The 72,089-nt window shown below is 39.4% G+C and overlaps 1 protein-coding gene and 1 non-coding gene across 2 annotated transcripts; one reads left to right on the top strand and one right to left on the bottom strand.

The window, feature by feature from the left end:
- Positions 1-29,651: 29,651 nt before the first annotated feature.
- Positions 29,652-52,626, bottom strand: LOC127807584 (uncharacterized). The gene is made up of 7 exons (XM_052345572.1): positions 51,598-52,626; positions 51,301-51,490; positions 47,235-47,338; positions 47,009-47,114; positions 46,619-46,920; positions 30,898-31,203; positions 29,652-30,316 (listed from the first exon to the last, which is right to left on the bottom strand). The coding sequence occupies exons 1-7, from the start codon at positions 52,366-52,368 to the stop codon at positions 29,939-29,941; spliced, it is 2,157 nt and encodes a 718-aa protein (XP_052201532.1). The 5' UTR covers positions 52,369-52,626; the 3' UTR covers positions 29,652-29,938.
- On the top strand, positions 35,717-35,797 carry LOC127793650 (small nucleolar RNA snoR35). The gene has a single exon (XR_008021484.1). It is a non-coding gene; the product is annotated as a small nucleolar RNA snoR35 (small nucleolar RNA).
- Positions 52,627-72,089: the final 19,463 nt, after the last annotated feature.

Genomic DNA, 72,089 nt, shown 5'->3' with positions numbered 1-72,089 from the left:
ACTTTTTCATATATTAGAACATTATAATAATTAAGTAAATTATGAAAAGCGATGGCGATGGCGATTGCTGAAACAGGATCGGAATTAGAAAGTGAAAAGAAAAATTGACCAGAAAGCGGTAGCCAGGCTGGCAAAATTCTAAGGGTTTGCCACATATGTAAAAAATACCTTTAGGGGGCATTTGATTGGAGTTTTTGTGAAAAAAAAAAAATAGAAAATTAAATTATAGAGAAAATAAAAATTTGAAAATTAAAAGTTTAAATTGTTTGATTACTATAATTTTTTATCCAAAAAATGATATTATTTTTTATTTTTTAGTGTTTGATTGATAATATTTTTTATAGAATTTGATCATTTTTCTGTCATTTCGTGTTTGATAGGCATTATTTTTCATAAAAAATGACATATTTTTTATGAATTTTAATAGTGAAAATGTATTAAAAAATACTGAATCCTGTACAGAAAAATAAAAATTAAAAATATATTTTAACTTAATTAAATCATTTTTCCAAAGAAATGAAGCCATAAAATTAAAAAAAATTATTTTACAAACTTATTAATTTGTATGTGATTTTTTGTTTTTTATTTCTATACGTTTGTATTTATCAATTATTCTCCAACACAAAAATCAAGTACAGGCCCTCTTTTGCTCAAGCGCCTGCTGCCCACCCCCTGCCCTTCTCCTTCTCTTGCTTTGCTTGTTGGGGGCTACCTGTCTGCTTGTCTCTCGCTCCAGCCTCATTGCCTTCATTGGACAACTTGGATCGTCATTGACTCGCTTGTCTCACTCGCCCTCCTCAGTCGCTACTTGCTAGCCTCACTCAGTCGCTCTTGCTTCTGTCTGGCTCCATCGCTCATAGACGCCACCTCAGCCTTAACCTCGCTCTCACAGCCTCGCCATCGCCCCCTGGCCCCCTCGCCCTCAGTCTCTCACTTGTTGTCTCTTTGGTCTCTCGGTGGGTTGGTTGCTTCAATTGTCAAGAAAATCGCAGGTCTTCTCCTAAGGAATTTCGTTTCTGTGATTTGAAGGAAAAATCAATCATATGACCATAAATGGTAAAATGAGTTGCTTGGAACAAATAGTTGTCAAACACTACAACAACATATCCAGTCTTTATCCCACTATGTGGGGTCGGCTACATGAATTCTAGACTTCCATGTATTTCTATCTTTTTTCATATTTTCATTGAGATCCATACACTTCATATCAAACTTTAATGTCTCCCTCAAAGTCTTCTTAGGTCTGCCTCTACCTCTTTTTTTGATTAATTGTTCCATTTCATCAACTCTCCTCACATGAGCGTCTCTTGGTCTCATTCTCACATGACCAAACCATCTTAGTCTAGTCTCTCTCATCTTCTCCTATATTGGCACTACTCTTATCTTATTACGAATAACTTCATTTCTAATTTTATCTTTTCTTGTATGGCTGCACATTCATCTTAACATCCTCATCTCCGCTACACTCGTCTTTTGCTCATGTTGGTATTTGACTGCCCAACATTCTGAGCCATACAACAAAACTGATCTTATAGCTGTCCTATAGAATTTTTCTTTCAATTTTAATGGGATTGTATCATCACATAACACCCCCTATGCATTTCTCCATTTTAGCCAACCTGCCTTAATTCTATGTGTGACATCCTCGTGAATTTCTCCATCTTTTTGAATCACTGATCCCAAATATCGAAAATGGTCTTTTCTTTGTAAGATTTAGTCTTCCAATTTTATTATAACATCCTTCACTCTTGCATTCTTACTAAATTTACATTCCATATATTCTGTTTTCTTTCTGCTTAATTTAAATCCCTTAGATTCTAAATTGTTTCTCCATAACTCAAGCTTAGTGTTCACTCCTTCTTTTGTTTCATCCACCAACACTATGTCGTCTGCAAATAGCATACACCATGGCACATCTGTCTGAATATCTTTAGTGAGTTCATCCATTACTAAAGCAAATAAGTATGGACTTAGTGCAGAACCTTGATGCAATCCTATTGTAATTTTAAACGGTTCAGTATCCCCTCCGCATGTTCTGACCTTTGTCTCTGCACCATGATACATGTCCTTAAGGGCTTGTATATAGGCTATTCAGACTCCTTTCTTCTCTAAAACCCTCCATAATACTTCTCTAAGGACCCTATCATAGGCCTTTTCTAGATCTATAAACACCATATGTAGATCCTTCTGATGATCCCGATACCTTTCCATTAGGCGCCTCAGTAGGTATATAGCTTCCATTGTTGACCTATCGGGCATGAAACCAAATTGATTTTCTGAGACCTCTGTTTCTTTTCTGAGCCTCTGCTCTATTACTCTCTCCCAGAATTTCATGGTATGGCTCATTAACTTAATTCCTCTGTAATTTTCACAGTTTTGAACATCTCCTTTGTTCTTATATATAGGGACCAAAGTACTCTTCCTCCACTCATCTGACATCTTTTTTGATTTAAGAATCGCGTTAAATAATTTCGTTAGCCAGGAGATACCCTCTTCTCCCATGCATTTCCATGCTTCTATTGGTATATTATCCGGTCCCACCGCCTTATGATTTTTCATCTTTTTTAATACTTGCCTTATTTTATTTGGACTTATGCGTCGATAAAGTGTATAGCTCACGTTCCCTTAGGAGTTACTAAGATATCCCAACCTAACTCTTGTGTCGCCATCATCATTGAATAATTTTGTGAAATACTCCTTCCATCTCTCCTTAATCGCTCCCTCATTCACTAATACATTTTGATTTTCATCTTTTATGCATTTCACTTGATTTAAATCCCTTGTTTTTCTTTCTCTTGCTTTAGCTAATTTATATATATCCCTTTCTCCATCTTTTGTATCAAGTCGTTTATATAGATTCTCGTATGCTTTTGACCTTGCTTCACTAACAGCTTTTTTTTTCTGCCTTTTTTGATTCTTTATAATGTTTTTGATTTTCTTCATCGTTGCACTAATACACAACCTTATAGCAATTTTTCTTATTTTTAATTTTCAATTGCACTTTTTCATTCCACCACCAAGACTCCTTAAGGTTAGGGGCTTTACCATTTGTCTCTCCAAGCACTACCTTTGCTGTGTTTCTCAGGACATTAGCCATTTCTCTCCACATTTGGTTTGTCTGTCCTTCTCCATTCTATTCTCTTCTACCCCTTAATTTTTCTTTGAAGATTAGTTATTTCTCCCCTTTTAAATCTTACCACCTGATTCTTGGATTTTGTTTTATGTGATTTTTTCTCTTCCAATTTCTTATTTGGACGTCAAGTACTAGAAGTCTATGTTGAGTAGTCAAACACTCTCCTGGTATCACCTCACAATCCCTACAACATACCTGGTCCTCTTGTCTCATGAGGAAGTAATCTATTTGGGTGGTTGATGTGACATTTTTATATATGATTAAGTGTTCGTCCCGTTTTTTGAACCTAGTATTGGTTATGATGAGCCCATATGCCATTGCAAAATCTAGAATAGACTTACCCTCATTATTAATTTCCCCGAATCCATACCCTCCATGTACCTCTCTATAGCTGTTTCTGTCTCTACCCACGTGACCATTTAAGTCACCTCCTATAATCACTTTCTCTCATCTTGATATCATTTGTATGAGTCCCTCTAGTTCCTCCCAGAATTTTGTTTTTATCTCCTCAAACACTGAACGAGTAAAAAAATTGGGTAGAAAAAAAGGCCTTTTCCTTAAAAAAAAAAATAGTTATCAAACAGGCCATATTGTATAAGCTTAGGGCATGGCCTTTAACAAAAGAAGAGGTGACAGATGGAACCCATTGCTCTCGACCATTGTTGGATGCTAAAGAGTTCACATTGGACAAGGCCTTCAACCACTTGCCTTTCTTTCTTTCTTTCTCAGTAGGTAAAACCCTCACTCCTTTTATTTCTTTCTCGCTTTTGGCTGTTGGTAAAACCCATTGCAAAGGGGTTCTGAAACCCAAATCCCACTACGATAGGGCTTTCTGAAACCCCACTGAAATAAGATTGTATAGAGCTCGAGCATGGCCAAAAGTATATCTTGGATAGTGACCCATCTTGCAAACATATAACATGTATAAAATTTTGAGCAATAATCTCTTATCATCAAGTAGGTTCCTTTTTAATTGAGAAAAGGGACACTAGGTGTTGATTATTTTTACTGTCAGGAGAAACTTGAAGGTCAAGAGAATACTGCATGCCTAGGTAATTACAAAAATTACAAAACAATATATATGTATTATTATTTTTCTGGCATGAATATTTGAATAATAACTCTTAGGAGGATCATTCTTATGTGGTCTTTGGTGCTCGTGCTCTCAATTATATCAGGAAAGGTAAATCGCAAGTTGGATTTTTTACCTTTATGCAGGACGAGAATTGAACTCACAACCCACCAAATTAATAGTTTGAATAATAACTCTTGCTACTTATTAGTTTTTTCTTTTTTGAATAAAAAATGGATATTGGGGGTCAATTACTTTAGTTCAAGGAAAAAAAAATTAAAGATTGGGGGAGGAGGTTTGATGGGCCATGGAATTGGCATGTGGAGCCATCTGTAATACCTGGTTATTTTGTATAATTTTTCTTCAATTCAATTTTGGAGAAAAAAAATGAAAAATGGAGTATTTAAATATAAAAATTTGCCAATAATAGAATTTTGAGAAGCAACCCATGAATTCGAAATCCCCATGTAAAAATGAGTCCATTGGTATATAAACTCGACAGGTTTTGTTAATGTGCTTTGTAGACATGAATTTTGAGATTAACATTGTGACATACGAAATGAGAAATTATGTATTGTGATTATTTCAATTAGTGAACATTAATTGTGAAAAGGGTAAAATATAACTATATATGTATATATGTGAGATTATATATATATATATTATTAATAAATCACTTGAAATGACTAGAAGAATAGAGGATTTGTTGGAGACAACCACCCTAAATCGTAGAGGGGTAGGTTATTGCCTACTTGGTATGGATTTGAGGGGGATGGGGAGTGTTTGGCGGTTGCCTAAATCAAGGAGAAGATTAGGGGATGAGAAGAAAAATTCATATTAACTTTTACTTTATGTCCCATGTAATTGCTTAAGTAGAAAGAGAAAAGAATAAGAATAAGAATGAGATTAGAGAATAGAGAAAAGAAAGGGAAAAAGGAGAGAAGGACAAAAGAGAAGATTGTGAGGAAGCAGTTCCAACAAAGGAGAAGAAGATCTTGATTAAGGACGAAAGAGAAAAACGTTACTTGTTTCGAAGTGGCATAAATGCATGATTACTTGTTGTCTATGCTCATATTGAAACATGAAATCATGTACTACATGAATCTTAAAGCTTGCATTAAAGAAATGGTTTTCATTACATATCTAAAATTTGTAATACCCTAGAATGTTGTGAATAAATAAACGTAATTTTTGGTATACAGGCCATAGTAAATTATTAGAATTGTAGTGTCTATCAGTGAATTTATTAAAGTTAGGATGCGTATAAATAATAAAGTATGTATAAATTATAAATACATACATGTCTTGAATGAATAACTAAGTATAAAGTATAAAAACATATTTATATTGTATAAATATATAGGAAATAATGAGTTTAAACATAATTATATGTAAAGTTTATGTGTTAAAAATTGGAATTTTAATATATTGTTATATTCGTGTATATATATATGTGTGTGTATATAAAAAAAATCAGAAAAAATCAAAATTAGAGCAGGCGCAATGGCCATGCTCTGGTCGCGTCTACAACAAGAAAAATTAGAAGGTAAGAGGGAGGTTAAGGTCGTAATGGCCCTCGGCATGGCGATTAGGGCATGGAAATGACCTTGACGGGACAAGTCGTGGCCGATTTGGGCTATAAATAGCCAAGTTCGAGCAGCGAATTTCATCCAAACTTTTACTTCGAAAATTGGGTGTTAGGGCAGCGTTTTGAGAGATTGGTGAGTGGGGTTTTGATCCTTGAGTCGTGGGCAAGAAATATGGAGAATTTGGTGGCCAACGGAGCAGAGAAAGTGGGTAATTGAAGCTCGCCGGAAAGTCGCTCCTCTGCTGGAGTTGAGAATTCAAACGCCAAAACGAGGTATTGTTTGTTGTTTTTTCCAAAATCTAAGGCTATATTCGAGATCGGGAGTCGGATTTAAGGGGGTGGAAGGTCGTTTCGAAGCTTGGGGGCTTGGAAGGATCGTCGGCGGCGAAATGGCCGCCGGAGAAGATGACCCTACTGGGTCAGGCGAATAGCAGCATGCGCCAGGGCGTCGAGGAGCAGCGCGTGGGCTGCACGCGCACGCCATGTAGAAAATAAAGAAAAAAGTAGAGAAAAGAAAAAAATAAATAGGAAGAATTTTGCAAAAAATCTAGAAAAATTCCAGAAAATCTAGAATTTAATTCATGCCTTATTTTGTGGAAAATTTAGTGGAAAATGCTAAATTATTTATTTATTTTATGAATTTTTTATTATGAAAAATAGAGAAAAAATAGGAGTTAAATCTGAAAAATAGCAAGGAAATTCCAGAAGTCTAGAAATGTTATTTGAAGAATATTAGTGAAGAAAAATTGGGTTAAATGAGGGTTTAGATATTTATTGTGAATTTTGAGGAAATAAGGCTTAGAAAATAAGGAAAAGTTATGAGAAAATTAGGAAATTGATATTTTGGAATAACTTTGATGTTTAGGATCTCGTGAGGCCAGGGATTGAGAAATAGCAAGTCTGACATGTCTCTCAAGGTCGACACGCTTATCGATGCAGCTTAATTTGTGAAAAGTAAGTGTACTTCTACAAGTTTTGTACGATTATAAATGATATGCCCTTAAGTAGGTACTTGGTACTACGTAAGTGATTATGTTTAAAACCCGATCCTCCGGAATGTTTTCATCATATTAACATACCCTGATATGTATTCATCACATAGACTGCATACATGACATGATTATGAAATGCATATGTACACGTTGAAATCATTTATCATATGCGTGATATCCGTTGGGAGTACGAACTGGCACCGCTACTTTACCAAAGGTGCCCCCATACACCCCGGCTTCGAAAGAGATGGTTGTAAAAATAGGAGTAGCAGGAAAGGCGCAGTTGACCCCTACGATGAAGTAAGACATTACATACACACATGATAAAATATTTTGTACCCTTACTTAGATGGTTCATCATCTAATTTGGATTTTTACCCCTGGAATATTCAAACATTCCAATTGGGACTTGCAGTGATGGTACGGATATCGAAGATGTGTAACAACATGAGTTGTTGAGGAATGAGCAAGTTGTACCATGTTTTGTTGTAGCATGAATATTTCAAGTATTATGTACTATGTCATAGCAAGAATGTATATTTTAAAAGCTTATGTATTGTACCGAGAATTTGGTATTATGAACTATGTTCAGTTATCAATGTATGAGATGCTATGATCAGGTTCGATTTCAACTTCCGCTTTATATGATTCTGCTTAACCTAGAGTATGAATTGCTAGGTCTTGCTCTAGATAAATCTAAGGGAATTTCAGGAATAATTAAATTTAGCACGTGAAAAGGATTTAAAAAAAATTAATAAGTCCCAAATTTCCTAAGATATAACATGCCCTCAGTAGATGGGGTGTTACAGTTGGTATCAGAGCTTAAGTTTAATTATGAGCCTTAAGTGGCTCTGATATAGTTGGTATCAGAGCTTAAGTTTAATTAAGAGCCTTAAGTGGCTCTGATACAGTTGGTATCAGAGCCCAACTAAGTAGAGAACCTAGTGAGGAGAACTTAGACTAAACACTAACACTTATATTGGAAATCTAGGAGCTTTAAAAGTATCAACTCGAGGTCAATTAGGGGTACTAATAGGGATTATGATAGCAGAATGGCAGGAAATTTCTCGAAACAAGTGTTAGTTGACCATTGGGCGCATCGTCTTAGCACCCGGAACCCGGAACCTAACGAGGGCATTATGGAGCATTTAGTCCAAATGGAAGAAATTATTGACGACGTACCCCCTAGCTATCATCTCTGGCCTAACTTAGTTCAGTTTCAAATAAATATGCTTGTTGGTGTTTTAGAAAGCGATATGCAAGACTTTTCCGATTGTGTCCGGTAGGGCGAAGAATTTCCCGAATTCCATCTCTATTGTGAGTGGATTCGCGACCAACTAGCGGAGTTATATGTGTTAGTGTTGGTAGAGGAATCTGAAGAAGAAGAGGAAGACCCGATCGAAGCTGAGGAGGAAGAAGATGTACTCATGCTCTGGGTCAAAAATAACCCTCTTGAGTTCGATGACATTGACTCTGAGGACGAGGAGGAGATCGAAGAGGTTAAAGATAACCTTAAGGGACCACCGTATGAGTCCGAGGACGAAAAGAACACTTGGATATGGAAGTCATCCGACCTAAAGTAGACATATCTAGAAAATGCTCTAACTATCTCCATGACTTATGTAGTGTGTTACCTAGAATGTTTTGTAGTCGGATGTATAATATCCTTAAAAATCAATGAAGGTTAAACTTTAACAAATGGTAAAACTTCGTGATCTAATCAAGAATGTTATTTTCTTTCCAGATGGTAAACACCCAAAGGGAGATAGCTGTAGTACCTAGGACACTCAATCAACGAGCTAACAATGCGGAGGGAAATACAAGTGGCAACCCGAGAGGTAGTACTAGCCAGGAGAATGGGAGCAACCGACTTGACCAAATGGAGCTAATAATGGGAAGCATCATAGGATTTATGCAAGGAACTCAATCCTGGGACGGCTATGCAGTCAACATGCTCGACCTATACTGTCAACAGAATCCTCCTGTCTTCCAAGGGAGACTTGGCGTGGACCCCAGTGAAGGGGAATTTTGGATTGAACAAACGGAGAAGCTACTAGACCACTTACACTGCGGAGAAGAGGAGAAAGTCAACTATGCCACTTTCATGCTTCAAGATGAGATGGACAGATGGTGAAAGGGAGTTCAGCAAGCAATGACCGTGCAAGCTAGGGCATCATACGTCACCTGAGAACGATTCAAGGAACTTTTCAATGAGAAGTACTTTCCTCTAAGTCTGAAGGGAAAGAAGGAGAGAGAATTTATGGAGTTAAGGCAAAGTGGGGACATGACTGTAGCCCAGTACGAAGATGCCTTCAACCAGTTGATCAAGTACATGCCCATTTATGAAGGAGATGAAAGGATCAAAGCCTAAAAGTTCTTGGGGGGGACTAAATATGAGGCTTCAGTGAGCCTTGAGTAGCGTAAGTACTTAGTCCTATGCAGAGGTGGTACTACAAGTCGTCACCACTAAGGCTAATATGAGCCGGATTGAAGCCATTCAGGGAGAAAGTCAGCAAGCAAGCAGTCATAAAGTGGGTAAGAAGTTGGATCTCAGAAGGCCTAAATTCAAGCCTAGTAATTTGTGCCAAAAATGCCAGAAGCAGCACCCCGGGAAGCCGTGCCGGCTAGGAACGAAAGGTTGCTACAACTGCAGAAAAGAATGACATATCAATCTAAACTACCCCAAGAAATGAATCACCTGTTTTAACTGCCAGCAGACAGGACATTTTGCAAGGGACTACCCCAAGCTGAGGCAGATAAGTCAACCTCAGGGTTCGTCAGGAAATGTTAAGGTGCAGCAGGGAAGGGTATTTCATCTGACTCGGCAAGATACGACATAAGACCTAACCGTAATCGAATGTACCATGTTTATATCGGGTATTCCTATGCATGTTTTGATAGATTCAGGAGCAAGTCATTCATTCATTTTGCATGCATTTGCTGAAGTACTAGGAGACAAATCGAAAAACTTGAACTGTCGTATGAACATGGCAACCCCGTTGGGGAAGTCTTTAGAAACCTCCTCAAGATATAAAAATAGGAAAATTCAGATAGGAGAAGTTGAGTTCCTGGTGGATTTAATTCTTCTGGAATTTCAAGATTTTGACGTGATTCTAGGAATGGATTTCCTAACCAAATACAACACTTCATTGGATTGTAAAGCTAAGACAGCCAGTCTCAGGATCGAAGACTCGAATGTCAAGTTTCGAGGGAAAAAGAGGGAAAATAAAAGGAAATAGATCTCAGCCTTAAAGGATGAGAAACTATTACGAAAAGGGGCACAAGGGTACTTGGCTTGTGTCCAAGGGAAGAGGGCCATTACTTGGCTCGTTGAAGTAAGAGATTGCATACACACATGGTAAAACATTTTGTACCCTTACTTAGATGATTCATCATCTAATTTGGGTTTTTGCCCCTAGAATATTCAAACGTTCCAGTTGGGACTTGCAGTGATGGTACGGATATCGAAGATGTGTAACGACACGAGTTGTCGAGAAATGAGCAAGTTGTATCATGTTTTGTTGTAGCATGAATATTTCAAGTATTATGTACTACATCATAGCAAGAATGTATGTTTTGAAAGCTTATGTATTGTACCGAGAATTTGGTATTATGAACTATGTTCAATTATCAAAGTATGAGATGTTATGATCAGGTTCGATTTCAGCTTCCGCTTTATATGATTCTGCTTAACCTAGAGTATGAATTGCTAGGTCTTGCGCTAGATAGATCTAAGGGAATTTTGGGAATAATTAAATTTAGCACGCGGAAAGGATTTAAAAAAAAAAAATAATAAGTCCCAAATTTCCTAAGATATAACATGCCCTAAGTAGGTGGGGTGTTACAAAATTTATGGCCGTAAGGTTTGTTATTGCACTATTCGAGGATGAATGTCATTTAGCAAACCAAAGTTGAACGATGAGATTGTTTCTTCCTGGCCCAAAGGGGCGATCGGAGGTAGGCCTGCAACGGCAAGCGACGAGCTCTGACGTTCTATCCATCGAGGGAGGGGGGCTGCTGGCACCTGCAAACACTCTGACGCTCAAGTGAGTAGAGAAACGAAATGACATAGTGTAGGTAGGCTAGAAAGAGAACATACCTTGATTTTGAAGAGAGCTGGTTCATATAAAATGATGAGAGGTCCTCTTGCATATATGTGTTGTGTGTTGGCAGGGTAATGGGACTGAGTATCCAGCGTATGTGGAGGCTCCCAAGTGATAGCATGGAGTCGACGAGACCCTTATTAATATGGATGGGATCCGTCATTAATGAGGATGGGATCTTCCATATATGAGGATGGATCTCGAGCGGGCGCGCAAACACTCAGCATGGGGTTGTAATGATGTCGCTACAGGTTGGCGTAGGGTTAAGATCGAGCCTCGGGCTTAGGGTCGTTATCGAACTAGGGACCGAGATTAGGCTATGGGTTGGCGATAAGGCCAAAGGCCGAGATTGGGCCGTGGGCAGCCAAGGCCAAAAGTCGAGATTGGGCAATTGGGTTATAGGCTAAAGGCCAAGATTGGGCCTGTACAGTCCACAAACCCCAAGTCAAATGCTCAAGAAAATAGCATTCGAGCTAGAGAATTGTGAGCCGAACAGATTTTGTTCGGCTCAACTTTTAGCCAAGCTTGAGAGTTGTGTTTGGGTCAACAATCGGTTGAGATAGAGAATTGAGCCGACGGGCTGCTTTACTTGGGTAGATGTGGGTCTTAAGGATACTTAAAGTCGGCTTGGTTCCTACGACGAGGCAACTATTCTTCACACTCCAGCTCATGGTGCATGTGATTTCGAGATTCAAGGCACTACGTCTGAGAAGTAGGACGATGTGGAAAGATAACCGATGGCCCTTTAGATATGCGACAGGTGGTGGCTTTAGAGTAGTGGATCAACGACGGATGGCCCTTGACCATTGGATGTGTCATAAGCGCTATTCAACGACCCTTATAAAGATCCCTTTCAAGCTAGGGTTTCTACCCCTCGCTACCTTCAGTCTTTAAATTCTTACGATTTTTTGAACTCTCGGTGTCTTTGAGGCCTCTAGTTGGGATTGCGATTCCTTCTTGCACTCTCTTTTCGCGTACTGCTTTGATCAGGTAACTGTAATACCCCATATCTGTGTGAGGTCACCACGTAATTTGGATAAGTTTAAAATACCGAAAAATGGGTTTGATAGTAAAATAAGTCTCCAAATCAGCCGCATGGAGTACCCCGGGACTTAGATGCCTAAAGAAAATGGTACAGCAGTATCGAGTATTCCGAGATAAGATTTATGGCATAGAAAGAAATCGGAATTGAAACGGTTTCCAGTACAGCTAGAATTCAAGTTGAGAAACCGAATGATGCTAAGGGATTCTTGGGAAGTCAACAGGACCCCGAGTAGGGTTATATTAAATATAAGAAACAACCCTTAAGAGGTTTCGAGAAGAAACATAAAGATTTTCGGTTAGCATATGATCCTACGTATAATCGGGCCTAAGTGTAATTTATTAATTTTGGCCGAGGGAGGTCGAAATGAAGATTTTTTTGAGTCTTCGAGGGTGGAATGAAGAGTTTAGATCTTATGGGGCTTAGTGGGATAGTTGGATAATTCAGGGGCTTGTGTATAAGGGCCAAAGTGTAAAAGAAAGTTTCAAGGGGGGCTAAAATGCAATTTTCGAAAATCTACCAAAGCATGGCAGATCTGGCCGCGATTTTGGCCAGAAAATCCGGAGAAATGGCAGCCCAATCTCATCAGGGCATGGCCAAGGATGGTCCTAGAGGCGTGTGGGAGAAACTATGGTCGGAGATTGGCCACGTGAGGGTCGATTTTGACCTATAAATAGCGAGAGTTCTTGGCCAATTTTGGAGCAGCAAATTGCTCGAGTTTGAGGGCGAATCGAAGGAAGCCAATAAGGGGCTTTTGATCCTTGAGGCAAGAGGAGCGTTTCTGGAGATTTTTAAGCATTTTGGAGTGTGTTTGAAAGGTGTTTGAGGGTCACCGGAAAGTCGCGCATGGTGGTTGGGGCGGGTCTGATTTTGCTCGATTTGAAGGCTCTCCAGTGAATGGTTAGGGCACTCAAGGGTACCCCCTGACTTGGAGGAGGCTTTCTGGTGGTGTGATCGGGGGAGGATTCCAGCGCCGGTCGGGGAATTGCTTGCCGGAAAAGACGATGCGCGTGTAGTGCACGCGCTGGCTTCACTTGTAGAGACGCGCCTAGGCGCATAGGGGCGCGTGCAGGTGAGTTATTTTCCAATTTTTGTTGTATTATTCCTGGAAAATTGTTTTAGGAATTGTTGTGCAAAAATATTTGGTGAAAAAGGTTTGTAGATATTTATTTTGGATTATTAGTGAGGAAAAATGGAGAAAAAATAGGAAATGTGAGGAAATTAAGGGAAAAAAATTATATCTTGACGATTATTGGATAAATATAATGATTAGGGTGCCTTGTGGCTTAAGGTGAAGTGACTTGTGCAAAGTTTGAGGTGGGCACGTAAATCAAGGTATTTCACGCTTTTCGAGAAAATTTGAGTTGCGTTTAAAGGTGAGTGGTTCTATCGGAAAAACTTGTTTGTGGCATGTGTATGGTTTTCTATGAGTTGTTCAATCCAATTCCTATGCATATTCTTGTTACTTTTGATCACTTTTGATTTATCGTGAGTGGTTGGTTTCGTGCGATGGTTCGTCTAAACGATTATTTACACATGCATTGAATTTCGTACGGTAAATTGCATACATTGAAATGTTGATTTTATGTTATGCATATTATGATTTTCGGCATTGGCATGTTATGTGTTGTCCATATGGGATGTGGGTTGTTAACCTGTGACGTGGCCCTTGAGTGACAACACTCGGGATGCGTTCACAGGATTGTTGCTATGTGACCCACTTGGGACGAGGGTGAGACGGACTTCACCTTACGGTACTCAAGTGGCAGGGCTGAGAGTGGACACCACCCCGGTCGTTGGCTCAAGTGGCGGGGCTGAGAGTGGATACCACCCCAGGTTCCTTTGAGCAATAGCATTAATATTGAGGTGTCATTGATTTTAGGGATAGTGCTGATGTGATACTCTTGGGGCTAGGGTTGCGTTGGGTTTTGGAATGCTTTTGAGTAGGAGCGTAATGTCTAACAATGACAATGGGGTGATTCCCAGGTTCATATATCGAGGTTGTCCCTCTTAAGCAGGATTGTGTTTGCCAATGGGTCGATGTGGTTGTGTCGCCTTTAGAGAGATTGCATTTTTCCCGATTAGGGCTAAGTGCTATATGGGATTCTCTTAGGTTGGGGCATGTCAGGATTTGTCGATTTTATATATGATTTTTCATATTTTCATGAGAATGTTTTTGAACTCTCACTTAGATGATTCAACATCTAATTTGGATTATATCCATGAAATATTCAAACATTCTAGGTGAAAGGAGTGGCGCCAAGGGAAAGAAAGTCATCGAGATGTAGCTGTTATGTTTAGTTTTCATAGGTTTTTGTCTATGATTACAATGTTCAGAGGTTATGTAATATTTTGATATTCTCATGTGAGACATCGATATGATTATTTAACTGTAAAAGGAATTTGTCGGTTATATATCATTGAGGTTTCGATCTTGCTTTCGCTGATGTGATTGATAATACATGTCTTAGTCTATTAATTTTTAAATTTTGATATGCTGAGAAGGTACAATCGGGATTGTCGGGAAATGATTATGACGAAGGTATGTATATCGAGAGGCTTATGTTGTGTGTATGATGTTGAAAAAAAAAAATATTCCCGAAATCTCGAGGTAATGTGCGTTCTAGGAAAACGGGGCGTTATAGTAACTCTTCGAATTTGGAATCCTTTTGCTATCATAGATTAGCGTTAGAGGGTTGCGGGGGGTTTTGCAAACCTCGCAAGCCATTATCTCTTTTCTCTCTCTCATGCTTGCATCTTTTTTCTTGTAGGGCAAATGGCACTTGCGTTTCGTAAGAACGATCTTAAGGAATAGCCATGTAATACCCGGGAAATTATTAAGAGTATATATGGTATTTAATGAAGGGTATAGCTGGAATTATCAAAAGAATAAGGCTATAAGACACACTGACGCAGCTTTGGATGACCGAATTAGTTGGAGGGAGTACCCCGGACCCTAGACGATTAAGGAAAATGGTATAGTATCGACGAGTGATTTAAAATATGATTTTTCGTGATGAAAGAAATTAGATCGGGAACAGTTTTCAATACAGCTATCGACCGGGCTGAGAAAATTGAATCGACGTAGAAGACGTTCAGAAGGTCAACGGAGCGGGTCAAGGACTAGTATTTAATGTGTAGAACAACCCTTAAGCGATTTCAGGTTGAAACAAATGGATTTAAGGTCAAATTAACCAGTCGGGCTTAAGTGTAATTTTCTAAATTTACCCGAGGGAGGTTAAAACGGTAGTTTTTCAGGAGTTTCAAGGTTCAAATGAGAAGTACAAATCTTGTAGGCCTTGGTGGTATAGTTGGATAGATCAGGAGTATAATGAAAAAGGCCAAAATGAGAGTTGAATAAATCAGAGGGTGAAAGTGCAATAAAACAAAGTTATAATGTGAACACAGTGAAGGGAAATCGGCCGCCACAAATCTTCGCACGTGGGGGGGGGGGGGCGAATCCAGCGATGGGACGGCCAAGGGCGACCTGGGGGAGGTGATAGCCGGCGTGAGGATGCTTGGTGACTAAGCCATGGCCGGTGATTGGCCGAAGGAAGGTCGATTTTTCGGGTATAAAAGGGCCCGAGGGTTTCGATCTTTGAAGCATGAAATTGACCTCGTTTTTGGATGATTTTGAGGGAATGGTTAAGGGGCTTTAGATCCTTGCATTCAGGAGAGTCATTCTGGAGTTTTTTGTGGGTTTTCGAGTGAGTTTAATGGCCGATTGAGGCTTGGCCGAAGTCGGGTGGCGGACCGCCGCGAGCCGCCTGCAACTGCCATTTTCGGCCATTTTTCGGTGGCCTTTTGGCCTGAAACCGGTACCACATGGATCGATTCCTCATAGGCTTCAAGGGGTACCCTTTTCGTGGTCATCGGAACACCCGTCGGCAGCCGAAATTTTGGAGAAGATAGTGGCGCGTGAGTTGCACGCACCACACATTACTTGCACTCACACTCCGGCGCGTGAGAAGGGGCATTTTGGTAATTCTTTTTCCAGTATTTTTATTGATTTATTTTAGGATTTATCATGTGGAAAAATTGAGAAAAATGTTTGAGGAAATAATTATTTTGGAATTATCAAGGTGAAAAAAAGGGAGAAAATAGAGAAAATTATGGAAAAATTAAGGAAAATAGATTTTAATGTTTCCTTAATTTAATATGGTGTTTAGGGAATATTGTGGCTCGAGGTTGAGCATAAGTTCAAGTATTTTGGATTCGACACGCAAACCGAGGTAGTGAACGAGGATCGAGGCGATCCGAATATGTCCGAGGTGAGTGGTTTGACTCTAGTTTTACCTTTATTTTGGATATGTCTTGGTGTGAGTGTAATGAGTTTAGGTGAACGAGTGACACGGTAGGGCACTCGAAACTAGAACTCGAGATGCTATGCTTATGTGTTTTATTCATGTATATATGGCATCATGGCATCATTTGCATATTTATCATGTGGTATATTGCATCAACTGTTTTTACTTGCAAAAGAGTCGGTGCATGGCGTGTGATTTTCATATCATCGGGGTATTGATTTTCGTGTCGTTATTGGGTCCATATGGGACGAGATGGGGTCTTCTTGAGAATGGGACAAGGTTAATCCTAGTGAACGAGTGACACGGTAGGGCACTCGAGAGATTAAGTATGTCGCGGCAAGGTCAATCCCAACAGTGTGTGGAATGGATTTTCCACGGCAGGTTGAGTATGTCAGGGAGATTTCTCAAGATAGACGTGTTTGCATGTGTCGTTTTGTCTGTAAATGCCATGCTTGTATGTCTTTTATGCATATGTGAATTGTTTCATGCCGTCACTTAGATGTTTTGTCGTCTAACCTGGGTTATGCCCCTGAAACGTTCAATGTTCCAGTCAGGGACTGTTGCGAGGACAAGGACATGGCCGGTTGAAGGTCAATGGTGCTTAGATTGATAGTTGTTGTAAACTGTGGGGTTTCGGTATGTATTCCAGCGTGTGTATAAATAATTGTACAATAACATTGTTATCATTTGGTTATTTGTAATATGTATTTCGTTATGGAAATGTTATGTAAGAATCACGGTGTTTGATGTTAATGTATCCGCTGCATTATGATATCTCTCGTATAGTTGTTAAGATTATTGATCTTGTTAGTTAAACAGGCAAGACTGGGGTTTTCAGGATCTTGTGTGTGCATGTGAAGGTTGTTCATGAAGCACCTTGCGTAATGATGTTATTAAAAAAAAAAAAAAAGATTCTCGGAAATACCCTTATAGTAACACGCTCGGCGAGGCGGGGTGTTACAAGCTAGCTAGATGAACTCCGCAAGGAGAAAAATGATCTTGTGTTGGGTTTCGTGGTGGTGGATAAAGCAGTCGGGAAGGCTCGAGTTGCGCCAACGTTGGCTTCCTTTGTTACACAGCCCCTCCCTACGATTGTTACCACCAAGCCTTTGGTTCCTAAGCCTGGAGAGCCCACTATTTCTGAGGAGTTAGCTTGACACAAGAAGCATAGAAGGGTTTCGAGAGGGAAACTCGACCGTCTAGCGGCTCGAGTCCGGTTGGTCTCGGGAGCTACTCAGATTTGTTTCGGGACCTTAAATTCTAAAGCGACCTCTTTATTGATCTTATCTTGATCCGTTATCGGATCAGAGGTTATTAGATCTCGGGCAACCCGTTGCGTTCTATCAAATCAAGAGTTAGGTGCTCCAGTTTGCTACAAATTGTCGATTGCTTGAGGCGAGTACTGTAAGAACCCATATTTTTGGGAGGTTTCCATGCAATTTAAGCAAGTTTAGAATATCGAAAAATTGGCTTGATAGCAGTTATAAGTACCAAATCGACTGTAAGGAATGTCCCGGAGTGTAAATGTCTAATGATATGGCCTCAATGAGCGTCCCGATATAAGATTTATGGTATTAAAAGAAATCAGAATTGAGACGATTTTTGGTACAGTTAAAATACAACTTCGATTCAAGCTGAAAAATTGAATCATCGTAAGGGACTCAAGGAAAATCATCGTAAGGGGGCTCCGATTTTGCGTAAGGATCAACCCTGATGTGGTTTTGGGATGAATCAATATCCCGGTGAGTACATTGGGGCGAAATCGTCATTATCGAGTAAGTTATGAATTATTAATTTTGCATTTTCAATATCGTAATGCAAATTAATTTGACCTTAGAGAGTGCATTTATAATTTGAGAAATTACCAAGTGTAATTAAGATAAACTATGGGGATCAAATGTGTGAAATATATTATATATATATATATAATATATGTATGTGGGGTTGGCTCTTTAATTGAGTATTTTTGTGAAAGAAATTGCAAAAGGAGCAATTTCCACCGAAATGATGCAGAGGGATTGAGAGTTTGGTCGGGGTGATTTGCCAAAGCAAGGCTTGAGGCTACTATGGGTTTTCTATAAATAAGGGAGGAAATTGAAGAGAAAGGAAGCAAGAAGAAATCATAAAGTTGTAGAGAGAGAGCGCAAATGGCCGAGAGTTTTGAAGTAGAGAGTGGTTGAATGAGAAGAGAGAGCCAAGAGAGATTGAGGCAGAGAGCTGATAGCCGAGCATGGCAATAAGAGCTTGTGAGAGATGGAGACAATGGGCCTAACGTGGTGGCTGGTTGTAGCCACAAACAGCCATAACCGCAAGCTCCAAGCAGCCATGGTCGTAAGCTCCAGCTAGAGCAGGGCAATGGCTGAAGGCGCACGGTGGTGTGGAGGCTGCCAGTGGTGGTTATGGCAGCTAGCAACATTGGAGCAGCCGGTGATGGCTAAGGCGAGCAGCTGCAGGGGTCATCCATGGCAGGTGCCTGCGCACAGGTGGTGGCCGTGGGTGGCTTACGGTGCAAGTGGCCAACAACGGTGGTTGCGCGACGGCGAGAAGCGACCGATGAGGATGGCGGCAACGATAGCAACGTGGGTATGTGGCGAGCTAGCATGGTTGCTCGAGCGCAAGAGCAGTAGGAGGTTGAAGATGAAGTGAGGAAGAAGGAGAAAGAAAGAAGAAAAAGAAAAGAAAAAGAAGGAAAAAATAAGAAAATTATAAAAAATAAGAAAAATGTGGAAAAAATTCTGAAAAATGCCAAAATAATTTTGGGAATTATTTTGGGGCCAGAGGAGTATTCCGAAGCCTGCAAATTGATTAGGCTCGCGTTTTAAGGTAAATGCATGCATACCGTGGAAGCATGAGAGGCTAAGTTAAGGTGAGTAAAATTTTTTAGAAAATTCTAAAAATTTAGAAATGTTATTTTATGAATTGTTATAGTGAAATATTTGAGGAAATATTAGAGAAATATTTAGTTTGGATTTATTGAGGGAAAATAGGAAGAAATAGGGAGAAAAATAAAGAAAATGCAAGAAATTATGGAAAAATAGGTTTAATGTTTATTTAAATAAATATGATGATTAGGGTACTTTGAGGTTTAAGTTGAAGTGATTTGTACAAATTTTGAGATTGACACGCAAGTCGAGATAATGCATAACGTGAATATCAAGGTAGCCCAATAAACTTGAGAAGGTAAGTGGTTATACCTAAAACCTGATTTTAAGTAAATGATTTTATCATGTTGTCATGTCTTGATGTGAATATGTTCATGTAGATTGCATTTACATGTATTGATGATGAAATATGCATATGTATACGATGATATTGTTGATCATACATTCGCATAAGGGTTTGAAAGTACGGGCTGAGACCGCTGCTCTTCCAAGGGTGCACCCATACACCTCGACTTAGTAAGGAGGTTGTGAAAATGGGGAGTAGCAATAAGGTACAATCCATGCACGAAAAGGACATTTTGCATCCATGCACAAAATATGTTTATTGTTCCCTTATTTAGATGATTCATCATCTAAGTTGGGCTTTGCCCCTGGAATATTCAAACATTATATATGGAGATTGTAGCAGAAACGAAGATGAATGAGGCATGAAATAACACTTAGCAAAGTGCATGATGAATTGAATGTATATTATGTAGCCCATGTATTTAAGTTCTTCTACTTTAAATTCTGAACGTTTCGAGGAATGATGATGTATAACCACATTTATGGTTAATGATGATGTATAACCTTATTTGTGATTAATGTTAAGATGTTAGGTTCAATTCTATCTTCCGCATTTGATGTTTATGATGATTCTCTTTCAAAATAAATGTATGAAAAATTTGGGATGATATGAGGAATGATTATGGTTTAGCATTAGTTTTGAAGGAAAAAAAATTATTATCTCATAATTATCCTAAGTTATAACACGCTCGAAAAAGCGAGGTGTTACAGATACCGTGACCCGACTTACCAAGATGAAGGCAAACTATGAGGAGAAACTGGATCAGGCCTAGGAGTTAGTAAAGAGGGACGTCGGGAAGGCTATGGAGGTGGCCACTACTGAAACAAAGAAGTGGGTTGACGAGGCTGAACGTATAGTTGGCGTTCTTTAAAGCCAGCTTGACGTTGCTATCGCAGAGTTAAGAAGGTTGGAGGCGGAGGTGGCAGTAACCAAAGCTAAGGTGATAACGAATGAGATGAAGGCGAAGACCGAGGTGGCGGTTGCTCGGTCCGAGATGGCAAAGGCGAAGGTTGAAGCGGAGGAGTCTAAAAGGGAGCGGTACGAAGTGGCTCTATCCCACATTCGAGGTGTTTTCCCGGAGTTGGATCTCTCAGCCTTCTGTCTTCTCAAGGAAATCAAGGACAGCTATCTTGTAAACTCGACGAAGGGGAGTCGAGCCAAGTCATAATTTTGTGTAATAGCATAGGCTTCTCACATAAGTCCTGGAGCCTTGTTGGATGTCCCTTGCTTTATAATAAATTATTTCTTTTTCCCTCCTTTCGCAATGCTCTATTTCTATTGTCTTTCTTCTTGTGCTTGTTTTGTTCTGCGGGGTAGGGTCGAGTTGTTTATGGTCAGGTCTTTGATTTTGAGTGTAAAGTAGGCTTTAGGAATCGAGGCGCATGTCCGAGAATGTGAGGCGCCACCTATAGGCGTGGAGTGGCCTGCTACCCTAGGTGGGGCAGGTTCGTCAGGGTATTAATTGCGAGGCATCTGGTGGAATCGAGTTGGTCATTGCTCACCCGTTGGTTGTCCCGCACAATGCCTACTAATATGTGCTCCCTTCACGTGTGCATATCTCTTCCCTTCCTTGGTCCTGTAACTAGATATTTATAGGGCTCAATTCTAGAGGATCGTCAGAAGACACGTGTCGATTATCTAGGGGTTTAAGAGACGTGTTTCCCAGAAACTTGCTGGGTGCCTGGAAACATTTCTTGCCCGAAAAGTAGATTATGCCCAGAAGCTCTTTTTCATGCTCGGAAGCTTTCAATGCCCGAAAATATCTCTCACCTGGAAACTCTTGGGCTGAAAGGTCTATTATGCATAGAAGCTTTCGATGACCGAAAACTTCACTTTTGTGGCCGAAAACATTTTTTAGATGGGGCCCATTTTCTCACGATACAACAGATGTTGATGAGAAAAATGAGTTTTATATTTAAGCTCAATGTTTATGATATCTTAGATGTTTTGATAATATTCAAAATAATATATGTTGATTGAATGATAATCGAGTGAATGAGAAAATAATTCGAGTATGTTTAAATATCACTCGAGTAAATGCTCTTTGTAGTCGAGTATTTATTGCAAGTTTCGGCTATGTCAAAAGCAATCGAGTGATCAAAGTGATTGTCGAGTGTTATACCTTTGTAATCAACTAAGTCCTAAGCATAATCTGTAACATCCTACATCGAGCAATAGGAAGGATCGAATCAACTTAGCTTGATGGGGCTATGCGAACTTCCCAGGGGTCACTCATTCTTGAGCTACCCTAAATCAAACATGCTTAACTCGGGAGTTCTTTATCCACATTCAGCCCAAAAGATATCCAACTGGTATTGTTTCCTTCCTTACTATCCTCGATACATATACTAGCTTCTCTAGAGTCCCTTCTTAGAACAAACTTTGGGCTCTCAAGTTATTACATTCTCCTACTCTTGAGCACATGATGTTCTCGTCATGTGACCTTACAATTGGTCCCAAATCTTCTCCTCTTTGGGAGCTAACATCTTAGAAGCCTGCTAGGAGCCTCTCCTTATTCAGGCCCTTGCGCCCCAGCGCCACTCCCCACCTTCTCCAAGGGTTGGCTTTGATACCACCTGTAACATCTTGCATCGAGCGATAGGAAGAACTGTATCAACTTACCTTGATGGGCATACGCGAACTTCACAAGGGTCACCCATCCTTGAGTTACCCTATCTCAAACACGCTTAACCTGGGAGTTCTTTATCCACATTCAACTCAAAAGGTATCCAGTTAATGTTTCCTTCTTTACTATCCTCGATACATATACTAGCTTTTTAAGAGTTCCTTCTTATAACTAACTTTGGGCTCTCGAGGTATTACATAATCGAGTAAATTCTTCTATTAATAGAGTATTTCAATCCCATAGTCGGGTGATTTTGATTGCACAATGATTATGAAGTTTTATTCTCTTTTAATTAAGTATTTTTCATGAGCAATCAAGTGTAAATTTGTAACGACCCGATCATGGGTCTAAAATATATATATATATATATATTTCAGTATTTTGGATATTAATTCCGTGTGGATGAAATTGTAGTGTGTTTATGAAAATAGATGTTTATGTATTGTGAGTTAATATATATGTGAATTTGTGATGATTTAAGAAGAGGAAAAGAGGAAGGGATAAAAAGGGAAATTTGTATAAGAGAGTAAGGGCAAAATGGGAAAGAGGGGATACTATAAAAGAGAAAACAGAGATAGTAAAACCATTCACTCTTCTCTCCCTCTCGTTTCTTTCTTCTACTTTCTCTCTTCTCTCATAATCTCTTCTTCTTCATCTTGGAGCTTCAAGAGTGGATTTGGTAGTCAAGATTAAGAGCTTTTGGTGGGGTTTTTGAGGCTCAACATCTTCTTCTCCAAAGGATCTTCCATTTCAACAAGGCAAGTTCCCTCTATCTTCTTCTTAAATGACAAGTTTCCATTTTGGACTCTTGTTGGTATGAATCTCGACTTTTTCCTTCCGTTAGAAGTCTCGGAACATCCCTCTTTGGGTAAAAATAAAAAAAAACCCTTCCTTTGGAAGTAGGTTTGTTTTTACGTAAATCGATTGCGTCTCACGTCGTTTTTCAAAATTTTGGGTTAACCATGCGTATCATCTAAGCAAGGAATTCATTCTTCCCTATTTTCTTGTAAGGAATGGCGTATTTGTTGATAGGGTGAAGTAACATACAAGTATTTGGTGTATCTTGCATGTATTTTTGGTGTTCATATGTTAATTCTCGTGTTTGGGGGTGCAATTATCGACAAAAGGGGTTGATTTAGTCGATAGAGGGCTTTTGGGAATTCTGTTAGTCGACAGTTGCCCTAAACTATCGACAGAATGGGTGAAAAAGCTTCTATTAGTCGATAGTTGCTTCCCTATCTGTCGACAGTTTGGCCTTTGACAGGTCGTGCACCCTTCATTATTTTTGGCATAACGTTTTGTAGAAAGATCGAAATTGCAAACCGTTTATTGTGTTGTAAACTAGACTTGATAGGCTTTGTTTTGGTATAAGTTTTAGGTCATTTGGCCAAGATTTGAGTGGTCTAACATCGATTTCAAAGTAGATCTAATTGTTTTCAACCAATATTTGGGAGTTTGTTGAGGTGCTTATGCATGAGGAACCTTGGGATGAAATGAAAGTATTAAAGCATGTTAGAGAGGGAATCTATCATGGAAATATCTTTGACTAAGATGGGGGTAACAATGTTTTGTGAATGCATTATTCCATATGATCGATAGTAAGGGTGCATAGTACATGATGGCATACATGTGTGCGTTCTGAACTATTTTATATAGCATTAAATGTGCATGTGAATAAAAGATATCCTCATAATTCCGGCAGGCTTGCGCTTGGCTGTGGGGGCTTAGGCCTATAATGCCGCCTAGTGTTAAACCAGTGTGTGGGTGGATGACAATCCACAAGAGTATGGAATGGCGTCTGGTTCGAACCAGAGCGTGGGTGGATAAAGATCCACATCATTTATGCATCTTGCATGGGTTTACATATACATTGACATAGAGCATGACATCAGGCATGATGATTAATAAATGGCCATGGTGAAAACTTCTCAACCTAATCTTATTTATCTTGTTTCCATCATTAGTCCCTTGTGGTAAGGGAGTTTCTTATGTTTGCAGTTGAGATATCATGTTTTGCTTATTTTGATTCATCCATTATGCCTTTATTTGCTATATGAACTTGCTGAACCTTGTGGCTCATATTGCTTCTTTGCATCATTCCAAGTAAAGGCAAGGAAAAGGCAAAGGAGGGTGGTAAGTCTAGTCGTGCTTGAGCGGGTGTAGATATATGTACAGAGTCACTCCAAGCCTATGGTCATTGGGGGTTGTTTTGAGGGTGAAAGGCTAAAAGTTGTATTTGAGGTATTTTGTTTCTGTACCCGTCTCATTATTTTGTTATGTATGGATTGATGTGCCCGTTTAAAAGATTGATCTAATGTTTCATTATTATGTAAGCTTCTTTTGAAATGGAAATGAAGCGGGTATCTTAAGGATTTTTGTTTCGATGCCTTCTTATGGTGACCCTTTCATGGATCTTCTATGCTAGCGAAAGTTTCAGGAGGCGGGCCGTTATAAAATTGATATATAATAAACTATTTGTGAGTGATAGTCGAGTATTTAATTCATGTCTTTGTTCAATTGAGTAGTTGTTGAGTATAATCGAGTATCTACCCTATTTGAGTGATATCAAAGCTTACTCGAGTGAAGAAAATGCTTACTCAACACGGTCGATTCAGCATAGTCAATTGACTGTTTATGTCTTCCAATCTCTATTTGTTCATTATTTCCCAAGTTTGTAGGTTATCATTGGCCACTACTTAGCCTTGTAGCTGGCTGAAGATGACATCAACAACAAAGCTTCGACCAAGCTTCATCTTTTCTAAATTATCACTTTACACCCTTCAAGTTCAGTTTAATTCTAGTCTAACCCTTTAATTCCAACACTCGGTCTATGATATATTACATTATGACTTCTATAGATTAGAACAAGGCCGCAACTTAAGTTTTCACTTAAGCCTTGAATTTTTTGTAAATTACGCTAAAATCCCCATAATTTCTAAAAAAATACACCAAAGCCCAATATCTTTTGGGAAATTACATTATCGTCAAGGGTATTACAATAAGACTTGGTCAATCTAGGTTTCCAGATACATAGGTTATATTTACGCATTTCACTCACTTGATCTTGACAACAAACAAGCTATGTACATGATTAACCAAAAACAACATTAATCTACAAAAGAACCATTGTCCAAATTGATCTGGCAAATTTAGGCATCAATGTCTTCAAATTTTCTTACTTCTTTTTGCTTCAAAATGTTATAAATGCTTCGACAAACAAGCATTTCAAGAAGCCACCTTCTCCTTGTTTTTGGAAGATTTTCTTTCATCAATTACATATGTATATACAGATTTTCACACAAGAAAAATATATCTAGGGTGAGCTAAACACTTTCATAATTTGCACTATGAAATATTTGAACACTTAAGTGCATATAAACCACTTTAGATTGAAATTTTGAAACTTTTAAATATAAAGCATTCAATGGGAAATATCAAATAAGTTATGTATCAACCATTCATGACTATGAGTCTAGCTATCATTCATAGCTAACTCATCAAAGTATCAAACAGTTCCCAAAGAAAGCAAACAAGCACACGCATGGCATTACTTTCACATTTCTCATCAAATAACAAAAACATAAAAAGCAATCCCATAATAAGTCATCTAATGCAAGGAATTTAGCTCATACACCTTACCTTAGCTAGATTTACCAAAGGCTTGCCAGATTAAGAATAAATTAAGCCTCATCTTTTCCTATTAAGCTTTGGTCAACCGTCCTAAAATAGGGTTAGGGTTATCTTTTGAGTATTTTCTCTTCTATTTCCTTCTTTTCTTCCTATATTTTCTTCTTTTTTACCTTTTCTCTTCTTTTTCTTCTCTCCTTCTACACCTCAGTTAAAGCTATCTTCTTCTCCCCTTCATTTATTTTGGTTTCAAGAATGAAAAAATAGGTAATAGTTAGGGTTTTGAGTTTAAATATTTCCTTGAGATCAATTCTTAGCCCTTTAATAATTTCAATCAAATGATCACTTTTTAACCATTTAACTAGTCAATACCCTTGTTGGAAGACCAACCTATTCTTCCACTTATTCTCTCTCCTTTTACACCTCCTCCCATGCAATCAAAGGGAATTAACCATTCAAATCCTTGTCATAACCATCTTATCTACCATTTTTAATTAAAATAAATAATAACATAGATATAATGATTCTCTCTTATTAAATCTTATTCACTTTATTATTATTCATGTAACTATGTTACATGTAACAAACCTCATACCCAGTAACCACCGATGCTCAATCACCAATAGTCTTCTCTTCTCCCTTACATTTTATAGCTCCTTGATAGCATCTCTCACCCCACTGCCTCCAATTCTCGTCAAACTCGTCTCTTTTACTGCCCCTTCTTCGTCATTTCTCTTCTTGTCTTGTCAGTGTTATTTCCCACTCCTAATCAACAGTTATCCTTCCTTATTTTACGTCGTGATCAACATTTCTCTTCCCTTGTTTGTTGTCTCTTTCCCCTCTCCACTTTTCCTTCTCAAAGCATATTCCCAACCCCTCAGTGATGCCTTCTTACATCGGGCCCTACAAATCACCATCTCCCCATCATATCCTCGAAGTTGCCCACTCATCATTATCTCTCGCCATCGTCATCCTCTCAGCACCAATTTAAATATCCCTGCCTCGCTTGACCTATTCATCATTTCCTCATCTCCATCGTCAAGTTCAAGTGCCCTATTCTTGGTCCAACCTCCTTGTAAGTTAAGATTAGGGTCAAACTAACCATGGGATCTAGATATTGTTTTGATATTTTCTTTTTGGTTCTCAACACCCAAACCAGACAGCACTGTAATAAATCTTCTAAGCTTGAGCCTAAAATTGACAAGTATTGGCCTCCGCAATCTAACAGGTGCAATCTTTCCTTGAGGTTCGTTGTCCATTTTTGTGCTTCTAAGATCCCTCCCTGTTGCAACGTTTGAAGCTTTGGCCTCTCCCAACGAGCGCAACGACCTTCTTAGGTCATTTTTACCCTTTTTAAGGGACTTAGAACTATTCATAACTCCCCCTAGACGTTTGTTTAAGATCTTTGGACTCCTAACAAGTTTGCAGATTAGAGCAGAGGGTTTCTAATTGTTCGATCTATTTTGAGTGTAGATCTGTATATACTATATGTTTATAAATGACCTTCAAGTAAGCTGATTTTGGTGTTAATTTTGCTTCAGTTTTACTTCTACGTTAACTTAGCTTGTTGGTTGTGGGTTACTTTCGACTATGTTATTTCCTTTTCATCTTTTGTTGAATCCTTTATTGGTTACAATCCCTTAGAATTTGGTTGTTGTAAAGTTTCAGGCTAGGCTATCTTCTTAACTGAATTCACCTAGTAAAAAAACAAATAATAAGTCATTTTATAAGGTTTAATCAAACCCCTCAAATTCATATTTTATTGACATTGAGGCTCTCAGATATAACTCAATCTGATTAGGTTTGAGGGCCCTAATCCTCCTGGGGTCATAAGTAGTAGCCTATAAATAAGAAATCATTAGTTCAGTTGTTGATTGCCCATACTGATCATCTTGATATGATATAGCCAAATTATTGTGGTGTGTGGATGTGTTTCATAATTAAATATTTAGAGTTCTCAGGATGTGAATGACCATATGGAGTTGGGATGTATTGGAAGGGTTTTGTACTTTCTCCATGATTAATGGATTATTCCCTTTTGATGTGATCATGGACATGGAATTGTTAAGGCTAAAGCATGTTAAATTTTCTATACCATTCTTTCTCTTGCTGCTTCATGGTTATTGGAAGGAGTACGCCAGTACTTGTCTGGTTGAAAAATACCCTCCTTATTGAAGAAGTTTGATTTGGGTTGCAGTGCCGAATTTCTTTGAGTTGTGATTTGGTTTAGACTAAAGCTTTATGACACGACTTTGCATTGAGAGAGAGTCATTCCGTCTTGTGTAGGGGAAGTGCAAAGTTATCGTGTGTTGTTTTTAAGGGATAAGAAGCTTTAATTACTTGTCACGCACTATTGATCTATGAAGGAGTGAAGCTGTTGCAACTTGCCTCCTTGTTATAAAAGACGTTCCTGTCACTATCCTTACGAGGGATGATACCCACCATGATTGTCATTGTTGTCCTAGGTGAAGAGACGTTGCAAGTCACTGTTGAAGAAGATGCTCGCCGCAGAGTTTGAAGATGGATCGACCAACTAGAGTTTGATTAAGTTAGCGTGATTCAAGTGTATGTGACTTGCATAGTTTCAGCCCATGATTTGTGTTTTAGCTTTAGTGACTCCAAACGACTAAAGTTGAAACACAAATCATAGGCCAAAACTATGAATTTTGTGATAAACATTGAGTATTATAGAGAATTTGAGTCGAGGGAGGAATTGTTAGATAACTCCTCAAATTTATATCTGATTGGGATTGAGTCTCTTAGATAACCCAATCTAACTAGGTTTAAGAGATCTAATCCTATCAAGATTGTGAGTTGTTGCCTATAAATAGGTAACATATAGTTTATTTGTTAATGGACCACATCAATAATAATCTGTGATAAGGTGTAGATTGATTATTGTGAATATGTTTTTGAGTGTATTCCATGGCTGAATAACTATACTCCTCAATATGTGAGTGACCAGTTAATAACTAAACTCCTCAAAACTACTTGATTAGTGGACTATTTCTTTATGGGGAGATAATAGACGTAGATTTGTTGAGGCCAAACTATTAAACTCTCTCATCATTTCCTTTTGATTTCTGTTTGTGATGTGCACAATCCAATGTTAAAGAAATATTAACTTTGAGCTTCCTATACTTGAAACATAATTTTCCTCTATCTGAAGCATCACTCCAGTCCATAATCTCATGGAATTAACCCAATTTAATATGATTCCATAATTCTGAATTTAGGTTTATTTCCTTCTAAATTGAATACACCATTTAACACTCATTAAGTGCATCTAATTTCTCACATACTTAAATTCATGCTTCCAAGCATTTAAAATATTCAATTCTAATGACTAAATCTAATTTTAAGGACAAATTTTTATGCTAGAAGTTATGGGATATCAGCAGAAAGGCTATAAGAAATGGTATGAGAAATGCTTTACCTTGCAGAATGATTGCAAATTTCCTGCAATCAATTACAGTTCTTTCATCTTGCGTTGTGTTCACCTCAGGTGAAGGAAGGAGTAGAGCCACTCCTGGCCGCTTTATACATGAGTTGTTTCCCAAAAACATAACTAATTTAGTAAGATATTTTCTTCTGCAAAAACCAAAAGGGACCAACAATCAGAATGAAGTTCATTTATACTTAACTTGTGGTGAACTTCAAACTCAAAAAACATGTCATAAGCACAATATTTGGAACACACGTTTTTGCTAATTCTTATTATTTCGACGCACAAACCTTCAGTGCTGCCACTTGCTTATCGACAATCAGCACATCCCCCAGCCCGGCAGAAGCAAGAAATTTTTTAACCCAACAGAGCGTTTTCATTAGAAAATTTGTTAAGAGTAAATAATAAATCCACAGGGAGCCAGCCCACAGCCCCATTGAGCAATCCCCTTTAAGCATTTTAGCCAAAAACAAAAACAAGAGGTTCAATTCTAAGCAGATTAACAGGTCATAATTTTACCAAGCCAAAATCCTGTACAACAGTGGTCACCCAAAGGCTTTTAACGCTTGAAATCTAAGACTAAATCTCAACTGTATGGCTGCATAAGCTACCAGCCAATGACTAAACTGAAGCTCCAACTGTTGTGGAATAACACCTACGAGCAAATGCCATACATTACTTGCAAATTTTCACTCATTCAGATCGACACAATATTCTAGAAACTGCGGATACAAATAACTGCTTCCTCTAACATAGGGGTATATATAACGGTTCCTCATCGTCTCCTCCGCTTCCTGCGTTTCTCGTCATCATTGTCACTTTCGGTTTCACTTTCACTTTGATCATCGGAGCTAGATGACCCTGAATCTGACTCGGAATTTGAAGCATCAGAATCAGAAGATCCAGAACTCTCAGATGCTTGGTCCGACTCAGATACTGGTTTCTGTTGTTGCATAATAAGGCGCGGCATGTTCTTCAAGTACTCTCTCAAATTCTCAGTGATACCACCAAGCCCAATAGATGTGAAGAAATTAATAGCAAACCGTGTATTCTTGGGATTGTCCTTTGGGAAGATAGACTCAAATGAGTCCTGCATTGTCGGATCTGAAAGCCGTTCATTCAACAGGCGAATGCCGAGGTGCTCTGACAGTTCCTGTAACATAAACCATAAAGGTAAAATTAGCAGTTCCTACATAAATCAATTTATAGAGAAATGGATAAAGATATTAAAATATTAGCCAAAAAAATAATGTAGAAAGGAAATCCCCATGTCCAAGGAAGCACTAACCATAATTAACATACCGAACCGTTGGCAAAGAACATAGAACAATAAACCAGGAAAACACACATGAACCAAACAAACCCACAATCATGTCCCCACCCATGCCAAGCGCAAGAGCATCAGTAGCATACTAAAGGTGTTTCACGGAGGCAAAAGGATAAAAATAATGAATCGAAGTAAACCATACAATAATAGTGATAGGTGAAACCTGAATGGGACATGGTAATTTAAAAAATTCATGTAAACAAATTTAAATGGTCGAGGTATGGTAATACTGGGTATCCTGGGAAGTTCCAATCCAATTACAGGAATGACATTTCATCAACAGGTATATGATCAAAATCTAATCCTAAGGGAGAACCAAGAATATTCATTACGCATCAGAATACATGAACCCGCCAATATGTTGGCCAAAAATAAAATGAAAAACTAGAACATATTTATTCAGTTACCTGAAAGAGAATCTTTATGAAAATACGGGATGATGATGTGGTATCCTCCTCAGTAAGCCGTATGTAAGCTAAAACATGCCAAGGCAGGGCTTCTGTCCCAAGTAAATGAGCAAAAAATTTTGCCACATTACGCAGCTTATTTGTCTCCAGACGATGGATCATAGAGTACTGCTGAACAAAGCACTTCTCAAAATTTTCCTGGTGGACCTTGTTAATCATGCAAAACCGCTGCCCCAGAAGACCATAATAACGAAGGTAAGTTCTCTCTTGACTGCAGCACTCCAACAGCATGATACACAGTTCCATCTGTATTGGCCAAATCAAAAGGTTTGAGTTTCCAATAATTTAGAACTCAAGAACTCAAATGTTAATAGAATAAACCTATAACCTTAGATAATGAACAACAGTAGATGTAAAATAAACTTGTAGATTAACCCAAAAATTATATCTAAAGAAGCATTTTAACAGGTAGTCCCCTAGTATTGAAAGTCTTTTCAATTATAAGAAAATCAATGAGGGTTTGCCAAGTACATCCAACAAATACAGTAAAAATTTCTGGGTAGAATCTGGTTTGAGGGGCACAATTCATATGCATGGAAAGTGCAGCTAACGCGGTCTACAGGCCTTGCAAAGAGCCAAGGATACCATCAGTAATATACTTAATTCAAATATTTAAAAACAAACAAATAGTTCTAATAATGGGTTAGAACCATTAAGTAATCCGTTTAAAAGTTTTGGCACTTGCCAAAAATTAAATGGGTTGGGACAGGCTATTAGAGCATGCCAAAAGGCCATTGATTGATTGGCATCAACTTCAAGTAGCATATGCCCGACATTCTTCTAACCATTTCCCCTTCATTTATCATCCCCCTTGAGTCCCCTAATCTTTCAACCAAAATCCTCTCAACAAGGAAAATTTTATGAAAAAGTTTTTATTTCTTTTTTAGGTAGAATGAAGGTATATTAGAAAATCATACATCAGATACACTTGTTTTATCCTAAACTTTCTAGCAAGTGGCTGGATTTAATGCTATACTCCACCTATAACCCCCACCCTTCCCATCAACTTAAAAAGTGGAGATTAAGGTTAATTGTCTTTTTATTTCTTTCGCATACAAACAAAATTGCGGGCAATATATTTCTATATGAAAATGTTGATTAAATATGTAAACCATCAGCTGTTGAAACAAAAGTATTGTTTTCTATGGCTACATAAAATATTTCCTCAGCCACTTTGTTTCTTTAGTACAAGTTGTTTTAGGTCAGTAAGGACATTCAGGTTGTCCATCAAACCCACTGGTATTAACTACAAACAACTGATGAAAATCCCAAGACAGTGTTGAAGCCAGGCCCAGGCACATCTCAGGTAAGATTAGCCACGTTGTCTGCACAAAATTAATAGCATCATCCACGAAAGCAAGAGAAAAATAGCTTCAACCCTTCTCTACTCCTCATCGAGAAACCACAAAACCAATTAATAGTCTCTAGTTTCTTTAACATAACACTGCAGGCCTTTCATTACCACAATAGACGAGGGGAAAAAGGATCCCCTGACCAAATATCTAGGTAACCAAGAAAAAGGTCACTATATTGATGCCTGGATGTCTTGTTAAATTCACACATGTTCTCACATTTTTACATATGAATGCAAACAAAGACTATAGTCTAGGGCCAGAGACTAAAAGATTGGATCATGAAATATTAGATCTTTCACAAGAGAATCCATGGAGATGGTAAAGAAGAATGAATATTACTTGTCTCCAAGAGATGAGACCGGTTAGTAAAAAGGATAAAATATTTGTGAGAGTAAAAATTCTGATACTCGGAGAAGCATCATACTAGAAAAAAAAAGTAGGAATTACATTAAATAAAAATTTAGAGGATAAGATAGTGGATGTAAACAGGTTAAAAGAAGAATTATTATAGTTAAAGTTGTTCTAGAAGAAGCAGACTCAAAAAATTGTCAGTGCATATGCAGCGAAATATTAAAATGATTTAGAGAAGTTGCTAAAAGGAATACCAAGAGAAGTTAAGATCATTATAGATCACTTCAATAATCATGTGGCTATAGAAGTGAATGGGTATGGCAATCATTGAGATCATAGCTTCATTGAAAAACGAAAACCTAATTTAAAGTTTGTCATGGCATATGACTTCATCATTGCTAATACTATTTTTGAACAGCAACATGAGAATCTTGTCACATATAAAAGTGACTGAGGCTCTATTTGGCTATGTTGTGGCTATTTAGAAAAGCCTTTTTTTTTTTTTTTTTGGGGGGGGGGGGGGGGGGGGGGACAAAAGTGCTTGTGTATATTTTTAGTGGGGTTTGGCTAAAATTTAAAAGCACTATTATATAACAGAAAAATTCTCCTTTTTTTTTTTTTCCTTTGTAGAAGAGAGAAAAATTTAGAGCTTCTTCTATTTAGTAAAAGAAGATTAAAAATAAAGTTATTTTTAATTAAACAAAATTACCCTCAATCAAACATTCAACGTTACAAGGATTGCCCGCAAAATTACCCAAATTCTCATATCTCCATGGCACCCACATGGTAGAAAAACAGACAGTAATCATGTTGCTCACTCTCACCAACTTGTCCTAGCCATTGTTGCTGTTGCTTGTTGCTATCAGCTCAGACCTAGCATCTCACATCCTACATTGACAAATCAATGCAAAACCCTTCTGTCTGTCACTTTCTCTCTTTTCATCTAATCAATTCCCAATGCCAATACAAAATTAATGCTTTTTTTTTTATTTATTTTCACACTAATGTATTGATTTGTTTGCAAACTTGCCAAAGGAGACTTCCTCTGGACAGTACTGGCAGTTGCACAGACTAGTTCCACTTTCTTGATTTTTGATCTTTTATTTATTCATTTAATTTTTTCTTTTTATGGAAGTTCATGGACATGGGTTTGGAACTTCTTTGTGATGTGGGTTCTGTATTTTTTTTTATTTCAGTTCAGGCCTGAGCCACTGAAGGAAATGTTAAACCATAGAAGATCTGTCGGTAAATATTTCCAATTTTTTATGAATATTTTTCGTAGCAACAATCAATTGTAGATTGTTTAGATAGTAATTTGTGTTACTTTCAAAATACTCATTTAAATATATGCAAACTATTAGTTCCACACGGTTGACTTTCAAAAACTTATACCATTGGTTTAAATTAAATGTTATACATTCTTGTTATAAAACTAGAAAAGTATTATTACGTTAAACGTTAACAATATTTTTAATTATTTTAATAATGAGTCTAGTGATTTATCTATTAACTAGGCACATACCAAGAAGGGGTGCCTGTTGCCTTAGTATGTGTATCTATACATGACTTTGCCTTAGTAGATGACACAAAAGAATGCTTAAATACCAACTTCAAGTGACAGAGAGACCTCAAAATTCAAAAACTTTGAGCAAATTAAAAACCAAATATAGGAGATACAAGTTTAGTAAAATATAACTACAAAAATCTTAAAATATGTTTAATTATACTTTTAATAATGAGCCTAGTGATTTATCTATTAACTAAACACATCCAGGAAGGGGTGCCTTAGTATATGTACTTGCAGATGATTTTGTCTTAGTAGATGAGACAAAAGAATGCTTAAATACTAACCTCAAGTTACAGGGAGACATTAAAATTCAAAAACTTCAAGTTGAGATAATTAAAACCCAAATATGGGAAATATGGTCATCGCCGTCAACTACACATTATGAAATATAGGAAATATAAGCTTAGTGTCATGAACCTAGGGTTCATAACAGATTTAAGAAGTAATTGGGGAGGGATTGAATTGGGGAAGAAGTCATAATTGAAATAGAACTAATAACAGAATGATTGGAGAAGGAAATGGAGCAGAAATAGGGGGAAGAAATCAGTAGAAAGGGAGAGAGTAAAATGTAGAGAGGAAAATCAGAGATTCAATATCAATTTTCAGCATGCCTTCTCCAATGGAATGGGATGAATACATATAGGTGCTACTTGGCGTGGGTGTGGATGCAGCACATCATTCCCCCCTCCAACAGTTACAACAAACTATTTTGTCCTTTTCCTAAGGCCTCACATGTGGCCTTTCTAATTCTAACAAAATTGATACCTAAAATATAGGTACAACAATTAAAGTAAAAGAAATACAACATAGCTATTCTAATTAACTCTTGGGTTGTGACAATTCTCTCTCCTTGAAAAGTTTCTTGTCCCCAAGAAACTTACTACGTTGAGCCGTTCATATTCATCCAATTCCAGCTTTCTCTATCAGTTTTTAATGCTTCTTTCCTTCTTTATCCTTCTAGACTTTTTCCTCTTTTCTTTTTTCTCAACCGTAACTACATCATGACTTGCTGCCACATTGTCTTCAACAATCTGTTCATCAGTCAATGCAATAGACCAGCATTTGAATTTTCCAACTGGAGGAGGAACCAATACAACAGCTGGAATTTTGTTCCCTTCGGCAAAACCTACAACTTCTTCAGCTACCTCCCTTAGTTTTTTTCCAGCTACAACCCCTTTGGCAAAACCTACAACTTCTTCAGCTACCTCCCTTAGTTTGTTTCCAGCTACAACTGGCCTCCAAAATTCCTCACCCCTTTGAATTTGCTGCTGGTCGAGAGGACTATTTTCATGATCATAACTCAGAGAAAAATTCCCTTGGCTGAAAGAGAAATCAGCATCTCTTTCTTCAGCGAATGTGTCTTGACCCCTTGAATGATCATGTGAGCTGCCATTAGATATCTGAGAAAGAGCAATAGGGAGATTGTTTGAGGCTAAACATCCACTAGAAAAACTCCCAGCAGGCTGTTGAACTCCTTGAATGGTTCTTGCATGATGAAAAACGGGGAATGCAACACCAGATTGAGCAGAGAATGATGTGGCAAAAGACCTCCTAGTACTCTTTGGAATATTTGAAGTCGACCCATTCATAGATGACTGATTTTGGCGATAGAACATGACCATTAAATTCTATAGTTGATCTCTGAATTGAGTTCTGACTTCATCTATGATTCCATTCATCCTTCTCTCCAAGCCCCCTAGCGAGGTCTCCAACTTCCAATCCAACGCCATGATTGCTTCCTGGTCGCGTTTGCTTCCGGTCTCCAGTAATTCCACTCAAGCCTGCAGATCAGTGGCTGCCAAGTGGAATTGCTGCACCTAGGACTCAAGGTTCTTCATCCGCATCCCTTCTGCCATTGCTGACCTTACAGAATTTTCTCGGTTTAACAGCCTTCAACTCGAATTGGAACCACAACCAAGGATTAGCTGCGCAGCTACGTTAATTCGGTCTGCTTTGCCTCTCAAAATTTGAACCGAGAGTCGTCGGAACGTAACGGCCTATGAAGAATTAGAAATTAATCCTCATGAAGCCTTGGAAATTAGCAGCGATGGAATGGAGCAATCACAGCCTGAAAATCATTGCACTTGCGGCCAATCAAAAAGACCTACAACTGTCGCGACCCACACCCCAATCACCGTCCAATGGCCGGGGCCACTAACTCTCCTTTGGAATTTAATTTGAGAGATGCTCGCCCGTTCTGATCTGCTTCAAGATCGCAAAATGCCTTGTGATTGCCTCCCTGAACCACGTCTGCAATAGCCGAAATCCTGAATTCTGTCACGGCAAGGAAAGTTTGCTGGACTGCTAGACTCGCCCTGAATCCTTCCTCTGGTTCTGCCTACTCAATGGTCGCGTTTGATAATGGCCTCCACACCTTCCTTGCCCGCGTTGCCAACTACAATGGAGCTTTTGTACTGGCCTTCTGCTCTGGTAGCGAGTCTCCTGGCTGTTGGCGTTAACACCAGTGGACTCGCTATCACCTCAGAACTTCTGCCTATTCACGAACGTCTGGGTTGCTCGACTTCCTTGAGTGATTGTGTTTCAACTAACGGGATTCTTTAGAATTGAGGATCGATCACTGTGGAAGGAGGCTAAGGATCGTCGCTAAGATACAACGGCCAAGATCGTCTGGGTTGGCTTGCCTTTATCCCATGCAGCGACTTGGATCCAGCCACTATGATAGCCGGAATTTGCACAAGCTGCAGAAATCAAAGCCTCGTTGATTTCGGAATTCACTTCAGCTGGACACTATGGATCAACAATTACCAGATTTGATCGCACTCACTGGTAATCGATTTTGTTGCAGTCGTTGGGCTCGCTGAATTATCGTTCGATCACGTCACCGGAATCGCTTGGGTTATCTCCTAAGATTACAGCCTACCCTGCTATTGCCTGTTTCTGAAATCATCTTCAGATTTCATGAATCCAGATTCACTGCATTGGACAGTAACCATCGACATTCGACGGACCTTAATCAGCAATGAAAATGGTCGAGGAACCATGCTCTGATACCATTTGTCATGAACCTAGGGTTCATAACAAGTTTAAGAAGTAATTGGGGAGGGATTGAATTGGGGAAGAAGTCATAATTGAAATAGAACTGATAACATAATGATTGGAGAAGGAAATGGGGGGAAGAAATCAGTAGAAAGGGAGAGAGTAATAGAGAGAAACGGAAGGGAGATTTAGAGAGAAATGTAGAGAGGAAAATCAGAGATTCAATATCAATTTTCAGCATATCTTCTCCCATGGAATGGGATGAATACATATAGGTGCTGCTTCGCGTGGGTGTGGATGCAGCAAATCATTCCCCCCTCCAGCAGTTATAACAAATTATTTTGTCCTTTTCCTAAGGCCTCACATGTGGCCTTTCTAATTCTAACAAAATTGATAGCTGGAATATAGGTGCAACAATTAAAGTAAAAGAAATACAGCATAGCTATTCTAATTAACTCTTGGGTTGTGACACTGAGTAAAATAAAAGAGCAGATGATGCAGCGAGGCTTAAAGTTATTTTAGAAAAGGATCAATTAGATATTTCAGATCAACTGTTCAAAAACAAAAGGATTACTTAAAAGGTTTCTCATAAAATTAAGGGAGAATAGTTATAGTGGAGAAGTCCTTCTAACATTTTATGTGATTTTAAAATTCCTTTAAAGCTAAAAGGTGACATAAAATATTGAGTAAGTATCAACATGTGTAAACTAGAAATATAACTAAATTGAGAATGTTCAAATGCATATACAATCACACAAAATGCATCGAATTAGAGATGCAAATACACGATTATATACACAAGGCTGGATGGCACCTATTGAAGATGAGTTGCATGATACACAGTTAAGATAAGTTTAGACAAGCAAAACAAAAATCGAAAGGCACACTTGTGAAAAGAATTAATAGAATGGAAGCAGTTGGCAATGAAAGAGGTAGTGAAAGACATAAAAAACCTAGGAGGAACTCTCCTAGGCATGGCATGGATGTAATCAACTTGCAAAAGATGTAGTCATGGTTACAAATTATTGTCAAGCTAAAAGTCATGTAATCAATCCTAACTTGAAAGATTAAGGCTTGCTATGTACCTTCTAGGCTAACAAGTCTAAAGTTCCTTGCTCTACCATCCTTTTAAGAATTCCAGCAACTAATGAGGTATTTAGATTTTCTTAAATTTCAAAAAGTAAAATTTCTCTCCAAGTGTTAATGACATCTCTCACAATTAACTCCCCAAGAGTGTTCAAATAAGGCTAAAGAGTGTCAACCAAGCCTAGTGCCTTATCTCACAGCTCTTAAAGGGGCAACCCTTCAAGCCTTTGCTTTTGCTCCCCAAAAATGGATTTAAACTCAAGCCCTATTAAGGAAATCCTGCTCCCTAATGAACAAGGTTTTATAGTAAACTACAATACCATTGGCCATGACTTCTTTTTTAAGGACTCTTCCCCTTCTAAACGTATCCTTCCTATGAGATTGTTTCTTTTATCAGCAATTAGTCACTTTATGGAAAAACTTTTGTGTCACCTTTAATGAACAACTATCTAGATTTTTTGCTTCCAACAAATTTCCTCCAAGATAAGTGATCTACTAACTTCTCCAATCGTGTTCACTCTTAACAATTCTTCCCTCACAAGGACACCACACCCTCCCTTTCAATCCAACGAGTTAATATTCTTTAACAGTTGTTTAGTTTTGACCCTGACTTCTCCAAAAACCTCAATTTCCCACTGTTTCAGCTCACCTTTAAGGAGTAAGTTTTTTGATTAAGCTTTAACCGAGCAAACCTCTGACTGGACAACTGTTCCACCAATTTCTTATTAGATCCACAAAATCAAACTTGATAAGGCAAATATTTTTAGGGTAAATTACATTTAAACCCTTGCGGTTTGGGCCATTTGCACAGAGACCCCTTATGCTTTAAAAATGTCCCTAGAGGTCCCTGTGTTTTACTTTTTTTGCTCAAACACCCCCTCCATCATTTAGAGATATCTATAGATGAGTTGTCTGCATGGTGGTCAAAGGCGCAAAGGTGCTTGGAGCGTGAGATGCAAGGCGCGAGGCACAAACATGGGCTTTTTGGATGCGAAGCACACATCAATTCCAAATTTGTATAAAAATACTTATACATCATTTTTTTTTACTATATCCCTATACAAAGATAAATGCAGACTAATAAAATCATAAATAACAAATAACCAACACTATATTACTATAATAACAACTAAACTAAAATTATTTCAAAAAAGCACTACAAGTCTAAACATCAACATGAAGCATCATTTCAAATTCAAGTTTCGAAACAAGAGAAAAATTTATAAAATGACAAGCTACGTAAAATGAGATACAATTTGCAAACATATCAATCATACTCTTAACATAAAGTATTGTTAAATCATAGTCCAACATAACAAAAATTGCCCATGTCAAAGTCACAAGTAATATTTAAATCATAGTCTATCTGTCTAAGTCTAGCATAAAAAAATATTAACATAAAGCATTGTTTCAAAATTTTAGAAGTGCTACACGTATAGCAAATATTCTGAGATTTGATGGTGTTTCAATCCCTTTTCTTTTTCTTCTTTCTCCTTCAGTGTTTTTCTCTAAGTTCTAGGTTTAGGTTCTATGGGAAGAGAGTGCAATTTTGTTCACCCCATTTAACGGGGGTTAAAATAACCCTTGTGAAAATCTAACAGCCTCTCCTCTCTCCTCTCTGTTTCCCTCTTCTTCTCCAAGTCTCCCTCTCTCCTCTCGTCTTTCTCCCCCCTTTCCTCTTCTTCTCCGCCAGCCTCGTGTCGCCGCCTCCCCCTCTCACGCGTCGACCATCAAGGTTTCCTCGCACACTGACCGCCTCGCCTCGCCTCGCCGCTACATTCTCGCCTTGCCGACCGCGAGGTAGCGAGGCAAGGATGCAGCGGTGAGGTGGCAGTGCAGCGGAGAGGCGAGGTGAGGCGGTGATGCAGTGGCGAGGGGCGAGGCGACGATGAGCAGCGAGGTGATGGTGAGGCGGTGGTGCAGTGGCGATGCGGGGTGATATAGCGACAGTGAGAGTAAGGAGGCGAGAGCAAGGGAATGGGAGAGAGAGAGAAAAAGAGACGGGGTGGGTAGAGACCCCCCCCCGAAATAACCTTTTTACCCCCAAACTAACAGGGGGTAAAGTTACCCCCATTAAAAGGGGGTGAACAAAATTGCACTCATGGGAAGAGGTTATGAGATGATATTTTAGATGATTATTTTAATAGGGTTTTACAAGAAAAGGAAGAGGTTAACATTTGGGTTTATGTTCATAAATTAAGTATCTTTTTCCTTGTTATAACTTAAAATTGATTAATAATCTTTAAAAAAAAAAAAAACAGCACATAGGCGCACAAGGCGCCTATGGTGGAGGCACGCACCTAAGGGACAACACATAGAACCAATGGTTGTCATTAGCTTAGTGGTGGTATAACTCCTGCTTTTACAGTGCCATCAAGAGAAGTCCCTTTGAAGCAATGTTCGGGTATAAACCTCCTATCCTACCAGTAATAGCTAGTTCCACCACTACCATAGCCACGGTAGAACAATATTTGTAACAGAGGCAAGAGATACTGACTATACTTAAGAAGGAATTGGCCACAACCCAAAATAGGGTGAAGTAGAAAGCTGACAAAAGGAGGAGTGACAGAGCATTCGAAGCTATTGACAGGGCCTATTTTAAGGTGAAAAGGTTCCTACAACAACCTTTTACAACCACTCCAGCAACCAAACCCAGCCCTAAGTATTTTGGACCCTAAACCATCAAATCCAAAGGTGGGGAGAGTGGCTTATAAACTAAAATTACCCCTAGGAGTCAATGCACAACCAATGTTCCATGTTTCATTGTTGAAGAAGTCTATTGAACCTGATGCCACTACTAGCCAACATCTGCCAGCCATGAGGGATGAACTAGAAGAGGCTCTGGAGCCTAGAGCCATATTAGATAAAAGGGTGATATATCAAGGTGCAGTTCCCCTAACCCAAGTATTGCTACAGTGGTGACAATTGCAGCCAGACCATACCACTTGGGAGTACCTTTCGAAGCTATTGAAACTGTTGTCACAATTCTTGCTTTCACACACTCTAGGATATCCCTCAAGAATTACACACTCACTCACACAAAGTAGGACAGAATTTATGGAAACAGGAAAACAACACAAAACTCAAACACACACGTGACACATGAAGATTTATCCTGGTTTGGATCTCCTTTTGAGAGATCCTACGTCCAGACTAATGAGGGTCTTGGCTTCACTATCTTGAAATCAAAGAACAGATTACGTGCACTGCACTCTCTCACAGCCCTATACACAAGCTATCCTAACTAGAGATTACAAAGCTACAACACAAACTTCTCTCTCCATACACAGCACATACTTTTTCACTCAAGATAGAATGAAATCAGTCATTGAAATGACCCCCCCCCCCCCCCCCCTCCCCGCCTCGGTCGGCCCTTTATTTATAAACCATAAAGGGCAGGAGTTATAAGGATTTAAATGGAACCGATAACCGCCTTATACACGTGGCAGTTACCATTACAATATGTAACTAATGGACTTCCAGAAGCCGGCTGATACCCGCATCTTTCTCTGATTCTTTCCTCTCCCAAGTCTCAAGACTAATCTTAGGCAAATCTTTTTACAGAAACAATTTTCAAGAGCCACAGGTCTACTTTAAATTCTTGAGGACAAGAATGGGTTTTGAAGGGCAGGGGAATGTCACGACCCGAGGGCCTTTTTGAAATTTTTGAATGTATTGGCATTAGCCAATTGAATTAGTTAAATGTTGATTGTCAAATGTACCCCTCGGTAATGCTGTAACCGTAGGGAAGAGCCTATATAAGGCTAAGTTGTTTGAGGATGGGAATTTAGGTGAAGTAATAACAAAATTCTTTCCCTCCTATCTCCTTTCCCTCTCAAATTCTTTCAAACTCTCCCTCCAAAACCCTCTTCTCTCTCTCTCGATCCTTCTATTTCTCTGTTAATTCAAGTCTCATCTGAGAGACTTGACAAACAGTAAGTCATAAGGACCTCAAAAGACATTCTTGGACTACAGGGAGTCTCTTTGCAAATGATCCAAACCATAGAGGGCCTGACTGCAATTTACCCTATTTTTTAATCTAATCGATGAAGGCCCTATCCTAAAGCTACGACCTTCTAGTAAAATGGGCAGGTGATTGGAATTCATCCTTGAGATAGCAGACTATCAGACATCTAGAGATGTTTCTTCGCTTCCTATCTTCCAAATGGAAAAATTGTTAAAGCATAAGAGAGAAGGGTTCTCCCCAGAACTGAACTACTAAAAAAGTGCTTCTTCCAATGGTAGGTCAATCAATTCCATAGAATTTATGGTCAAGAAACCCCTTGTTATATTAACTAAACATAAACTTTCCTTTCAGGGGGAACCTGATGACATCAACATCACTTCTTAACACCATGGCTTAGTTGAACTAAAGAAAACTTCAAAGACATCCCTTCCCACAAACAAAGTCTTTCATCATCAGAATGAGGATCACACCCCAGTAAAGGACCACGTGAACCCATCATCAGCAGTTCTAAGCTCACGAGAAGAAGAAAAGTACCACACCTTTTTCAATTTTCTCAAGGATTATCTTATCCTATAACGAAAATAATCCCTTGTTGTCCTCTAGCTGGAATAAAGGACCAATCTAGCCAACAACAAGCCCACAAATTTCCAAACTTTTAACAGACCTTGCCATATAGTCCTTTCACTTCAGTTTCCTAAAAGTAAACCAATACTTTTCAAGATACCTCACCGTGATTCTTTTATTTTCATCACTAAGAACCATAACATAAAACCTCATGGTTTAAAGGGAAACATCATTGCATTTTTTCCCCTGGCACTAGGGATTTCCATAATGCTTTTATCATAATTGGCACTATTTTTCCCAGAGTTCCCCGAAATTTGCCTTTTGGATGACTTAGCTTGACTGTTCTTTTCCTCTACTGTCCAAAAAAGGTCTTGTAGTTTCCAGTTCACAATCCTATAAGATGAATCTTGTAAGGACGTCCCTAGAGCACAAGGCTCCCCATTTTGCAAGGGTCAAGAGAAAGTCAGTGTTTCTACAACTTGAACCTATGAACTATTCACAAAGAAGCAATTTTACTGTTGTTACAATGGAGATCCCTATAGCTAGACAACATTTTTTTAATTATTCTCAATATCCAAAGGGAAGGTGAGCCTTGCCACAAGAGTACAGTTGCTCCATAACAATTTGGAGGTCACAACTGTTACGACCTAGGGGTAGATTAGTCATGGGGAAAACCATTGTAACTAACTGTAATAGCTAGTGGTTAAGTAATTAGAATAATACAACTAGTCTAACGGGTAGTTAAACACCTAGCGAGAAGCAATTGCCTTTAAATAAGGCTATTGTAGAATAGGTTGGACATCTTATGGAATAACACAAAAGTTTCTTTCCCATATTCTCTCTCTCTCTCTCTCGTCTATCTTTCTCTCCCTCTTTCTCTCTCGTTCTTCCTTTCTCCCTTCTTCATTCTATCTGTTTTCCTCCTAAAACTCAATTCTTCTTTCTGGAATTCAATTCAAATTCCTTCAATTGATCAACCCTCAATCTAAGGGCTTGACAAGTGGTATCAAAGCTAGACTTTCCTCAAAAACTGAGTGAAGGCGATTTCAAGAAGCTGCAAAGGAGGCAATAAACTCTTGCAAATCGAACTATGAATTTCGATAAATTTTGTTTGAAATTAGAAGGTGACAAAGAGCCTATCTCAACTGATAATCTTGGGTTGGAAGTTAAAGGTGAAGGTTGGCAAGTCGGCGACGGTACAAATGTGGCAAAAGGAGTCCGTCGTTTTGATAAATTGAATGGCCAAAAGCAAGGAGCAATCTAGGTAGGTGGGTGCAGATTCAAGATTCCGTCAATTTTAGGTGGGCCACGGCTGGGGTAGGCGAGAAGGAAGGCACAAAGTGGGCAAAGCTTCAAGGAGCGATCTTGATTGCAGATTCCGAGCCGATTAATTCTCAGTTGTTGTTTGATTTGAATTAGGATTGGAAGGCGTGTAGTGGTGAATTGAAGACAGAGCAAGCCCAGGCAATTCGGGGGTCGTTCCAAAGCAACTGGTTCTAGGAAGTTCAAATTCTCTTAGGCGAATTGTAGAAGTCCATCGTTTCTTGGAAACTGATCGAAGCTATTAAGATCAGTGATTTTCGAAAAATGGACGGTGATTGGGTGATTCCGAGCGATCTTGAAGGCGCGATTTGGAGGCAAGGACAGATTGTTGTTCATAAGCGAATTTTCAAGGGTTGGAATTGTGGAGATGGAGAACAGATTCCAGGGGAAAGGCAATATTCTCAGTCAAAAATTAGACGCGTTAGTGATTCTGATTTCACTGAGATTCAATGTTAGTTTACTAGAGGAATTTTTTCCAAGATCCACTGCGAAACAAATTTTAGCGAGAGCTGACGTTCTACCAAAGACTCCTAATCTGCAAGAAGCTAATGGCTCAACTAAAGTGAATCAGGAATTTATGTTGGAAGGATCATTTATCGGTGGGGAAGGTGGTGACAGATTACTTCCTCAGATTTCTAACTTACCGAAAACTGAGGAACAAGATGAATTGAAAAACAATATTGGTTCATTAGATAACTCAGCTATAAATCTCATCGGAGATGAAAGTCAAGGAGGAGATCGAGTTCCAGCCATTGGGGATCTTGCGGAACATTCTCATCTTTTCCTATGCAATCAGGATGTCCAGACAGGAATGGCAATTGCAGGAATAGTCGCTGCAACATAGTTGGAAGAGAAATTTATTAAAGGTAAACCTCGGATGTATGCCATCAAACATGAAGTAAAACATGCTTCTAAAGTGTTGTTGGAGTATGTAAATGTTGAGGAGGAGGATTAGATAGACACGATAGAGCGACCCGTAGAGCATGAAGATCTATTCAAAAGTTATTGGGTGGATCGTCAAAAAAATGGGAAGGAAGAAGCTACAAAGGAGCAAAGGAAACAATTGAAGCGAGTCTACGCTGCTCAATTATTGCATCTACAAGACATTACAGATATCATGGCAGTTGAACTGATCTTAGCAGAGGTCAAGGAAATTGCTGGAACTAACAAATCAATGGGAGAAGAGATACTTGGAATGGAGATTTTCGAGGTCCACATTTTATGTTAGCAAAAAAACAAAAGGAAAAGCACGTAAGAGGAAGGAGGAAAAGGCTGAAGATGAGAAAGAAAGAAAGGACAAAATAGTTAATGAAAGCTGCAATTGGATGACAAACAAGGAAAGTCACTGTGAGTTCTTAGGGACAAGAACTCCCTGAAGGGTAGGGGAATTGTTATGACCCAGGAGCAGATTAGTCATGGGAAAACCATTGTAACTAACTATAACAACTAGTGGTTATGTAGTTAGAATAATACAACTACTCTAGCTGACAGTTAAACACCTAGCAGGAAATAATTGCCTTTAAATAAGGCTGTTGTAGAATAGGTTGGACATCTTATGGAATAATATATTAGTTTCTTTCCCATATTCTATCTCTCTCTCTCTCTCGTCTATCTTTTTCTCTTTCTCATTCTCTCTCGTTCTTCCTTTCTCCCTTCTTCATTCTATCTGTTTTCTTCCTAAAACTCAATTCTTCTTTCTGGAATTCAATTTGAATTCCTTCAATTGACCAGCCCTCAAATCTGAGGCCTTGACAACAGCTTCAAGTCAGGAACCAGCTTCTTTGCTAAGTAAACATCCTTGCAATTGGTCGTCCCCAAATCCTACAATGCAGGAGCTTTGTATACTGGGTTCAACTTTTTTTTACTCAAAAGTCCAAAGGGAAGCAAAGTCAAAAACAAACTATTTTCAAGGAAAAAGTGAGGCAGAAGAGATAAGAAGTAGAATAGGCAAATCAAATATGAATTGAAATGGCTAGTGCTGTTTGAAATCCAAAAAAATGGTTATAGGAGAGTCAAACAGAAAGGTCCCAAATCAAAAAGTCTTAGTGGTGGATGAAGAGGTACAAGACAATTAAAACTAAGAGAGTTTGCTACATGACGTTACATAAATGTTGTAACGAAGAAAACCTAAAAAGATATAGTTTGGTCATTTAAGAAATATAAAAAGCAATTACTGAGACAAAGTCAAAAACTTATTAAAATTTATACCAACAACATAAACTAGCTGAAGCAAGGGCCAAAAAAGTACTAGCAAAGGAGGGGGCAATCAAAGAGATATAGAAGGAGTATTTCTCAAAGTTTCAATGAAGGTGGAGAAACAAGTATCATGTTGAGGCATCTTAATAACTTTGCAGAAAATAAGAAGTACATCAGGTGTTATAGCTGTGTATGCCCAAACAAAATAAAGAACTAAAAAAGATTAAGAATAGTAAAAGAGCTCATCTTACATACCTCTTGACCAGGCTCCAACTTGATCTTCAATAGTTTGTGACCAGCTTCCTCAAAATCAACACTAGACATTATTGTTAGATAAATTGTCCTCCGCAGATTTACAAGATTTGTTTCCGTCTCATCCTTTATTTTCATCTGCTCCTCTTCTTCTTCTTCATCATCATCAGATTCTTCACCATCTTCATCATCTGAGCCTGCATCTGAATCTCCCTCATCTTCAGAATCCTCACCAAGAATGCTTGTCTTCAAGTCTTCATATCTCTTCTCACTCTCCAAGAACTGAGGATCTGGCTTGAAAATATCTGAATGCAGAAAGGAACAAGCATTAAGATGATAATTAACCAAGACTGGACCAGATAAAGAAAATCATATATTACAGTTATCAGTTACCTAAGGCAGTCTCTGGGTCTAATTCCTCATCCTGGAGGGAGATTTCATGAGTTAGTTGATCCTCTTGCTCAACGAGGTCCAACTCTGGACGAACAGCTGGGTAGCCCTACATATGCGCACAGATGACAAGCAGTTCAACATTCAAAACAATGAGAAAAGGCACCTAAGGGTTGCCACAAGTGTACAATGAAAATGAAGATATGCTAAAAGGAAAATGAGACAGCACCTGAAATTTGGCTTTTCTTATTGCAAATAGACCCTCAATTAGAAACTGCACTCTTTTGTCTATTTCTCCTTCATGAAGAATTCCACGAAAACGCTCAAATATACCTGAACGTATTGAATATCAGGAGTAATAGCCAAAAGTATTATCATAAAGAATGCAATGAGATACTCTTTGCCCATGATAATGTATGTACAGAAGCATATATTTTATGGATATACAATGACAATGTTAAACTAGAGAGCAACATAAACATAGGTTTCATTTGTTTCTTTTAAGTATCATGCAGCATGTTTCAAACTACAGAAAATATAAAAGGATATTACAAACTCAAAACAGAACACCATTATTGTCAAACTAGCATACACACGAAGAATCATAGTATCATTTTGTGCACTGCTTACAGAACTTGTAACATAGATGCATTAAGATGTGGTAATATAAGCTGAACTATCTCAACATAAAAATAGTCATGCAGCACATTGGTAAAATTAAGCAATATATAACGGATGACATAACAGATTATGGTTCAAGAAAACTGATTGATAAAAATTTATGGCTCAAAAGTGTCAAGATCCCACGACCTTCACAGTCACAACCTTGGAACCTTCCCTTGTTTTGTCCAAACTTTCTTTTTTTCAATTTCAGTTTTGTTCATTCAGGAACTTTCATGGATTGTTTGAAGGTCTGAGACATGATTGGGTCAGAGGGTGTAACACAAAGAAGTAATAAATATCACTTTATTGTTCATAACTATTTAAGAAGGTTTTTTACTTAAGCCTAAAGGTCTATAAAGGCTTTTGCAGCATCTTATGTTCAAAGACAACAATACATAAATGCACATGCACATAGAAAACCAATTTTCCAGTCACGCCCAACCAGAACCACTGACCAGTCACAATATAATCTACTCTCAAACACTTGCTTGGATCCGAGGAGCCCAAAGCATACTCCTATGTGGTGGTACATGGTTATGATTCACACAAGTTCTTTGGCTCAGATCTAGGAACAGGACTTGACTGACCCACAATTAATAGTACTTTAAAAAATCCACAGATATTAGATCATTCAACTTCTGGATGATTACAGGTCCATCTAGGCATTGGTAGCATTCAACTTCTGGATGAGGTTGTTTTATTTGCTAAAGAAACTATGATGACATTATTCAGTATTTGAATGAATAACGCTGTTTGAAGACAGTTAACTAGATGCTCACACGCTACAGTTTTGCGAGCATTTATTTTGGATGATCATCAAAAGAAAATTAGAACACACTGTCCTCATATCTGGTTAGGCACTTGATTAGCGTGTTCAGTTAAAATATATTCTTTCCCATCTGTGAGGAAAAATATTTTGTGGTAATTCCCTGGATTGGGCAATAATTTCTACTTGCATCATTTGTCTGTCTGGATCTCATTCTACCTTTTAGGAACATTCTGTCTAAAGGTTAATTTGTTTGGTTTATTTGGTTGTGGGAAATATTGTCATCCTAATTGATCTGACATCATATATATATATATATATAGAGAGAGAGAGAGAGAGAGTTGTATACCTGGTGATTCATGCATGTGACATTGGTATTGCAAATTGCCTTGACTCTGTGGCATTGCTCTCGACCTAATTTATATGACATTTTCTAATTTCAACAGTTTGTTTACCTTAAGACAAATAAATTGGCTTCAGACTGTGTGGCATTGCTCTCGAACTAATTTATATGACATTTTATGATTTCCACAGATTGTTCGTCAATACATATGTCAGTAATTTAATCATGGATTTTATTTAAGTATTTTTACACCAATATTTTGCACATGCATCACCTTGTCCTGGCACTAGTATACGTAACAACCAAAGTAATAATTCTCAGATCTCCCTTGGCAACTTTTACCTCCAAGTTGGTTTGACTGCACTCTATTTCCAAAGTAACTACACACACAATATATCACAATCTCAAGCCTTAAAAATGGTCCTTTTCAAATTTTTATTCACTTTTCCTTCAACTGAGGTATCATATATGATTTTAGGTTTTTTCTATTGGTAAAGAAAAATAAAGAAGAGCACCAAGATAATAAAAAGAGAAACAACAAAAGCCTCCTACCTGCAATGAAAAACGACAGTTGAAGTTCCAAAAATAAAAAGCACCTTAATTTATTTATCACAAATCACCATCCAAAGCTTCATTACAATTTAGCAGACACCAATCACTAATCAACATTCAATGTTCTCAGAAGATATCCTAGACAAAATAACAAAAATAATAAATAAAGAAAAGAAAAACTGGGCAATATATGTGGGTTATACATGGAACAGGATAGGGAGAAAGGTAGCTCTGCACCCACGTGTATATATATGGGTTATATACATGTCATGGGTATAACAAAGAACAGAGAATGGAATTCTTTTATGCTCAGCAGAGGAATTTTCTGGAAAAGGGTTATTTTAGAGCACTGACTAGTAGGATTGAGAACAAGGGAGCTTGCTGAAATGGCCACAAACTGTAGCAGAATCAGAGCCCAGAACTGCGAAGAGCTTACAGATAGCAGTGGGAGAATCCAGCAAGGTGCACCTGTGTAGTTCTGTTGGGCTGAGAGGGTTTGCAGAGAAGCAATATATAATATACATAGCTATTATGCAGTCTGCAAGCATGAAGGGCAGCCCACCATATCAATGAGGGAGAGGTGCAAGCAAGGAAGGTGGTTGTTCCAGCTTTCACAAGTAGAATTCCTCTAATTGTGAGAGTGAGTCAGCTAGAGACTTTGTGAGCCTAACAGAGAGGAGAAAGAACTCAATATAAGAGGGGAAAGAGGTGCATACAGATGGAATGACAATTTCATAAATAATCAGCCTTTTATGGACACTAATATAATTTCAATTATTTTGGTTTTCACCCAAAATTTTGTCCAAACTGAATCAAAAAAGTGAAAAATTAAAACCAAATTTTTTGAAAAATAAAACCAAACCAAATCAATTTGCTCGAAAAAAAGGCCAAACCAAATAAACCAAAATCTATTAATTTGGTTTGGGAGTTCAGTTTCATCCAAATTTTGCTTACCCCTAGATCAAGGTGTGCATTATTCTCTTCTATCCATTGTACTACTGATATTGTGGCATGCAGCCATATTTCTTATACAACAGGTGACATCAAAGACAGTGACAACATTATTGCATTCTTAAGGTTATGTTGCTAGAGTTATGATTAGAGACATGCTGGGTGATAGCTCCATTTTGTAAGACATGGTTCATCTGACAATTAAAGGAACAAATGGGTATCTGAAGGCTGTATAAAGTTTCATTAATTGCTTGAAAGGACACGCAGTTTTCCTATTTTTTTCCTTCCGCAATTATACTTTTGTCAAGTCTCTTGGTTGAGACTTGAATTTACAGAGAATGAGAAGAATCAAGAGAAAGAGAGAATAGAGTTTTGGAGGGAAAAGTGAGAGAGAAACAGAGAGAAAAGAGAGAATTCAAGAGGGAAAGAGTTTCTCATTAAGCATGACCTCCCATCCTCATGCATCTTGGCCTGATATAGGCCCTTCCCACTAGTTCACATTACAAACCGTGGGGAACAATCCAGCAACTTACTACACAAGTGGCCATGTGGGCTACGGTTATTAAAAGAAATTTTTAAAATTACCCTTGGGGTCGTAACAGCTCTGTTTTTCCTTTCTTCTTTGTGCAGTTCTAACAGACCATTCTGACCAGTATACAGTTAGTTCCCTCTTTGTTTATGCTATTTCGTTTACACAAGGTTCAACTCTCTAACGCAGTCCCATGTTATGATATTCCTCTTTGTCAAAATAATAATAATGATAACACCAAAATGAAGGCAGGTAAGCATGACTTCACAGATGCCACAAACAAAGGGGAAAAGCCCTGTTACTTTTTTCTGTCTTGATGTGAACTTCGAAGTTGCTTCTGGGGAAACAGTACATAAAAATAGTGGAAAAAAGAACAAGTAAATCGAGAAATATTACAGTTTATGGCGGAAAAATGCAAAATAAACAACTAATATTTTTTTTTAACTTCCATGGTCTGTTGACATCTAATGCAATACTAATGGAACACTCACCATGCAACCCCCTCGGCGAAAGGTCTTGAAGTATTGATCCACATTCAGTCACAAACCCCACTGCTACCTCAACACTGTCATCAGTAGGTTTGTCCAACAAGAGTGTGAGCAGCTCCAAAGCTACAAGCTCATGAACCACTTGCTGGTTCACAAGATGTGCTATGAATTTAACAGCAGCTAACAGTTGTGGCTGTCAATAAAAAAGATACCATCAGAGCATGGCAATCAGAAACAAAACAAACATAATAAACTACTGCAAGCGCAGTAATTACAACACAAAGAACATAAAATTGGCACCTTGTCATTGCGTTTGTAGGCTCGCTTGAGCTGTAAGATTATTCTCCTCAACAAAAGATCACCCACTTCTGGAAATTTAGTATTTACAACAGCAACCAATGCAGCAAATACATCTGTGAACCCCGGAGATGCCATTTGGGATTTCATACATGACCGGCAAAAGAGACCCCTACCCCGGATCAAATTCTCTGCAAAAAGCTCGGGAATTATATTCTTAATATTGGTTGCATTCACCTTATTGACCAGTCCATTTATACTCTTCCTAAGAGCATCCCATGTCAAGCGCTGATACTCAACGCTGCTCTTGTCCTGCACCTCTTTCATCATACGGGCTAGCTTGAATGGCGGAATGTAAACCCCTCCGCTTCTCCCCAAATTAGCTGACGCTGGATTCAAGTTTCCCCCTTGCGGTGCCGTTTGTTTTTGGGACTTCGAATTCTCATTCACGTTATCCTTCTCTCTCAAACTCCGAGCATCCTCTCCATCCTCATTCCTTCCTTTTTCTCTCCTCTGATTCCTCTCCCTATCAACTCTTTCAGTTCTTTCCCTCTTTTCTTTCTCATAACGGTAACCATCCCCTTCCTCATCCCGTCGCCGTTCAGACCTCTTCCGGTGCCTATCCCTAACATCGTCGTCATCCTTATCCCGGCGAGAATGCCGGGTCTTACTTCGGTGCTCATGATGACTGGATCTCGAACTATTCTTGTCCCTATAACGATGATCTACGACTTCGTCGTCATCACTCGATCCATTTCTGTGCTTTCGAGCCATTTCAAAACCCTAATTGGAGAGAGAGACGAATAGACCCGGAACTATCAAACAGAGGCAAATCTTGGAACAAAACAAAACCCCCCCAAACTGGAATCCAAGCCGATATGACGAAACTATAAATCGGAAAGTATATCAATCAGAGACAACACATCTGAAGATTACAAATCGAGACCCCCCAAATACCAAGCAGGATCCATAACCAAAATCAAAGAAACACCCCACGTTCGAACCACATCAGAAACCCCGGTCCATATACCGAAACCCGAATCAAAAACCCCAATGCCCTAATAGGCGGCAACCCTGATCTCCAGAAATGGGCCTGGCCCGTGAACGACGAGATGGGCTGGCCACTCGGCCTACCAAGCTTTATTCGTCTTTCATTTCCCTTTTTTTCTTTTTTTTTAATTTAAAATTATTAATGTCAAAATACAACAATAAATTTATAACGCAAGACATGTGATTTTTGATAGTCTTGTCCACAAATGATCAAAAGATTTTGAGACAAATGATCAGCAAGCCTTGTGACAAATAATCAGGAGATCTCATGGCAAATAATTAAGAGGCCAAAAATAATCAGAGGACTCATGACAAATAATTAGAAGGTCATAAATAATCAAGAGGCCTTGTGGCAAATAATCAGGTGGCCTTAAGAGATGATGATTTGATGATGTTGGTAAGCGGCTGCTTGTTAATGAACAGAAGGCCTTAAATAACCGAGTGGTCTTAGAGAATCGAGAGCCTTGCCAAAATGAACAAACGACGAGAGGCGCGAGAAATTGTTCCTATGCAAACCCTCTGATGCTTAAGTTAGTCTTCGAGTGCTTGAGCGCAAAAATAAAGTTTGAATATCAAAGCGAGCATACCCTAAATAAGGAGGCAGGTCTCTTATTTATAGAGGACTATGTAGTAATCCTAATTAAGTCGGGATCAAGATTTGTTAAGCTCAAGGATAAGTAAATAAGATTTTGATAATAATAAAAATATTTTCATAATATAAAAATATTTTTTATTCATGCAAAAAACTAATTTTATTTTGAATTAAAGATGGATACAAAAAGTAAATTTATTTTGAATTAAAAGTGGGTTATTTTTAGATATATTTTCTTAATTTAATCATTCATATCTCAAAAGTTTATGTTTGAATTTTCATATCTTGATAAATGTATTTTTTATTTATTCAAAAAGTAAATTTATTTTGAATTAAAGATGAGTTATTTTTAGACATATTTCCTTACTTTAAACATTTATGTCTCAAAAGTTTATGTTTAAATTTTCATATCTTGATAAATGTATTTCTTACTCATGTAAAAAGTAAATTTATTTTGAATTAAATATGAGTTATTTTTAGACATATTTACTTATTTTGATCATTTATATCTCAAAACCTTATGTTTGAATTTTCATATTTTGATAAATGTATTTCTTACTCATTCAAAAAGTAAATTTATTTTAAATTAAATGTGAATTATTTTTAAACATTTTTTCTTGTTTTGTTCCTTGTTATTTGAAAAAGTCTAAAGATTTTTTGAATTTCAAACTTCATATTAAACATTTCTTTAACAATTCGTTTGTTTGGAAAATGTATATATATAGGGTAAGTATGGAGGCTCAAATGAAAACAAACTTAATAGATCATTCAAACAAGAGTGAGAAGGTTCAAAGTGATGGAAGTATGCTAGCTGGTGGAATTCTCAACCGTTGGTGACTTATTTGTAATTGTCTCTGGTTATAAGTTTATTATTTGTACTCACTTGTTGTGTGGGAGGATTGTATTTGCTAGTAGTGTGCTAGAGGTTCTTACTTAGGTAAGGGATTGTATATTGGTTCTAGCTCCAATTAAAAGATAGTGTTGATTCTCTCTAGTGGAACCTCGAGCTAAGTCTTGAAAGAGATGATTAGACTCTTTAAAATCGAACCTCTATAAATTTCTTTTGTTCCTTGTAGTTGTGTGATTTTATTGTTATCACTTCTACTGCAATCGCTACATATTAAGATCACAAAATTAAGAGTTTTCAAAAGAGTTAAAATTATTAATTTTTGAAAATCCCAATTCACCCCATCTTGGGTATTTTTTTAGGCAACATGATTCTTTGTAGATAACGCTTATTTTGATTATTCCTAGTCTGGTTGTGTTGTAATAAGAAAACTACAACAATAGAATTTGTTTAGAGTGGGGGAAACCATCGTTCGATGCTGTACTTGATGTCAACGATCGAAAAATAGCCACCAGATGAGTTCTCCCGGAAAGAAGGAGTCATCTCGGAGAGAATCAGGCCTCTCGAAGAAAAGATCTAGCGAAGAGAGTTCTTACGGAGAAAACAATCGATCTCGCGGAGTGATACCTCTCCTGAAGCGAAAGATAGCTCTCGGAGGGATGGTTGCTTGGTTCAACGATTGCTCTCAGAGAAGGTCTGATACACCCTTTGGAAAGGATTAATCGGCTTCAAAAAAAGCAAAGACTCTTTTGGGAATGTGCTTCGAGGGACTCGGAGAGAATAAATGCTATCTCAGAGAGAACAAGAAGACTGAGGCTTGTCTTCTAGAAGGATTTCTACCTGAGATGAAGGTTAGAAGGCTTGCGGGAAGAATCTCTCTCGAAGACCCTCCGATGAGCAAGTCAGCAGACGAAAAAAGAGACAGCCATGGAGAGGAACTCAAAGACTTCAGAAAGAGAAATTATGGAGAATATGAATAGGTTACTAGATGTTCGGATCCCTTCAATTGTGTTGTGTCTCGCTTTTTATAATAGTCTGGTGGTGGGCGAGTGATTTGTCTCTCTAAGAGAGCTCCATTCCTGAAAGGATCTCTCCGAGAGAACTTCCATCTATCAGATGTACTCTCTCGGAGAGAGCTTCCCTCTCGAAGGCAACATCTCCGAAAGAGTCTCTCAGAGAGAGTCTTTTCAAGGGAGTCTCTCGGGGAGGCAGGGTACAACAATTGCCCCCCCACTATTTGTTTTTACCTTTAGGTGAAAGCGGAGAGTATATATTCTTTCCGAAAGACATCCCTCTGAGAGGCGTGCTGAATGGTGTTCTTGAGGGTCTGCTTATAAATAGGCCATTGTCGCACCAACTTTCGCTTAACGCATATCTTAGGTACTCTTTGTTTTCTGCGATTTTCTCTCCGAAATAGATTTTTTGCGACACCTTTTTCCGAAAGTAGCAAGCTCGCTTCGCAAGGAAAACCTTCTCTCCGAGAAATCGTCACCTTCTTCCTGAGAGAGTTTTTTTTATCTCCAAGAGACTCTCACCTCTCTTCGAGGGATTCTTGCCTTCTCTCCGAGAGATCTTTTTTCTCTTTGAGAGAATTTTAGACCTCCCTCGAGATAACCATCGTCTTTCTGAGATATTCCCTTCTATGAGCTACTTTTCTAAGAGAAAACTTTGTTTCCTTCTTCTTGTCTTAATCTGTTAAGTTCAATTGAGGATGATGGTTAGCACCAAAGTCTACCATAGGGAGACCGGCGAGAATGGGGTAGTGCAAGCCTATTTTAAGGGTACGCGTTCTCGTATGTTGGGGGACGACCTGGCCCTTCTTCGTGCTAACCATGGGATACTGCCTCAATACCAAACTAGGATCCCCAATCAAGCCAAGAATTGCGTAGTTAATGTCGAGGAGGGTTGGGCAAGCATCTTCGAGGCTAGCTTCTATCACAGCTTTAGTCCTCCTTTACATGACTTTGGCCTTAAGTTTCTAAGAATGAGTGGCTTGGCATTGGCCCAGCTGCATCTTAATGGCTGGGCCTAACTAGTTGCCTTTTTCGTATGCTGCCAAGAAAAAGAAATAGTCTCTTCGATCAAACTTCTATACCGCTTCTTCTATCTTAGCTTAGTGAAGAATAGGTATCACCTGTATACCTTGCATCGCCCTCGCCTAGAGGATCACATCTTCCACAACTCCCTGACTAAAATTGAATCCTTCAACACTAAGTGGTTTTTGTTCCAACCATTTGCCGGCGTATGGAATGCTCCCCATAAGTGGGTCACTAACCCTTAGAGGGTGGCGAAGCCACGCTTTGGCAGTCTCTTCGCCCTTCGAGAGCAATACTGCGGGGAGTGTCGTATTATTCTTCAAGACGGCCTGTCGCATCTCTATGACTACCTCGTGACCAGCAAACTAATATGGGCTAGGTGGATTCAAGGGTTCGCTGGACCACCCCATCACCAGGCTTTTAGAGCCATACCATACTATTAGCCTACTACTCACATGATTGCAGAGGAAGGGGACATCCTTCTACGAGAGGAGCATTCCCAGAGGATGTGGATCCACCTGACTGTTTTTTTCCTCTTTGGCTATTTCTTTTCACGCTTTTTTATACTTTATATGGACGACTCATTGCTTTTTTTCTTTGTCTAAGTGTTAATCACTTATTTTCTCTTTGCAGGGATGAGGAGAATGGCGTTGGGCTTGCAAAGAAGAGTAGGCACTACCACCACCCTCGAGGGTTGATTCCCTGAACTGGATACCCTTCTCCCCCACCAAGCGAAAGAGACTAGTGAGATGGCAATTGCTTCTTGTCAAAGGAAGAAAAGGAGCTGGAGGGAAGCTGAATGAGATGCCGCTACCTTTCTTCCCATTACATACATGACCATTCTCGAGAAGGGAGAGATACTAGCCACCGACGAACCCTTCCTTCAAGCGTATGTGTCTCTAGCTCAGGCTTCCTCTGATGAGGAGAGCCACAGAGATCCCATCTCACGGCACCAAAGAGCTGCGGAGACTAAAGCGAGTACCAGCTGAAGCCCTATCGGGCAGTAGATGTTGAAGTGGATTCAAGGCTGGACCAGGTGACAATCGACATTATCTCGAGGTGAGGGCGCGACCTCTTCCGACGAGCCGTGATCAACCCTAATAACCGAGTCGACACGTGCTGAATATTAAAGAATACCAGCGAGGTCTCTGCCCTATTCTGCTGGAGATGCCTCCTCCCATTGAGAAAGTGTATGACCTGGGTCATAGGCATTGGGCATGAGGCGAGCCTTTTCAAATCCAATCGGGGGTCTTGGACATCGATACAATCAACACACCCGGTGTTGGAGCCCACTTGTTATATTCCACCATTCTTCCCCGTGATGAGGCCATTATTTTCAAACCCCCCCCCCCCGAAGACATGGACAATTTCGAGCATTACCTGGCTATCATGAGTTATTTCTTCTAGATTTTCCCATGGTCTTTCCATTTTTTACGGTCTTCTCTTACAGTTTTTTTGTTCCTCGTAGGGGGCCTAGGGGGCAGTGGAGACCGACATTGTGAACCGGGCCTGCTCGGCAGCCAAGAAGGCCAAGCTAACTAACTGGAGGAGCAAGTCCATCTCTTGGAACTAGGAGCGGTGAGCCTTGATCCAACCCCCCAAAGACTTGGAGTATGAGAAGCGGGGTGCACGCTCAAATAAGGAGAGACTTGCTTCCTCATACTGATCTCTAGAGATCAGCTACCAAAAAGCTCAAGCAGAAATGGAGCATAGTTAGGCCGCCTACCAAGGGGAGATTGCCCTGTTGCAGGCTAAATTAACTGATGCCGGGCAGCGAGCGGTAAAGGCACAACAGAAGGCAAAAAGGATGAAGACAGAGGCAGAGAAAGCGACCGGTAATAGGCAAAAGGACATGGAGAAGGCCGTGAAGAAAGCGGTTCGCGATTATCAGTTCTCTGCGGATTGCTTTCGCTAGAAGGACGAATATGCTTTATGCTATTCGAAATTCGACTTCTATCATGCCGTACCTTCTTGGAAGCAACACGACCACACGAGTCCTTCGAGGACATGGTTTTCAACAATGCCATGACTGCCATCCCTCCTCAAGACTGGCAGAAGTACGAACAAAACGACCCAGGCCCCGACGAGTGTGTGCGACGGGCGTTGGATGATGACCTAAGCAACTTGTTAGTCCCTTGGAGTCCCTACGTGCCAGACCCCGAGGAGGGTGAGATTTCGACATGCTCAACCATTGCTGACACTATCAATTTCATCGAGCATGGCCTAAAGGCGAACGTGGCCGATTGAAATTCGCTATGCTAGTTCCAGGGAGAGGGCTTAAGGAGGGTAGAAGATCCCCCTGGTCAAGATTAGTCTAGGCTTTCTTTATGTTATTTTCTTTTTAGGTTAAAGATGTATTTTAAGCATTAACTCTCATACACTTGTATCAAACTCTCTTGTTTCGAATGTACATGGCTTTAGGGCGTGCATGTTCTCACCTTTAACTCTTTATTTGCTCATTTTTCTGATTTATAGTATCAGCCTTTTCTACTTTATGCATCAATCATATGATAATCTGCTTATTTCTTTTATTTTTGGGATGGGCATGAGCTGTTTGCCATAAGAGTTTTCCCACCTACCTCATTGTGTGCCTGACTTTGGCCAAGGGATATTCATGCCCTTTGCTTCCACCATTTCGGGGCTATGTCAAACATCGGACCTCGATTACAAAACTAGGACCTAAGCTTGGTGAGGGGTCAACGCCTGCTCCACCCGGCAGCCTCGGGATTTTTCATGCAGATTATAAGGATCGTAGTGCCCCGCTTTGGGTCTCTCTGATGACTTCCTCTTGTTAAACGGTTCTGTGCTGGATGACCATCGTGTATCTAGGTTTGTTAGGGGACCTAGCATTAGATTCCAACCACGTGTTCGGACCCATTGGGAAACTTAGCACTAGATTCTCCCATGGAGTCTAGGAGAAGCCTGTCGGCTTGACGCTAGTCTGCCATGAGGGATCCAAGTTAGTTTCTCATCTAGACACCAAGCCGCGTTGGTGAATCTAGGTTAGCCTAGGGGCATTGCGCTGGATCGCCTTTGGGTATTCGTGGCGACTAATCATCCTTATGCATATTCGTAGTACCTCATGCTTTTCTACTAGACTTTCTGAGTTTGTCGGGAGGCTTAGCTCTGGATCTACCAAGGAGTCAAGTTTAGCCCATAGGCTTGGCACTTGACTTACGCGAGGGATCCAGGTTAGCTTATGGGCATTATATTGGAATGCATCTGGGAGTCCAGGTAAGTTCTTGGTCTTAGCACCAAATCGCCACTTGTCAAGATGGACCCTCTAGGACGTAAGCTTCCCATTACCTTTATCATTTTGTTGTTATCAAATTTGTCAGTACGGCTCGTTAGAATTTATTCTCTACCCTAGTTTCTGCATCAAATTTTATGACAGCTACGCATATGTATACATGTAATGTACGAGGGAATTCACGTGGATAGGCTTATAACATTGCCTACATCCACGGGAGTACATGGGGTATCTTCTTTTATTCATCAAGGGGAGTTGCAATACATATGGAAATCTAAAAGGGATCCTAATCCATAATGCGGTCAAGAAGCACTCCTCGAGGCATATGACTCTCATTGCCTTGTTTGTTGTCCCTACTAGTGTCTCCTGTAACTGGTGTAGTTGGAAGGTACCTCTTAAGGTGCATCGTGTTCCATGTCTTGTCTAGCACCTCGCCTTGCGATGTTTACAACACACTTGCATTCAGCCCCAGCCTCTTTATAATTTTGTACTACCCTTCCCAATTTGGCTTGAGCTTTCCTTCTTCCTTGAGAGTGTTTGTGATAGCTATCTTCCTGAGCACCAAATCCCCTCATGGAACGTCCGGGGGTGAACCCTTTCATTGTAGTAGTTGGAGATCCTCCTCTGATATGTTGTTATTAGTTGCATAGCTGCATTATCCCTCAACTCATCTAGCAGGTCCAAGTTCTCTCTTAAGCGATCTGCATTCCCTTCTTCGTTGAAAGCCATAACTCGTGGCGAGTTGAGGTCTACTTTTATTTGGAATACGTAGAGAGGACCTGTGACAGAAGCTAATGACAAAGTACTAATTATCATGGAGCTAGTCTATCACTGCTACTACGTGGACGAGTACTCTAATACTTGAGTATTAGTTGGTGGTCTAGTGAACCTAGAGCTATATTCTTAGATTCATTGTAGGTGAGGTCTATCAAAGATCAATATCCTTTTGAGTTGGGAGTATGGTTTCTAATTAGCTAAGACAGACTAATACAAGATAGTTTCTGTGATTCACCCCCTTGTGATTGTCCAAGAATAATCAAATAATCCAGGGCCCTGGGAACGTGACTTAAGAGTGTGTGCTTCTGGGTAGCTCCTAGTGATAAGCAAGTACATTCGAGTAGTCACGGATTATTGGAATAGTGATCTAAGGATGGTAGAAATCATTTAGAGAGGTGTTAGTACATTATTCCTTTCTAAATGATGGGTGTTACGCAGAAGGGTATTTTCGTCATTACATTAGTAGGTCAAAGACATGGCATATGCAAAATTATTCATGGGGTCAGTGTTACCATATGGTGATAGTTGGAACACTTAGAATGACAAAATATAGCTACTAGGTAGCAGGGATATTTTGGTCATTTTAGTAGTCGTGAATAATTTGTCTTTTGGTCCCCGGGATAGCTCGATGTAACTCATGTATTTTTTAATACATTTGGCTTGTTGGGTGAATTACATTGAGAGAGAATTATTTTATTCAGGATGGTCCATAATTAATTGGGCTAGAATAAAATAATAGTTCATTAGTTTAATTAATTAAATTGGGCTAACCCAATTAGAAAATTAATTAAATGGACTTGGCCCATTAGGGTTTGGCCCACTAGGGTTCTCCCTATATATATCTCTCTTTCGTTGTTTTTTTTTCATCCAAGGTCGTTTTTGCTCTTCTTCACCGAAAGAGAGGCCGCGAGTTCGAGTCATACTTCGGAAGATCGAAAGAGAGCCTCCAAGTTCTGATGCGAAGGAGCCGTAGGATAGCAGGACAACCGTCGTCTCCACCACGCGAAGAAGCTCCCGCTCATCCTGCTCCTATTGCCCCTTTTCGTCCGGTAATCCGCCGAAAAAGTAAGTCTTCTAGATTCTAATCAATACGAGGAACGGTTTTGATTTTAAACCGCTTCCGTTGCATGCTATGTTTCCTCGTTTATGATCCTTCAGAAGTTTGCCAGCGCCTGTCCTTTTATTGCCTTTTTGGGTTCGAAGCTGAGATCATACTCGCTAAGCTCGATTGCCCACTTGGTTAGCCTTCCCAAACACTCAGGCTTCTGTAGAATCTACCTTAACAGTTGATCTGTTAACACTGTCACGGCATGGGCCTAAAAGTAAGGTCTCAATTTCCTTGCTGTTGTTACTAGTGCCAAGGCTACCTTTTCAGTGTAGGGGTATCGAATGTCAGCTCCCTGCAACACCTTGCTCACGTAGTAAATTGGGTTGTCGGCCTGTTCCCTCTTCCTGATAAGAACTGCACTCACAGCATGGTGACTGACTCCCAAGTATAAGTATAGCCTTTCTCCCATTTTCGGTCGAGTCAATAAGGGAATCTCCTTTAGGTACTCCTTTAATTCTTGAAAGGCCTTTTCGCAATCGATCGTCCACTGGAAATTCTTACCCCTTTTTAGGGCTTTGAAAAAAAGGAGGCTAGGCTTGGCATACTTCGAGAAGAACCTGCTCAGAGTTGTCAGCCGACTTGTCAACCTTTGGATCTCTTGCACTGATGAAGAGGACTGCATGTCAATTACTGCTTGCACCTTTCTGGGTTGGCCTCTATCCCCCTGTGAGTGATCATGTATCCCAAGAATTTTCCTGACTTCACCCCAAAGGAACACTTGTCAAGATTCAAGTGCATGTTATTCTCCTAGAATAGGGCCAAAACTTTCTCTAACTGTTAGGCGTGTGGCTCGCCTTGTTTACTCTTTATTATCATGTGGTCCACATAGGCCTCCATCACTTCCCTCAATAAATCTTTGAATACCTTGTTGACCATCCTCTGATACGTGGTGTAACACCCCATTTTTCTCTTACCGAGCATGTCACTATGCTAGGACCCAAAATATACATAAATTATTTTTTTGTTTATTTCTCGGTACATAACTTAAACCTTAAGTACCAAATTCTAAACAAAACCCCCAGAAAATCATTAAAAATGCGGAAGCAATAATCAAAACTTGATATGGTACATAATCAATTCGCTTTATTTATAATATGAGAATCCGTACCATGTTTAACATCATATCCTCAATATTGAAATACATAAATACATGGAGATTTCATAATATTCAAACAAGACTAATCATCAATAAAGCATCAGCTAAAACATATCCGAGTCAGCTCGCTAATTCCATCGGCCACACCATCACGTGCTGTCATATCTCAACCTGCTTCTTGCCTGAGCTGCAAGTCTAAACTAGAACGTTGAATGTTCCAGGGGCATAACCCATTAGAAGATGAAAATTCTAGTGAGGGTCTAAAAAATATATATATATACGAATGCATGATGTAATAACAAGAATAACATTTGCCCTTAATGTAACTTCTCAGGCCCACCAGCCCGGCACAGAATCCTAGGCAAATCCCGAACCTCTGCAGGATAAGCCTAACGTTATTCCATCATTGCCCTAGGGGAATTACGGCTACACTCTGGGGGCGACATCCCATTCCCATGCACAAATATCAATATGACAATAATATCGTGTCATGCAATTATCACGACTTTTCATACAATATGACAAAATGATAATTGCATTTATAACAACATGCAACCATATCATGAATATAAGTTCTTGTGAGAAAATCACTCACAAAACCATAGTTAGGATAGGAAAACTCACCTTTTGAGATAAACTCACATTTTCTTGAAAAGTGTGCATCGCCTCGATATGCGTGCCCCGCCTTGATTTTTGTGCCAACTCTCAAAAGTTGGACCAATCACATCATCTCGATCTCCTCAATCAATAAAATGATTTTTTATTAACAAATATCTCAATAATCCATTTTTCTCCTATTTTCCTTCATTTTTCTTTCTAAAAATTCCAATAAATACCTCGGGACCATTTCCTCAAATCTATCCTTACAACAATTCATAATAGACTATAAACTTCAAGGAAAAAATACTGAACTTACCTGGATATTGTATTTTCACGCAAAACGAGGCTCTTTGATGCAGAAACTGAGACATCGAGAATCCCAAATCCCAATCTTTTTGCACACACTTCAAGATCACGAAATTCTAGGAATTTAGCAAATTTTCTCACATTTTTCCATGCAGGGACACGCCCTCACGCCCTCAAGGAAGCTGGTCCATGCGTCTGCGGGTGAAAGGCCGCGCGTGCTCGCCACGTGCCGGTCATCTTCTCCAGCGCCGGTTAGCCGGCGATTCTGGTTGACTCCACCAAGATGAAGCCTAGGTCTAGTCAATCATGATGGCATGCTTTGGGGCTTGAAAGGAGCTCGTTAAGGCTGTCAACCATCCATTCGAACTCTCAGCCAAGGCGTCCGCCTCATTTTCTGGCGAGCCTTCGAAACCCCATCAAACCTCAACGAAAATGCTTGATTTTCTCCAGATATCATCTTTAGGCTATGGGCAATAAAGCCCCTTATTTTGGAGCTCCAATTCGTTCAATATTATGGCCGATTTGAAGCTCCTCTCTTTCCTATTTTTGGCCAAACCCTAGCCCTATTTATAGGTAAATCCGAGCAATGAAGCCTCCTTGGCCGTTCAATACAATCTCTAAGGAGTCCTTACCTCCCCTAGATCTGCCTTGACCGACCCTTATCCGACCAAGATAGCCATTTGCAGGCTTTGATAAAAACGACCAAACTTTCGGTTGCTTTTCTTCTTTTTTCGGCCACCATGATAGCTGTTATGGGCCAAGCCATTTACCAAAAATTATCCTCGACCAACCCTCGTGCCATCCCTGTGGCCAAAATCGGTGATTGGAAGGGCTGGTCGGCCATGGCTGTTGGAGGTCTTTCCTAAAATTGCATTTTAGCCCCTCCAAGTTTTGGGTTTCTCATTTTGTCCCATTTCCACTAGCCCCTCAACATTTCATAATTGCCTTTAAGGCCCTCTTGTCCTAAAACATTCATTTAACCCCTGAAGATTCCGAAAAATCATCATTTTGGCCTCCCTCTCGCAATTTCATAAAACTTCACTTAGGATTGAATCTTCGTTTTAGCCCTAAACCCATCCGTTTCTTCCTGAAACCATTGAAGGGTTGTTCTTTATGAAAAACTGAAGCCCCCGTAAGCTTCCGCTGACTTCCAAAAAGTCGTCTATAACAATTCGATTTTGTAGCCTAATTGGCAGCTGCCTTTTTGCTGTACCAAAAATTATTCCCGATCCAATTTCTTTCGGCACCACAAATCCTATCTCGGGGTGCTCGTTAATGCCACATCATTTTCTTTTGGCATCTTAGCTCTAGGGCACTCCCGGCAGTCGATTCGGTCATCCATACGGTAATAAATTACCGTTATATCCTCAGTTTATCCTTAAATTCCATTTTTACTCTAAGATAATTACCCTTGAGTCCTTTAGAATTTCTCGGGTATTACACGTGGCCCCTACATTCTTCAAACCGAAGGGCATCACCTGGTAACAATATGTCCAATTTTTTATGATGAATGTGGTTTTTTGGGCATTGGGTGGATACATACTGATCTGGTGGTAGCCTGAAAACGCATCCAGAAAGCTTAATATCGCATACTTAGAAATATCATCCACTAGCCTGTCTATCCTAGGGAACGGGTAGGAGTCATTTGGACTAGCCTTGTTGAGGTCGGTAAAATTGATGCATACTTGCCATTTTCCATTGGCTTTCGACACCATTACGACGTTCGCCAACCATTCGGGGTATTGGACCTCCTTAATGAATCCCGCCTCCAGGAGTTTGTCCACTTCTTCTTCCAGATGCTTCAACCTCTCTAGGGTGATATGTCTATTTTTCTATTTAATGGGCCGGCCCTCCGGATGGACATTTAGTCTGTAGGATATGACTGTTGGGCTAATCTCGGGCATGTCAGCCGGAGTCCAAGCAAATACGTTTGCATAGGACCATATGCACCTGATGACCTTTTCTTTCTCCAAATCCCCTAATTGGCTCCCCACATGCATTTGTCTGTTGCTATTGCCGAGGTATAAAGGAATTGCTTCAAGTGTTAATGTTGGTTGAGGTTTTTTAGCTTTAAGAGACTCTTCACTGATCATTAAGGTCTCTCTTGTTGTCGACTTCTCCTTCCCCTTGTTGCTCTTGGTCGAACTTATATAGCATAACCTGGCTTCCTTCTAGTTTCCTCTCACTTAGCCTATACCTTGGGGTATGGGGAATTTCATTAAGAGGTATCCGGGCAAGATGACTGCCCTCATGGTGTTGAGTAGGGACTACTCCAAGATCACGCTGTAAGCGGGGGAGAAGGTTTTAACCACCATAAAGCTTACCTATTTAGTGACCACTTGTTAGCTCCCTAAAGTGACAGGAAGTTGGATTAAACCTACAATGGAAATTGCTTCTCCTATAAAGTTGTATAGTGGTGATGCAACCATCTTTAGTCGGTCATGTGCAATGTGAATCTTTTTAAAATAATTGCAATACAACAAATTTATAGAGCTTCCATTATCCACCAAATTTGTAACGACCCGCTCCCACTTACGGGCGCCACCGGTAAATAATCGACCAGATTACTCACCCGACGAACCACAACTGAAGGGTTGGACTATGTTTCAACAGGAAACACCCTAGGTAGGAACTAGACTTCGTCATTTCCTTCGCTCCACTCAGGAATCGGTCCCAACTTAAATAAGAAAAACTCAGCGGACCGAGACCCGAAACCTGAGCGAGCTTCACCTCTCTTCAGCTCGCCTCATAGCAAGCTAGAGGTGACCCAGGCACAAAGCTAGCATAACAAACACTTCGCTGAGTATTAGGGATTTATGAGAACATACCTCACTGACCTTTACTTGGTCCGAAACTCGGCTTGTCAACTAAGCCATATACAACGAACAATCTCACAATCATTTATCACACTATGATGATTACAACAATTAAATACATTTAATGCTCAACAACACATACATTTACTCTCAAGGGTATACATACATAACACCACATGGTTACGTACAAGAGATAATAAAATACACAACTCGGGTAACACCGCTAGTTGCCACAACAGCCTCCTAGTGCCATCTCTGCTTGCATCTGGACTTGTAACATCTACACATGAGGTGAAACCTCATGAGTCATAAAGACTCAGTAAGGGTGCAATGTATGTAAATATGAATATAACCATGTTTATGTATGCCAATGCATGCAAATAAGGTTAGGCCCACTCATCCTCACAACCCACCAAGGTTTGAGGCATCAACCTATCAGCCTTTACAATACTAGTCCTCCATATGGCCACAGGTACACTAGATCTTGTATCGCACAAGATATAACCACTACATGCCAATGTAACATAAAAACATTATCGGACATATTTACCAACTAGCAAGGCCACCTCCATATGGGGCCATCCCTTACTTGGCTTGAATCCTCATCTCTGCCTCGGCATGAATTCCAGCTTAAATCTCAAGTTCCTCTAGGACCAAGGCCTTCTCGATCGAACCTAGAGGCAAACACACAAAACCCCATCTCCATTAACATTCGGCATTCAACCAATGTCCTCAACTACGCCGCACATCGCTGAAATCATCCATCAACAAAATTTCAAATAACCCCAACACAAGGTTTAATTCAAAGAATAATTATTAACTCTCTGAATAAATTAATTCAAAGAAAATAACTCATTTACCTCAATCCATCTGGAGAAGAAAATCAGACAACGCCCACATCGGCCTTGCCTTCTTGACTGCCATCGTGCCCCAAAATCTCCATTTTCGAGCTTCCGGCACGCTCCTCAAGCTCCAATTAAATTTCCAGAACTTTCCCCAAATTTTTTGGAATTTTTGGCTATTCCCCCCCTTTTTTTCCAAATTTTCTCATTTCCCCTTATTTTCTTTTCTTATTTTTTTTGTTTTCTTTATTCTTCTTTTCTTCCTCACCTTCTTCTCCCTTCTCTCGTGTGACTCTTCTTCCTCCTCTGCGCACACCTGCACCAGCTCCTCCAGTCGCCTCCGCCTAGTCCGACGCCCGTCGCCGCTCGTAGCACCACTCTCAGCTGCCATCACCGGCTGCCCGCGACCATTGGCCGAACGCTGCCACCGCACCTAGTTCCTCCTCCCGAGCGCACACTGCCTGTGCGCTGTAAACTTGACGTCTGCCATGGTCGTTGCAACCGACCTTCGTCGCCGCCTCTTGGTCACCGCGAGCCCTGCCATTGGTCGCTCCATGCCGACGTGACCCCAACCAACCATCGAAGCCGGCCCTCGCTGACTCTCTAGCTCCCCTGAATCTGCTGCCTCATCGGCCATGGCAGCTTCTAGCGTTGCTGCTGGTCGTGGCTAGCCTCTGGGCTCCCTCGATCTCGCACTTCTCTCTTTCTTTCTCGCTCACGAACTCTCTTATCTCGGCCATAACTCTCTCTCGATCTCATCTCTCCCTCACGATCTCACACTCTCCTCTACTTCGGCCATTTCAAATAGCAGAAATTAGGAAGCTTCCTTGAAGTTTCCTCATTACATGCCTAAATACCTATATATTTATATATAATTACTAAATAACCCCATTAATCCTCATTAATTGCACTAGAGAACCCTTAAGCCCACTTAGGAATTTTTAATAATATCATTTGGCCCTCCAAGCCTAATTAAATTTTCCTTAAACCACCAAGACTTGATTTCTTCAAAAATTAATAATAGACTTTACTAGATAAAGTCAATTTTGTTCCTGCGCCTGCACGTGACCTCTATGCCACCCAAAAACGCTTTAGGGTTGTCTTACTCGCAAAATCGGACCACCCCTAGGCCCCCCCAGCTTCCCGAAAGTCCCTTGTAACCATTCGAGACTAGCACCCACTCGGGCTTATACCGAAATTATTCCAAAAATTATTCTCGATCGGACTGCTTCCAGTGCCATAAACCTCGCTTCGAGACGCTCATCAATCTCTTACCCTCTTCCCTGGACATCCAAGTCACGAGGCACTCCTTGCCGCCAACTAGGCAAATTTCATTAATTAATTTCTCGAAATTAACCCTTGGGCTTCCCGGACCACCCGAGGTCCTGTCAAAATAATCCAAAAATTATTTATTTTCAATACCATGTAATACCGGGTATTACAAAAATGCACTTAACCTGGTGTTTGGCAATAACCATAGAGATCACTAGCGGATCATCATGGGGTAAGAGCACACCCCCTTGGTCTCCAGGCATGAAAATAATGGGATCTTCATCCTCTAGTACCTTCGCCACTAGGTCCACGTGTAGTGCCTGAAGGGCGTAAGTCTTCTAGGCCGCATTAGAATCTCCGACCATGTTCTCTCCTCCTGAAATCATATTGATTTTATCCATGATAGGCTCATTATCCGCTATTCTGGTGCTTGGCCCTGCTTGTTCTCTTGAGGGGCTCCCTTCTCCTTTTCTTTCACGGGGTTGCTGATTATCCCTTCTATTTTGGGAGTGATTTCCAAGACGAGTAGGTCTTTTTTGGTTACCTCTCCTTTGCCCATCTCCCATGCCTTGCTAGTTTTTTGACTTGTCCAATATGAATCGATCAAGTTTTCCATCTCGAATCAGCTACTCGATCTGGTTACATAACTCCTTGCATTACTCTGTATTGTGGCCCGGGGACTCATGAAACTTGCAGAAGGCTTCCATATTTTTTCCTAGGGGCTCCTTGGAATGAGGAGGGAAATTGAGGAGCTCTATGTGGGCAATGGATGAGAGGATCGCCGCCCTAAGCTCTCTAAGATTAGTGAAACTTCGAAACTACATCTTTGTGGACTCTTCCCTTCTCTGTGTTTTTACCGGCTGGTTGGACTCTGAGTCTCTCGGTCTTCCTTTTACCTCCTAAGCCTCTAGAATCTCCATTTGAACTATGTACTATTTTGCTCGGGTAAATAAATCAGTCATAGAGTTAGGCTTAAATAAAGCTAAGGACCTTCTAAGCAGTGCGTAAGTAGTCCCATTGAGTAAGATTGATGCTACCAACCCAACTGGGAGGTCTTGCACTTCTTGAGTGGCTACCCTGAACCGTTCCATATATTGCTTCAACTGTTCACCCAGTTTTTATTGTAGGTTCATTAAGTAGATTGCACTATTTTTCTTTGGCACATAGGCCGAGAATGCCTTCAAAAAATTCCTTCTCCAACTTCCCAAATGATTTTATGTGCCCTACCCGCAAATTTGTGAACACCGTTGTGCTTGCCCCACTAAGGAGAGAGGAAAGGCTCGGCACTTGGTTGCCTCATTCCAGCCATGTAGTATAGTTGTGGCTACAAAATGCTATAAGTGTCTCTTAGGGTCTTCCTTCCCAAAGTAAACGGGGAGCTGCAACAGCTTAAATCCAGTTCGGATTGGTTGTTTTTGGAGCTCTTCTAACAGAGGGAAACCTTTGGTAAAGATTTCTTTAGGCGTCATTGTTACCCATTTCTGCTCTAACACTTCTTCTATGAGCTTCTTAACGCCTGTAGCTTCTAGCGCTCCCTGCTTCCCGTCCTCTTTTTGAGGAGGAAGGAGGTAGAGAGCCCTAGAATGGGTACTCTCTATTGTTTCTTTATACATCGGGGCTTTCCCCGTTCGCCTGCCACTTTCTTCTGGTGGGTTTGTCTGTCTAGGGTCGCGATCACCTTGCTTTTGCGTTCCAATCCTTACCCTTGGTTGTACCATCCTCGGGGCCTGGCCTTGTGCTTTAAATCTGCTTCCTCTAACCTTATTATGTTTTGCATAGGAGATGTGTATGTCATGTTGGAAATGTATGCCCTAAAGACATGTTTTGTTTAATTTATGGTAATGATGTTTCTTTTACTCAGTTTATGGCACATATATTATTTGCATTTAATTGTTGGAAAAGTGTCCATGCTATTAAGTAAATGATTCATGTGATGGGTCGTTCTTCACAGTTAGGCATGAATCATGGGTACTTAATAAGCAAGAAAAATATTACTCTTGATCTTTTGATAGAACTGGGCATTCTATCATGATAAGATCATTGTGCAATAGATCCTAATGGAGGATGGCTTGCCTTAGCCAGTAAACAGTCCGTTTACTCTAATTGTACAAGCGCATTTGGAATGCGTAGAGTGGACCTGTGATAGAAGCTGATGACAAAGTACTAATTATCATGGAGCTAGTCTATCACTGCTACTACGTGGACGAGTACTCTAATACTTGAGTATTAGTTGGTGGTCTAGTGAACCTAGAGCTATATTCTTAGATTCATTGTAGGTGAGGTCTATCAAAGATCAATATCCTTTTGAGTTGGGAGTATGGTTTCTAATTAGCTAAGACAGACTAATACAAGATAGTTTCTATGATTCACCCCCTTGTGATTGTCCAAGAATAATCAAATAATCCAGGGCCCTGGGAACGTGACTTATGAGTGTGTGCTTCTGGGTAGCTCCCAGTGATAAGCAAGTACATTCGAGTAGTCACGGATTATTGGACTAGTGATCTAAGGATGGTAGAAATCATTTAGAGAGGTGTTGGTACATTATTCCTTTCTAAATGATGGGTGTTACGCAGAGGGGTATTTTCGTCATTACACTAGTAGGTCAAAGACATGGCATATGCAAAATTATTCGTGGGGTCAGTGTTACCATATGGTGATAGTTGGAACACTTAGAATGACAAAATATAGCTACTAGGTAGCAGGGATATTTTGGTCATTTTAGTAGCCGTGAATAATTTGTCTTTGGGAAATTCTATCGCAAACCCGAAAAATTACTCTTCATAACCCACGTCTCATCAAAATTTCTAATAATTTTAAAATACCTATTTTATCCCCCCCACAGCCAACCTTCTTCTCCGATCACCTCTCATCACCGACCATCATCTCGCATCTCTCTTTCTCTCCTACATCATATACACACACAAACACACATATATATATATATATATACAGAGCATGGCCGCAGCCATAACAGCCGTGGCCATGCAACTAGCAAGCTCACACACACACCCATATATATATATATACACACACAGCAACTCAGCACACACACACACACACATATATATATACACATACTTACACACACAAAAGCATGGCCGCGGCCATGGTAGTCGCGGCCATAAAAACCTCCGCACCTCGCGGTGCGGAGGTTTTCAGCAACCCCGCACCATGAGGTGTGGGGATTTCAGCAATCCCCGCACCTCGTGGTGCTGGAGTTTCAGCAATTCCCGCACCTCGCGGTGCGGGAGTTTCAGCAACCCCCGCACCGCAAGGTGCGGGGATTGTTGAAATCCCCGACTGCTAGCAGTTGGGAAAGCCAGGTTTCCCCGACTGCCAACAGTTGGGAAAGCCAGGTTTTCCCGACTGCCAGTAGTCGGGAAGACTTTTTATATTTTTTTATTTTTATTTTAATTAAAATTTTTATTATAATAAAATAAAATTAAAAAATAATACAAATAAATAATTTTTAAATTTCTACATTTTAAGTAATTATAATTTAACTAATTTTAAATTTTAAATCATAGTGTTGAATTTTTAATACTTAAAATAATTTAAAATTAATTAATTTATCTTATTAAATTACTTGAAGATACACATATCTAAAAATTCTATCATCATTTAAAATATATTTTTTTTATAATTACATATATTTAAAAAGAATATATTTTAAATGATGATAGGATTTTTAAATTTATCTTATTGAATTAGGTAAAGATATATATATTTAAATTTATCTTATTAAATTTTTTTAAGTATTAAAAATTCAACACTTAATTACAATGATTTAAAATTTAAAATTAGTTAATTTATAATTACTTAAAATACAGATATTTAGAATTTATTTATTTTATTTTATTATAATAAATAAATTTAATTAAAATAAAACAAATTTAATCAAGC

This window comes from Diospyros lotus, chromosome 1 (assembly GCF_014633365.1).
Source record: "Diospyros lotus cultivar Yz01 chromosome 1, ASM1463336v1, whole genome shotgun sequence".
Taxonomy (NCBI): Eukaryota; Viridiplantae; Streptophyta; class Magnoliopsida; order Ericales; family Ebenaceae; genus Diospyros; species Diospyros lotus.
Note: the sequence above shows the minus strand (reverse complement) of the source record. Positions and strands in the feature narration are given on the sequence as shown.

Bases quoted from the DNA above. Each gene is read 5' to 3' on its own strand.
- LOC127807584 (XM_052345572.1), bottom strand. From the start codon at position 52,368: ATGGCTCGAAAGCACAGAAATGGATCGAGTGATGACGACGAAGTCGTA. The intron at 47,339-51,300 runs GTGAGTGTTCCA...CAATACGTTCAG, and splicing joins TTCGCCGAGGGGGTTGCATG to GTATATTTGAGCGTTTTCGT. The intron at 30,317-30,897 runs GTAACTGAATAA...TTTATGTTACAG, and splicing joins TCATAAAGATTCTCTTTCAG to GAACTGTCAGAGCACCTCGG.